Raw genomic sequence first — 72,089 nt, forward strand, 5'->3', positions numbered from 1 at the left:
ATGGCATCAGGTCTCTCTCTAAGCTTGCTCACAAGCGCCGCCGCTCTCGTGCGCATTGTTCCGGTGTATGCTCGATAATCTTCTCGGTTGTCAAGTTCAATTTATCCTCTTTTGATGGCGCAATGCGAACCGTGGGTATATAATTATCCTTTTGTTCCTTCAAGGCTAATAATCGTTCCAAATTTGATGCATACAGTTTCTGCTTCTCATTCGCAGGTAAATCGGTCCGTTGTAGAATATCGGACATTTCCGAATCCGTATGCATCATGCTCGACACGAGTGGCAACGTCTCAAATCTTTGCTTTTGCTCATAACGATGCAATACGTCCTCCGGGACCAATACCATTCGTTTAGCATGTTTCATCTCTCTAACTTAACTTAACAAGGCTTTGCCCAATGACAAGACCGTCGGTAGAATATCCGATATTATGTTTCCCCTTTTTGAACAAGATACCTCCGCTTTCGTTTATGTGATATCTTTCTGTTCGACAGTGCACGGAGATGTGTCTTGTGACGCAATAAACAACGCTTCTGAGATGGCGATAACGGAATAACACCTTTAAGGACGTTCAACACGCACTCACAAATGGCGGAAATAATATCGTTCGGACAATGTTCCAATATTAATTTTCGTAACTTCGGTTTGGATTTCACCAGCACTTGTAGGTACGGAAGACTTCCTCTCATTCGCTTTGACATGATGGTAATGAAGCCCATCCATAAAACGCAGGTAATTTATGTACGTCTCATGTATACAATTTGTCTCTCCTCGATCAAGATGTTCGTCCGAAGACACATGTGCTCTGGCGTTAATTGATGACAATCGATCATTAAGTATCCGTACGGTTTACTCGTGGCATCCTGAAACGCCTCCATAAGATAATTTATCCGTCTCGGGAACATTTGCTTGGCTAGTGTCGAAATTTGAAGCGAATTGCGAGGATTCTTAAATATCAACATATAGTGAGAATTTAAACTGATCGTGCGCGATAATTTTCCGGGAGGAAACAAATTCTGTGTTAAATAGAGCACCGATATCCTGCGGTGATGCGAGCCACGCGTGAACAAGTCCGATACACGCTGATCGTTAGAGCAATCGGTCATCATATCGTTGAAAACGACCAACGAGCTCTCGTGTCCATTCGTAAGAGCGTACAAATCGCTCGGGAAACCCTCGATTAACTTCAAATTTGGCAACTTCAACTCGTCAAACTCTTTCTGATACTCGCCATAACAATATATGATCTTTCTTGGAACGGGATGAAATAGCTCCTCCAAACATCGTAACATGCACCGGACCAAATGCGATTTACCACTTTGGCTTTGCCCGCAAATATAAAAGTTCGCCGGTGTCTTAAAACGCACGTCCATCGCGCGAGATAACAAAATGATACTCTAACGCGTTGTGAGCCTCTTATATCCGCTCTATGGGAACCTCTTTCTTAGGAAAGATATCAATTTCGCGAAGAACGGTCTCTCAATCTTAAACTCGGACAGATCCATGCCCTGAAGAGGTTCGGACACCAAGTACACCGCTCTGTACGTTATATATTTCGTCTCCTCCTGATAAAGAGCATGCACCAACGTGAGACAGGCCATAGCACGTCCGAAACTATTAATTTCCATCAAATGGAAAAGATGACATATCTCGTACGCACTAATGCGGCTCTTCATCTCTTCATACAAATCGCTGTATTCCGTACTCAGTCTCGTAATGTAATGAGATAACGTTATCTCGTCGATACCCACATTATTTCGGTGAAGCTCCTCTAAAATTACCTCCATCTCGCACAGCAAAACAATCACAAATGAGTACATTGTCAAAATATCTTTATTTTAAAACTTCTTACAGTGATTCCCTTTAACAAGGCTAGAAATAAATCATGAAGTCATTCAATAATGTTCCTCTAACTATGAGGTCATTCAATAATGTTCCTCTAACTAAAAGACGTAACGTTCATTTTAATGTTCCATGATCCAGTAGTGAAGATAATTCACAATCAGATCGTACATCGGACATCAAATACTGATTCTTCTTTACACGCGTCAACAATTCCAACGCCTTCTCGTGATCCTTCCTCAAAGCATCGTAATGTTTCGCCACCTGCCCGTAGTACGTAAATTTCAATACGCGTATAGCCTCGTTAAACTTCTTCCACAACGTATCACGCCGAAACTCTTGTTCTATAGCCTTCACGCCGTGCATCTCCCTGCCCTCCTCCTCGGACAGCATGAGACAATCGTGCCGTCTTTGACTTGGATGATCCACCTTGCACCCGCAACACTCCTCAGTACGTAACTTGGTAACTTCCTCCGAGACATTCTCGACACACAACACGTTGAACAATTCACGCAACTCATGTATCTCAGCGGGTACCACCTCGTCCACGGCGTTTCGTAGTAGTCCCCCCTCACAGATCAAAGACATCTCGACGGGTTCGTCTCAGTTCTAAACATTCGAAAACACGTTCATTGTTCTTTCAAATTATTTTAAAAACTAACAACACGTCACACCGCGCGCGCGTCGTACACGTCGCACACGTCCTCTAGCAACGCATCGCACATTCCAACAGCCGGACACACCCCAAAATCAAACCGCTTCGGGATCAATTCACTACATGTTAAACAGTTGTCAACATGATATGTCTACACGGAATAGCTGCTGTTCCTATGCAAAACAACAATGGCTCTTTTTACTTCTGCAATCAAACCCTGAGCTGCAATCTCATTTGCTCGTTCGGAGGTGAAAACGATGAAACGGAATTGTACAAGAAAGCCATTGTCCTTTGGAAAAACAGCAATCTGAAACAACCCAAGTGCAACCACAGCAAACTGGCCAAGCTACGAGTGGTCAAGGACGTCCAGAAACCTAACTACGGGCGTCCATTCTTCATCTGCCCAAACAAAATCGAGCCATGCGATTTCTGGGAATGGGGTGACACACCGCCACTAGCCAAACCGACATGTTATCACTCCTACCCCTCCGTCGTCTGCAAAGTCAAGAGAGAAACCGCCAACAAGGGTCGCCTCTTTTTTTGCTGTCCAAACAATACTGAGAGCTCCTGTGGTTTCTTCGAATGGGTCCCCGAGAACCCTAATCCCTCGCAACGAACCCCGGAAGGAAAAAACAATCCACCGCTACCACAGCTACCACCGCCACCCTCCAAGAAAAAGAGAACCCGAGCCACTCTGTTTAACGATCCGTCCGCAGGAGAGGCACACCAAACCCAAACCTTTGGCTTCTTCCCTAGGAACAGCACCGGAGGCACAAGTTATTTTTAAAGCAACACATTTGAGACATTTTGAAACATTTTGAGACACGTTTTAAACATTTGATATTATTATTATTATACTATTTAACTGTTACATTGTCACAATTTTTTAAAAACAAATAAATGTTCACAACCTTAAAACATATCTCGCATTATTATTATTATTATTACGTATAATTGTTCAAGTTAATTTGCCGATTAATCCAGCATGTGAACGCCTCCACCTCAACTTTGGGACAGTGCCTGTAATTATCCGGTCTTGGGAAATGCCCTCCACACCTCTCCAACCATCCCAACTCTTGAAATAATTCGCCCGCCTTGGGACAGCCTAATTTCTTCAAGTCTATACAAGGAATTTCCAACCTCTCCAACAGGTCTCTCTCGTAATGTCCCCCTTTGTACGCGAGCATCGCATCATCACCGTTATTGTATCTCATGAAGAAAGAACGAACAATATCGCCCAACTCGTACAATTTATAAACTCTCATTCTCGATGATGTAACAAACGGTAAATTATGCACATGCTTCGTGACAAACCGGCATTGTCTTTTCGCTTTTTCCGTCAAACTCTCCCAAGTTATCGGCATCTCAAACATGTAGCTACTCGCATACACCTCGTTGACTCCCATAATCCCTAACTCTTTAAATAAAAATCTCCTCTCAATCTGAAAACCGTCCATATCTAGAATCCCAACCACATTTCTTAACTTTGCCATTTTCTTTTTTAATAATAACACCGTTAACTCGCCCTTTAAAAAAATCCATGACAACATCACACTCGCAATACCGTCTTTTAAAAAAACCGTTTCTGCCCTCTCAAACTTTTTTCAAATACACGCAATACACACCGTGACGACAACCTCTCAAACACAAGAGACGAGAAAGTAAATAAACAAGCAAAAAACACGACTTTAAAATGAACACCAACTCAGCAAGAGATCGACCGATGAAAAGTAGAAATATAATAAAACTCCTAAAACTTCACACATACCTGGAACACAACCATCCAAACATCCTCGAAGAGTTCGAACAACAGCAACAAAGACCAGGCACATCAAGAGATAGCACAAGACAACAACACTACACCATATCACAATCACTGTATCTGCAATCCAACCTCCTGTGTGGGTTTCTTCAACCGGTTGATGAACACTTCGTAATGTGCGAACCTCTCATCTAACAACCCTTCCTATGTTACTGTCCAAACAGTAATCCCTTGTTAAGCCAAACCCTCAGCAACGATGAGCTCTCAAAATACCACCGCCATATTTAATCCAGCAGAACTCGATCATGAAGAAACCAACAACAACAACAGCGACAAGCTGCCGAACTCCGCAAGTTGTGCTGAACTGTCTCATTATTTATTCGAACCACTAAACTAATAAACGATTTAATAAACAATTTAATAATAATAATAATAACATATAGCGAAATAAGAATGTATGATCTCAAATTACTTATCGCAAATTTTACCATTGTTATTTATATATTTTCACAATTTATTAATATAAATATAATTGCTCTCACATCGCTGTCTCTCGTAACACATTCGCGCCAACATCGGACTGCTCTCGACATCAATCGCATTCAATCACATTCAATTTCATATTCAATTTAAATTTGCTGTCGCCATTACAAACAAACGTTCTTTTATCACGTTTTAAAACACACAATACAACGCATCTCTCGCTTACTACAATTAAACAAGAATGGATAAAGACAAGAGACCTGAAATATTCACAGTGTCATCCGATAACGACAAAGACAACACTCAAACACCGTCGAAAAGAGAAAAAGTATTCTCGCCACTATTCCTAGAGACTATTTCAGAAGAGGAAGAGAACATGGCAGACCCCGCAAAAGCAATTACAACTCCTCAACGCCTGATCATATTACCGACACCAGACCATCTACGTCCCATCCTTAACCAATGCTCGTTTCCCTTGGAGTCCACATTACCTCATCCAACACTGCTAATCAACATCTCTCAAGACCGTCGAAGCCAGCCCCCGACAAAGAAACAAAAAAAGGATCTCAATACGCCTCCCCCACCACCACCAAATACTCCCACCGGCACTAAGAAAACTTTTCCAAAAAACCTCTAAAAACATTTTGAGAACATTTTAAGAACATTTTGAGAACATTCACACTCTATTATTATTATTATTATTATAACTCGTTGTTGTTATATAACCTCCTATAATTTATTGTTATTATTAAACTCGTAATAGCGAAATAAGAATGTATGATCTCAAATTACTTATCGTAAATTTTACCATTGTTATTTATTTATTTATATAAATGCAATAAAAAAGTCAATCTCACGGTTCATAATAATAACATCGGGTCACTTTCAACTCCTCTTGGTGTGCTCCGTCCTTTCTCGGCCCTCCACGGTACCAATTATCCAATTAAAGTCATTTGTTTATTGGCGCCATTCACTCGCTTGATCACGCCATTAGCTGTCAACGCTCAATTTAATACAGGGTGATTATCCATCAATTTTCACTTTAAAAAAGGTATATAAACACTTTCTTTAACGTTACACATTAATATTACTTTTTTATCGACATAACACTTCGTTATTATTTCCATTTTTTAGCATCAGAAAACGCTCTTTTATACCTCAACAACATCGCCACAAAGATGAGCCACGAAACAGTCGAAGATTACATCGATGTCGAACTCGTTGAGACATCCCACACAGCTCCCATCAATACTTACGTTCGCTTTCCTCATACACCATCTCCTTCAACCCTATATTATTCAACTCCACCACAAATACCACCACACCTCAAAATCCCTGAGGTTTCCCACACTGGCCACACAATTCCCATTAATACTTATGTTCGCTTCCCTCAAACACCGTCATCACAACTCCTGCAACAACCCCCCATCTCCATACGATTTCCATGGACCCCCCCTCCCCAATATTGGGGTCCCATGTTCGGACCGTACTACACGCCAAGACAAAACATCTGCAACGTATGGACAACATCCCAAAAAACTCCTCCAAGACAACGACGCACATTGTACACTGCCGAACAAAAGGAGATCCTTGAGAACTGTTTCAACACCACAACCCACTACCCTGGTCATGAAATAATACAACGCCTTGAACGCGAATTGTACATAAGTCGGAATAAAATAGCCACCTGGTTTCAAAACCGCCGCGCTAAAGAAGCATGTAAAAAAGCACAGGAAGACATGATTTGGAAACCAACCACAGAGTAAACTCATAGTTGGTATAGACATCAAACATTGTTGTGTGTTATATATAAAACTCATAGTTAGTATGAACATCAAACATTATTGTTGTGTGTTATATATATATATATATAAAACTCATAGTTGGTATGAACATCAAACATTATTATGTGTTCATATTCTTATTAAAAAACAGTTTTAATACACTCTCGCTATTTTCTCATAACGAAGCACATAATGATTTAATATATAATTAATAATGTCTCTGTACCGCTGCAGTTCAACCTCCGGACATATACGCATCAAATCCACGAACAGCAACAAGTGTGAATACACATTCAAAGGATACACGAACATCCTTAGCACTAACATATCGTCTTGTCTCCGCATACGCTTTCTAATATCACACCACCAATCGTTACCGCCTCGACTCCAAAGCACCCAAGGTATACTCGGCGAAAACCCACGAGACTCTGGCGGCTCCTTCACAATAAAATCAAGTTGAAATCTCTTGTATCGCACCAGCGGTTTATTAGAATAAACACGAAACATTCTGCCCGATCTCCCAGACTCAGGTTGGGCATAAAACCCCACTTTAAAACTGGAGGATAAGAAACACTGTGCCAGCAATCGATGAGGATCAAATGTTGCATCGGCAATACAAAACTCCGTAATAAACATCGGTCGTTGCCCAATATCATCCTCGCCACACAACACATTCTCATATACACGCCGTAGAATAACCTCAAGAGCAAAATCCTTAAGCGACCGCATTAAATAACATATCTCACACTGCCAGCCTCATCCCTATAAACAAACTTTAAAAGCTCAATCTCTCACACCACAATCTCACACTCCTTCCTCGTTTGTTTACCTCCGATCGCATCCCGAACACCGAGCAATCATATTTAAATCATATTCAAATTATATTCAAATCAGATTCAAATCATATTCAAAAATCAAAACACATAATCGTTCTCTCAAACAGTCAAACACCAAACGATCACAACACAAACAATCTCAACACTAAAAAAAGGTAAAACTCTCACACATTCTCTCACATTCAATCGTACTCACACTATCTAAACCGCTCCTCTCCCTACAGATCAACATGGAGGACACCGTAAGCGCTATGAATATAGACAAAACAATAGAAGCAAAGATATCTCCTCCCGTAACCGAAACCACCGCCACCACATCCACTACAACAACTCCGACACCAAGAAGACCAACATCTCTACCAATACCCCTGCGTTTAACCTCGACACCAATACCCATACCGTCAAGTCAAACCTGCCGCTATCGAAAAAAGAGCTCATCATAAAACGTTACTATCACACCCGGCGTGATACATTATTAAACATATCAAAAACATTCAAAAGGGAATCTCCCTAACTATATTTTTTAATATATAACCTCTTAAAATGTTATACAGTTATTTTTCTATCTTTGGTTTGCACCATCATGTTATTATACTCATATTCAGCCATCTTGAATCTCCGATACTCCCCCGAACATTTTCCGATCCTCTCCGAGCCCACGCGTGGACCCCACGCACCTGCTGCTATAAAGTGCTGACTCTGCATGTTTTGCCGCTATATAAGAGGGTATAACTACTTTTTCTTCTCGTTCTATTTCTCTCTGCATATGGTTTAACTCCTTTTGTCGCCTGTCCAATTCTTACTGCTTTACTAAGCTGGCCATTCTTTTCTTTAAAGCTGCTTCATTTGCTTCTGCTTGTCTTGATGACACAGCGGACACTTTGGAATTGCAACTTTTTCGAGTCGAAATACGAGATTTTTGCCATAGCATCTCATACCTCTCTTGCGTCAAATCTTGAATCCTAGTCTTATCATCAGCACCACATTCCAGATATGTGTTAGATACGATCGTAATACTCAAGGCCCTCAGTAGGGTGCTCATTATTTGAGCTAAGTAATAACAAATCAGTTAATTCGTCATTATAGCGCTTTAAATCATCCATGTCCATATTCAGACCATCTACACAAGCTTTTCTAACACTTGTGTTTCAAAAAGCATTTTTTCAAGACCCTTCGTTTACTGTAAATGTCATGCGTAATCTCCGAGAACCATGTTGTTTTGAAATACTTGACTATGTGATAATACCATTTATTATGCATAAGTAGATAAACAACGGTTCCAGATATTCCAAGATCTCAAATTACATGTTAGAGTCCTTAAGGCTCGTAAAATACAAAAAAAATGTTTTCTTCTCGAGGAGAGTCATGTGTCCTAATTTTTCACGAGCTGCACACTTGTTACACGCGAGGGCCGTAACAGTCAGTCATCTCTCTCCTCCGCAGAGCCCACTAAAACAGTCTTACCGTCTTACATCCTAAAACGGTAAAACCGTCTTACATGAAGTTTGCCGGGGAAGCGTGAGCGCGCATTGCATGAAGGGAGGACAAAATTGAAGGGGAGCAGGCTCTGCCAACAAATGTCAAAAACTATGGTCAATTGACCAAACTTCGACTCCAACGTAAGATATGAATAAAATCTCAAAATGTCAATGCATATGAGTGATTCTTTGGAGGAAATTCAGGAGAACTTTCAAGATCTTAGTATCGAAGGTCAGTAAAGTCATTTAAATATAAGATTTTGCACGCGAATGAGTGGTATCAGATTGTTTATCTTTAGCAATTATTTTATTTTTATATAAATGCACAGGAGGATTGGGAAAAGTAGCTTTATTGGATTTGAGATCGCTTGACGTCCATGATTTAAGCGAGTCTTACTGTATTGTTTTTGACATATACATGAAGTTGTAGATGATCCTAGGCGGAACTGATTCTCGGATATTATATAGCCATTATAGGTTCATAATACCTTAGTTTTTGTAATAATTTATTACTAATGAATAGACATATAAAAATCGTATTATGTGATGGTTTAGACCCCGATGAAAGACGGGGGATTCAGGCGTTCCTTACTAAATTTATATTATCACTATTTTCATGAATAGAAGAAGACTCTGGCTTTTTTCCCACTATTGCTAGTACTCCAGAAAGGTTGGAAGTTAAAAACGTGCACCATTTGACTCCTTCTAAGTTGGATAATGAACCATCAACAAAGAGATTGCACACAAGTGAAAGCCCTACAAATGCGGCCAGTAAGTTTGTTTCTTTAATATGTATTAAACATGAGAGTTTTTATAACCATTTTATGATAATTATGAAATGTTATGTAATTATCAGACATGTAGAATGGCATCATATATGATTGGGGATGGGGATATCCAAAATTAAAAAATATATATTGTGAAAATTTAAGGCTTTTAACTTGCACACCCACTTTTTTCCCACTTACAGTATTCATCTATACAATAAGCAGGGGCTCTTAAATCCCTCCTCCTTGGCTATGTGCCAGATACTTATGCTAATTGTCAATTGGTGGATCATATAAAAAGGTTGATTTATTTCAATGGGTTGTGAATTTATTATTGAGAGTCTTACTTTTTACAAGTACTTAATAAGTCTTTTTTACAGGTTTGCAGCAAATGTTATTATCATTTGTGAATCACACACAGTAGTACATGCTTACTTATGTTACTCCTGAATAATATCATCTCTAGACAGTTTTTATGCTAGGCAACTATTTTCTTGTAATGGATAACAATTTCCACTTATAGATATATATGTCTGAGGGCATGCTTTCTGAGAAGAACTTGATTTTAGGCAACATTCTTTGCATTTTTGTGACACTTTTTTCTAAATGTATTGTCACTCAGGGCAAAGTTTTCTTTGACAAAAGAAAAATGTTTCTGAATGAGGCCTTGCCCATTTGCCATTTCTCCACTCATCCCTGATTTACATACTGTTTGCTGTGCAAGTGGCAGTGTTTAATTAGACTTCAAAAATATGCTGTGCACACAAGCATTTTGCTCTTGGTTTCTGGTACTCAGGATGGCATTTTGCTGTAGACACATTAAATATTAGAGAGGTTAAGATACCCCGGTTCCGGTGTACGGGTACGGGTGAATTACACGTACCCATTGCCGGTAAGACGGGTACGGTTTGCAACTTAAGAATTTTCTTAAATTCCGGGTAAGAACAACACCGGGTAAGAACTGACTATAAAAGTAAATATGTATTATACATTTCCATTGTAAGCCCTACTTAACTTTTATATAACTATAGTATTTCGTGTGTTTGTTTTGAAAATCAAAAATATCAAGATGGCGTTCATAAATTATGTTTGCAAACCATTTTTGAGAAGCCTGAACAATATGAACACCATATTAATACGCAAAATGTATTTTAAACGTGTTAAAGACACTCACCCGCTTCTCCATTTGTCTAGTTTATTAAAAAAACTTTGACCACTTTGTCTTTGTAGTTACCCGTTCGTTGTTTACATGTAGACTGTCGTTTACAACGGGAAAACGGGTAGATATTACGGGTAAATATGCTGACATCAGTGAAAAATGGAAAACAAAATGGCGCTACCCGTACACCGGAACCGGGGTATCTTAACCTCTCTAATGTCACAACATGAGAGGGCCTGTATGAAGAATACTATAATTAGGATGAACTTAAATTAAAAATACTAATAATGATAAGTTTTATCAGGTATAAGGGCAATTCATGTGACCTATTATCATTTATATGGTAATTTTCCAAAATGCTTATGAGATATCAAGGAGATTATTTTGAACTGTATAAATATTGCACCAAAATATTAAAGCAGAGTGCATTGCAGTCCCATAATGCAAGTCTTACTAACCAAGCTGATTGAGATTCAATCCTCAAAAATTCCTCCCCTAACTTTAGCAAAAATTGTTTTAACATAAATTTAACATCAAAGGTACTGTAGATTCTATAGAGTAAATAATCTGGTAATGAGTTATTAACCAGGGACCCTGTTCCTTGAGAACTGAGTTTCCTCAATGATAGTAAATTTCTAATATGTACTCTGGGTAAGGTTTGACAATAATTATTGACTAACTAATGTTTTTTATGGCTATATGTTTGTATAGGAAATGAACATGCTGAGCATATGGATTCAAAAGATCAAAGAAAAAATATCACTAGCAACATTTTACCAAAGGATGTATTGGTTGGTATACTGAAGGAGAATTTTGTCGAACTGAGTGGAGCTGAAATAAACCAAACTGAAGTGTTTGATATTTTACATTTGGACAAATCTAAAAAGATATTGGCAACAAATGCCATGAAAGAAGCGTTTTCTGGTGTGTTAGTTTCACGTAAAAGAAAAGACAATATCACACTTTACAAGAATGTTGCACGAAAATTTTAATCCACCATCATTATCCTTGCAAGAATCGTCTGAGATAAAAAATATCAAGGAAGTCATTGCAAGTGTTTTGCAATTGTGAGTTGGAATTAGTAAATCAGCATTTAGAAAAAGAGCTGTCTGATGATAACATCAACAGAGATGCTGTCCGTACATTGGTTGATATGCAAAAGAAGCTGTTTGTAAGAATTCAGGAACTTTCAAATATCCGAGAAAATGTGTATAAGGAAATCCAGCAATTACTTCAACATCAAACGGAATGTGAAACACACTTTGTGCAAATGACAAGAAGAAACTTAATGAGGAAATGCAAACATTCATTGGTTTCTTAAATATTGGACTTGAAACCAGTTTAGATCAGATTAATTTTGATTCTATTTTTAACGATCTGCCATCAAATGTAAGAAAAAGATGCCCGATTCTTTATGATGTGTTGGATACATTGTTTTTGAACAAAAGTGGTGCAAGAAATGTTTCAGAAATGCGGGTGAAAGGTTCTGTTCACTCACTTGCAATCCTGGTGAGTTTGAAAAGCCAGAAAATTCAGAACGATTTTAAAACTATGTTGACATGCCTATTTATATCATTTGGAGCTGGTATGCGATTTATTAATGTACTCAATCACTTGGGTTTGACAGTCAGTTGGGCCACAATTATGAGGTTCTTTGACAAGCGTGCTGACAAGAATCGTGAAGATTCTTCTCTGCAAAACATTCTCCAATAGAAAGGCCTATCTTCCTAATGTTTGACAACATAAATATGTATCGCGGAAAGCATAAGTACTTGCGGCTTTTCAAATATATTGGACCTATGATGTGGAACTTCACTGGACAGGCATTGTTGGTTCCCATGATGGAAGGATTGGATGAAATTATCACGTCTGAAAGTACATGTGTTCATCCTCAGAAGTCTGTTTTGGATATGAATGCAGAAGAATTGTTTATCGAAAGTGATGATGAAAAAGCTGGTGCTTTTGAAAAAAGTGTTGATGCATATTTGATGGAAATTTTAAATAACGCTCTAAACAGATTACCAGCAAGCAAAAAAAACTGAAAGATATGACAGAATTGGAACTGAAGCCCTTAATTCTTAACTCCGTTAAATCATCATTTACATCAAAGTACAACATTACAGTTCCCAATGACCGTGATCTTATGAAGACTACAAATTCTTCGAAAAGCAATGTACACATTCTTCCCCTGTCACTGGAAGACAATAGTACAATTGTTGGGACAATGGGAATTTTAGATAAACTTGCAGAAGACTTCTTTTTACCGAAGAGTAATAATGATCCAGAATACTTGCCATTTGATAACGTGTCTAATACGTTTGATGTTAAAACTGCGAGATCACACTACGAATTACTGATCAGCAAAAGAAACCACCTTGGTCAAATGGAAAAGGCGGAAAAACTTTTGCATTCAAAAGAAAAAGAGATAGAAACTAGTACAGAAGAGGAAGTCGACTCAGGTGATGATGATGATGTGAATTCAGATGATTCAGAATTAAGTTCTGTATCGGCAATCACATTAGAAAAAGAATGCAGGCGATTTGAAAATATGGACAGGCCCTTTTGGGATGCTATTAATTCGTTGTCTTAACAGTTATCTGACATAAATGGAATGAACAGTGAAGAACGTTACTTGGAATTTGTAAATAGTTCTGCTAACAAGAAATCTGCCACTGTTTGCGACCACTTTGGACGGTCTTTTCTTAATGTTGCTGTTAAACAGGGAAATGAACGCCTCAGTAGATGTTTAATTGACATGGGTCTTGATGTCAACGGAAGAGAAGGCTGTGGAATTACCCCTCTTAGTATAGCTGTGCTATGTAAGAAGACATCACTGTGGAAAATTCTCATTGAATCTGGCGCTAGATGTAATGGTCCGTTATTTACAAGCGTCCCTTCACCCATTTCCATGGCTGAAAGACTAGATCTATCAGAGATATCAAAATTGTTTAAATTAGATGAAGATTTATTGGAAGAGGAAAATGAACTCATCGGCAAAATTGACAAAACCTGCGGAGGAAGTCAAAATAGTTTGAAAAAAAAAGAATTTTCAAAGACAGCAAATGTTCAAACCAACCTTTCTTTTCCCGGTTTTGTCACACCAGTTATCGGAGACGTGGGAACATGCAAGATGAACAGTGCAGTAATGACACAATCAGCTTCTTATGGTTGGGTCGGTATATGTCCAGGGGACCTTCATAACAAAGGTTACTTTTGTGAAGCTGTGTACAAGGTGCACGGTTCATCTGGTTTACACTACATTATAACAGAAGTTATGAAAAGAAAGAAACTAACAAAAGAAACATTTAAAAAGAAGAAGTTTCAAGATAATAACCTTGCTCAAATACGTGAAGCAATTAGAGATGTTTGTATGGCGTATGGTATGGCTGCCGCTATCGAGTTTTCTGAAAGCCCTCTGTTTCCCTCTGAAAATGAGTTACAATATTGTGCTCATGACCAAGGGCGCGTGCTTCTCGATAAATTTAAGGAGTGGATATCTACATTGTCTGCAAGCGATGTTGCTTTCCGACACAGATCTACCGCGTTCCTAGTATATGGCCCAGTGCTTAAGCTGTACGATGCTTCTACTTGTTATGGTGATGGTTATATACGTGAAATAATTTATCAGGTTCAGCTACCTATTTATGCTCAACTTGCCTTTAAGAACTATTCTATTGAAGTGTTTCGTCACGTCATGAACTTCGTTGCCAAATGGCCATTACTAACCAGAAAACTGTTGCAGATGAATAGCTCAGTTAATCTCAGTGGGAAAGAAGGAAAAGGCATAGAGCTCGATGCTTTTGTAGAAGCTGAAGTAGTTCAACCATTGAAGAAATATGTGAGCGGACACACCACTGTCACAATGTGTAAGCGACTAATGGCCTACATCGATATGTTTAAGCTAATTAGAGCGGCATATATGGGAAAAAAGGATTTAATGTTTACAATACATCACGACACTCAGAACAATCATCATATCCTGATCAGGTGAAAGGACCATGGTTTTGCCTTAGAAATAAATTCTTTTCAAACGCCAAACGTCAGGAAGTTGACTGTTATCCGGTAGATAAGAAAGGTGTTGCAGAAGGTAAGCTTCCCAATCATTTGATAGATGTTATTGGCAAAGGCAAGATAAAAGTCAAAGGAACATTTAAAGAAAAATTGTATAAATGTTTCCTGGACTTAAGATATGACATGTTGTCGTGAGTTTATTTTGAATAATTGTACATTATGAATATACATTATGAAGAAAATTTACAGTAATATTTTTACTATTGCCTTAGGGTATTATAAAACACAAAACTATTGATACTCCGTAAATTATTAATATTTTTATTATGTCAGATCCAACTAATCTGAAATAATGACGTCATAACGTTAATGAGTTATCTTGTGCCAAGAGGCAATTGTAAGCTCTCTTGCTCCTAAAAGTTTACGCTTAAATTATTCAAAAGCTTCATTCAAATACATAAGTTATAAGAAATATAGCAAATGATAACTCATTTTTGTTGAGGTTATGGCATCTGGTTAGCTAACTGTTATTTCAACAGTTATTTTACTGAAGATGACATATAATACTTGTAATACGTATACAAGAAAAATGTTTTCGATTTACGTGATACCAATAGCTTTGTGTTTATAACACTAAAAGATGTAAAGTACTTGACATTTGTCGTGTAACAAGTCGTCAAGGTTGCCACAGTTAGATACGTAACAGTGCTCTATCTTCTAAACAGTTAATATTCTCGTTAATGAAACCCTGGGAGACAAGATAATAGATGAATTGGGTAACTACAGCAGTGCTTGGAAACGCAACCTTTCCTTTTCCGTGTTGTGCAACAGTATGGAAGTTCTTCTCTAGAATAACTTTTGCTTTTGATCCCATAAATGTCATTGCTAGTTCTGATAATTTTATTTGAGATTTGAGTCTGATAATAGCTATTAAGCATTGGATAATGGCCTTTGCATGGTCTGTCATGTCTTGCTCTTGAAGAGTGATGTCTTTCTGGCATATGTCACAAGATTTACACAATTCACCAATATCTTCTTCAAAATATTTGCAGATAAACTGTTGTCTACACATGGATTGCTGAATGCAAAAATTAGTTATCTTATTCAAAAGAAACAATTCATGTCCATCAGATTTGGGAAGTGCTGCAATGTTGCGAATACGAAAGAACCGGTCTGCAAAGCGAAAAAACATGATACATGAACAACTATCACCGTCGCGTCCTCCTCTCCCTGACTCTTGAATGTAATCTTCAATAGAAAACGGTAATGTAAGGTGTATGACAAATCTCACACATTTCTTATCAACACCCATTCCAAAGGCGTTTGTGCAGCAGATAACATTAACTTTTCCTTCCATCCATAAATTCACATTTCTGATTCTTTCTCCTCCATCCATACTTGCATGGTAAAACGTGGATGAAATCTCTTTTTCCTTTAATTGGAATGCCATCTCCACCGTGCCTGCTTGCCTTGGGCAATAAACTATGCCACACTGACCACCAAAGTCGCTTCTAATAATTTCTGCAATTCGTTCCTTGGCTTTGGTTTCTTTCTTAGTAAGAACCGAAAAGCACAGGTTATTTCTTCTGCATGGCAATCTCAAAACAACTTCGTTTTGCATCTGCAGTGATGAAGTAATTGTACTTAATGTCCTGTTAGTCGCAGTACCTGTTAGTGCAACAAACTGTACATTGTACTTTCGCAGCACTCCTAGTTCTTGATAAGAGGGTCTGAAGTGCTTCCCCCAGTTTTCCACACAGTGTGCTTCGTCGATTATGAACATATTAAGTCTTTTCTTTTGCGCTAAAGTGTCAAAACACTTCTGAAAACATTCTGATATCACGGATTCCGGACTGACAAAAACAAATTGATATTGACAGTCTGGTTGCTGAATATTGTGTAGTATGTTACGTCTTTGTTCTTCCGTCAGCAAAGTATTGTAATAACATGTGTTTATTCCCACACTACAAAGTCTGGCTACTTGGTCGCACATGAGCATCATTAATGGCGAAACAACTACAGCTATTCCTGGCTTCAATATGCAGGGTATAGCATAAATTATTGTCTTTCCGCCGCCAGTTGGAACGACAGCTATGACATCTTTTCCGGACATTATTTCATTAATGGATTCCAGTTGTCCTGGTTTGAAAGTGTCATGCCCGAAGACCTTCTTCAACACCTTCAGTGAAGCGTTGTCGTCAGTGGAATCTATATCCAAAGGGAAAGCGTTTCCAGTGGTATTGCATAAGGACGTGTCATGTTCATTACCAATGGAAAACTGGTTTTCTTCACTTGAATGCATCAGCAACTACAAAGAGTGCAAGAAAGAAAAGGTTCATTTCAAAAAGAATGCATGAAAATAAAATTCAATGTACAATTGGATTCATTTTTTATAATAATGACCATATCTGCTCCACATAGCTTATAAAAACCCTTTGCAATGACCTATGAGTATAAGTGAAATAAATTTAATAATTTGTAAGATTTCAACAACTTACGTCTCTTTTTGAAATGAAACATTGAGCATAAATCCTATTCCCGCGTCCCATACTTTAAAACCTTTCTCATTTTTAGAGTAGAAAGTGTCGCCATTGTTTGTTTCTTTCACATGTATCTTACATGGTCGACTCCCTAAAGGTTTCAAAACCCCACCATGTTTCAAAATTAAACTGTATAATTTAGCAGCTTCTTTCAAACTTGTCGCTATGATATTCATCTCCCTAAATTCACAACCATGGGCGTTTACACAGTAGGATGAATATTTTCCCTCGATTGCATCATTTTTCGTCTAAACACAAGTAATGATAAAACAAGAGGTTGACAAATTATGAATTATTTGTGTTTCAAATAATCATAAACTTACCGTTTGAACTCGTAGCCGTACGCTACCTAACTGCTGGATTACATTAGCAGTTTCTTCACAATGGGCATGCTGGAAAAGACTTTTACATTCGGCCAAAAATTAAATTGTTTAAATCCTTGGAACTATGCATTACTCGAAAGTGTTGTTTCAAACCAGAGTCTTCGTTGAAAAAATTATGCAGAGCGTCATTTTTTAAACACTCGCAACAAAGAATTTTCCCACTTTCTTTAGCATGTTGAAACAGTCGATTTGAGAGGGAGAATATTTCCGTCTCTTTTTACTCTGTATGTAAGTTTAAATCGTTCATATTTGTTTTGACTATTTATACCTTGTTGCAATTACTAATTATGGATTTTAATTAAATTTATTATTTAACTTATTAAAGACTGTCAAATATTATTCCCAATGTAATCCAATAAATATTTTACATAAATTAAATGTAGATGGTGGTTGATGAACGGAGGTCCAATACGTTTATATAAATATTTGTGTTATATATAGAACTAACGTATTTCTGATAGTCAAATACAGTCTACAATAACAGGTTTAAAATCACAACAGAATCAGTTTAAGACCATTGCATGCTGTCACTGTGTTGTATATACTACAGAATTACTGAATACCACAGTTAGCTCATGATTGGAAATGTTCTCCCTGATGGGTAAAAATGTCTGGCATTAAACAGTATAGGATACATTGTGCATCACCTGTTAATGGTTAACAAGAGAAGTAGGCATGTCCTTTAATTAACCCATTTACTGGTGACAACATTTTCACCAGTAGTAAAATCAACTGGCATTGGAGTAGGACAGAATAAAATATATAATACAAATGTGACACACTGCCACTCAAAGGTTTTACATTAAGAATGGCAGCCAATTGAGTTGCAAAATAAATCAGGAGTTCACTCCTTTCTCTTGATGGTTTGGGGTTATAATAGGACTGGGTAGATGCAGGTATCAGAGTGAGCAGCCAAATAAGACAAAAGAAAGAATAAATGGTTAAGTTTGAAAATTATTAAATCAAATATCAAAACAGAAAAGGGGGCACCAAATGTGATGGGCAACTAAGGTAATCAATGCAGAGTTTATTGTTGTAAAGATAACACTTCAGGCCTTTAGTGTCCAGGAAAGATCTAAACTCCCAATGTGCAGGAATTGAACCTGTGTCTTCTGATTGCCAGTTCGGTTGTTATACGACTAGACTATAGGGTTCAGATGGTTAAGCGGTGTTCACTAGAGACCAGCCTCCGACCATAGATATGTGTCCTTTTAAGCAAAGGTTCATACTATTATATAATGAGATGTTACTCAATATATAATAGTATAATGAACCTCTCCTTAAAACGACACATATCTATGGTCAGAGCATGGTCTCTAGTTAGGATTGCTGTCTGAACACAGGTTCAATTCCTGTTGGGAGTTGAAGATCTTTTCTGGACAATAAAGACTTGAAGAACAATCTTTACAACATATATCTGAGTTTGCAACATGTACATACTACATCAACATATTTACAATACATAGTATACATAACATATCCAATGAAAAAATTCCTACATAATTATGATCAGGTATATTTATTATTGTTAAGAATACTATACATTGATAAATATATAGTACTGTACTGTATGTCACAAAATGTTCAATATGGTAACTTCAGTTGATAAGGTATCTCCATCCAAACATTTCAAGGTAGTTCACAAGCAGTTCAGAATAAGCAAATGCGAGTTATCCTGGCGACACTTTATGTTGATGGGTTACATACTTTGTCCACTGTTTTTGCTGGTGTTTTTAATGTTTTTGCGTCTAGCTGTCCGTGCATAAAATGTCCATTTTATATAAACCATACATTAAAGCGAACGCAGGTATACGATGAGTAAACATTCGTATTTCCAGAAATACGCAATACATGTCTTCCTTTCCCGTCTTTTATCCATCTTTTACAGATACAATGGACTGTATACGCTCACGTTGTCACCCACATATTCAAATAGTCGCACTCACTTGTCCAAGTTATAGGAAGTTACATGTGCGATAGACACTCATACAACCTTTTTTGTAGGAAGGTTGAGAAAATATTAACAGCAAGTTGTCTAAGAAGCAATATTTAACAGCAATCTATTCGAAAATACAATAATGAATAAGTATTTTCACATTTTATTGACATTATATTCTACGCAAAATCATCCGCCATGTTGTTTGCGTTAGTTGGCAGAGGCTTGGGAAATTTCCCTCCTCCCATCATACCCCGCGCGCTAAAAATTGTTTAGATACTTCATGTAATAGGAAACCTTTCATGTAATAGTAAACCTAAGCCTCTGCGGAGGAGAGAGGTCAGTCATAGTGTAAACTTTACCGGGGGGTAGGTTGATTTATGCGTATAGTAACTTTTTGTATATGATCGGGAATTTAAAGTTTTTATTTAAATCAGTTCAACTTGCTTTATTCTATAAATGCACTATATCCATTTTGCAAACTTCACCAAGATATTGAGGAATTTTGACTGTTACTGTAAATTTTGAAGCATTGCTTTTCCACGGTTTGGGTTTTGTTTTAAAGTGATTGGCGCAAAATTATCCCCCAGAACACCCGATTTTTTCTTATACATCGCAACTGCGCATGTGCCTTCAAGACTTGAACATTTTTCACAATGTGAAGAAACAAGGACCAAAAAGCATTGCTTCAAAACATTCCGGGAATAAAAATCGAGCAATTCATTGAGAATCTACGCAATTTATCAACTTATGTTATGAAATACGAGCATTCAATTCAACAGAAATATAATTTAGGAGGTTTATTCCATAAATAGAGCTAAGAGGTTAGGAAGAAACGACGCTGTATTGTTTATGTATTGATAAATCTCTTACACAATATGTATATTATTTCGATAGCAAGTCGATACCTGATATTCTGCATACAGTACATAATTGATACTATACAAAAAAGACATTTTGTGCAGTAATCAAATAATTTTGGCAGTATACATTATTGATTGTAAGTATATTGTTTTGTATCGATTTACGCATCGAAGTATCCACATCATAGACATGTGCACCATGGTTTATTTACATTATTTACAACGCAACTATTTTGGCTATTCTTATGAAGTGACAGATAAATTGTTGCCATGAAATGTAGTGAATGTAGTCACAGTTGTTTGACGAAGAAAAGAGACTAAACTGAGAAAATTGCAGCCGGTTAGGCCAGTTTATATGGGCAACTAAAATTATGATTTAATAGTGACAGTATCCATGGCTAACGTAACTTGAGTACTTTGAGTAATTTCCTTTTGATTAATGTTTAACCTAGTTCATTATATTTTTGCTCGCATAAGTCAAAATGTTTCTCTTGGTATTACAGGGCATGAAAACTTTGCACTATCCTTGGATCCCTAGTTGTTCACCTTGATAAGCCTGAGAAGGAATACAAGTATACAAATGTTGGCTAGTATTTTTGGCATTTTCTCAGGCAATGGAAGCAGAATATTTATCATATGGATCTTTTTTTTGAGTCAGGAATTAAAATATCTGTTAACATTCACAAGTGTTAAAGGTTTAAAACGGTAAAAGTACCCAAAATTTTTCATGCCATTAAAAACTTAAGAGCCATCATCGACTGCACAGAATTCTACATTCAGACAGCATCAAGAGCTTGTCAACATACAGCCAAAAAAAAACTTTAAAGTTACTAATTTCCATTTCTCCTGTCCCTTATTTTGTCCCCCATGTTTCCAAGCTATATACTGGTAGTATTAGTGACCAGGAAATTGTCAAGGAATGTGGATTTTTGGAACAACTACAACCAGGGGATGTAGTTATGGCTGACAAGGGTTTTAATATCCAAGATCTTCTTGCCCAGCACGAGACTTGCCTCATTTAAATCACTTTCCTTTGTTAATATGTTCTTCAGCAAACATGACGATATTACGGAGTCATCGTCAATTATTTTCTTTAACACAGACCTGTATGTAGCTCTTTCTGTTTCAGTCACGTGATCACATACTGTGATTTTGTTTGTTGGTGCCACGTTCAGAACAAATTTGATGTTGTCAGCATTTTTCATAATATGAGATATCTGTTTCATACCATATTGGCGAGGTTTCTTAAACACAATCCCTGTAGCTTGCCAGTACTATGTGTTTCAATCGGTAAATTTTCCCAAATCTGTACAATTTTTATGTAGTTCGGTATTTTGAATTAACTTTAGTGCAAAAATGGTATATTCCAGCCGTAAAATTTGACCCCCGGAGCAAAAGCTCACTGAAATGGCGAACAGAACAAATTAAATATTGGTCTTTCTTGTGGGTAATTCCATGATAGTGATGACATTTATTTTTAGAAGAAAAAAAAGTTCTCAAGAACTTTAAAATAACAGTTTATTTTGGCAGGATACATATTCAGGGGTAATATGAAAGTAAATTTGGACAAAATACTGTGGTTTGATTACAGTTATGCGATGTTCAAATGAGTGATACTTAAATGTTGCAATGACATCACCGATTAGGGGAAGTTATATTGTAACTTTTTTAAGGCAAGCCTAACATAATTTTATTACAAATCAGTGGCCAACAACCACCACGGTCATTAACTATTCCATGAAAAAACCCATATTCTCTAAATATTATTCTATTGCCTAGTACGGTTCTTTAAAGTTTAGTTCATCTGACAAGTAACGTGAGTCACAAAAACACTATTTTTTTAATTTTGCGAACAACATGTTGCAAGTTAACGGCTGCTGTTCATTATTTTCTTTCTTATAGTGATAATTTAACTATAAATATCAATTTAATCCGTGTTAGCTCGACCCATGCTCTGTGAGAGTATTCCAAATATTGGTAACATGAGTCACGTTACAATGTAACGCGAGTCACAAATTTAGAAAAGTAGACTTAGCATAAATAAATAAATAAATAAATAAATAGCAGAGATAAAGAAAAAAATGGTTACATGAAGTAGTTCCTGATCTAGTGCTGCTGTATGTGAGGCTTGTGGGCGATTATATTGAATCTTTGTTGTTTTCTGGCAGCTCGAACTGATATGGTGGAAAGGTGAATCCATTGCAATCCAACATAAATATTGCGGTTTCAAGACTTATTACTGTTGTTTTTAAGGTTAGATATGTATATTATTAAATTACATTATTCATTCTCAAGACTGATAAATTATTTTGGAAATATATGCTTTCAAAGTTCGGTTTGATTTATAATTCGATTTGCTCTGTCATAGTTACCCTTTGAACAAAATGCCGCTTACTGCGGCTGAGAGGGAAAGGAGAAGACGCGAAAAGTTGAAACAAGAAGGAACGTATGAGGAATACCGAAGACACCATCGTGAAATTGCCCAGAAAAGTCGTCATAAAAGCAAAGATCTGTTGGAGAGTTTATCCTCAACAAAGGCGGGAAATCATTCAAAGAGAACAGAGAGAACCTATGAGGGAACATGTAGCCAAATGTAGGGCATTAAAAAAAGAAAAGGAAAAAGAAAGTGTTGCAGCTAATCAAACAACACCATTCAGCAGTGCAGTAGCTTTTGCTAGAGCAACAGCTAGAGCTAAAAGAGCACTCAAGGACGCCCTACCAAAGTCTCCAAGAAGATGAAAAGCAGTCCACTGTAAACTATATGAAAGTGAATTAGAGGGTTGTAGTATATCATCATCATCAACCGACTCACCAAGAAGATCCAATGCAATGATTGGTAAAAATTTATCCTGGAGAAGTGAAGTCTGTTACAGCTGATGATGTCCAGGTGTCGGTGATGGTGAGAGCTGGGAAATACTGGCAGTGGCCTACAATTGCTGATGAGATCTTTTACCAACAAGATAAGTTTGTTAAAAAGTTAAACACACCAGTAGTTGTTAATTCCCATGGACACTTTTAGTTTTCAGATTTCTAAGCACTTATTACTGTGGCTTGGTTATGTACATATTCCGCTTTTGTACAGTAACATGATTGTTTTATATATAATTTCGTATAATCTGTTGTTTTTTTCAAGTATAAAGTTAGAAAATACACTTGGGTTGTCTAAGGTTTGGTAAGTGCTAATGTTTTAGGACCTATTGGAAACAATTCTGAACTGAGCTATTAAGATGAACCATATATGTAACATGAGTCACGTAACGTGAGTCACATGTATTACTTAGCAATTTTTACTGTTGTAATCCAAAATATAATATTTCTTTTTGATGGTTGTTTGCCTAACATATAGTAACATATAGAGTTACTTGGTAGAAATTATATGTTTCTCCTTGTTATGAATTCCGAAGAAATTCAAAAGTTGTTAGTTTGGTGTTAGCTCATGTCACTTTTGTTGTAACATGAGTCACACAACAATTTATGGTCGGCTAAATTATCATGCTATAAACATATGTTTAATTTTTACTGTGAATCAATGCCCCACTACTATTTGTACCTGGATGCAAAAATTTGTCAGTAAAAATTTATTTGTTATTACACCAGAACAAAATTACTCTGGTAATTTTGTTCAGAATGAAACATAAGTCACCATGGAATTACCCTTGTTCGAATATGCATCCAAGCTTTGTGACCAAGCCTTAGTCCTTAGGCAAACTTAATATATTCATAAACATTGCTGTCTATAGCTGAAATATTACATAAGTATATTGAAACCCAATATTCATAACAACAAACACAGTATATTTAGCATCTATAGCTGTTGAGTTAATGTTTTTAAAGCAAACAGAAACAAACTCTTAAATGTCTGACGCAACTATTTCTTTGGCGAATGTTGTCCTACGTTGCCAAACAAGCCATATCAGGTGATCAGGTTATGTACTGTATGGCTGTTCGCAATAGCGTTTTGCTAATATGACATAACGCAAAGTCCAACCAGGAAAAATACATAGACTTTCTCAATGAAATAATAAATCTGTCAAAATCAAGAGCATGTCCATCCGAGTCGAAGTTTGGTTAAGGCACCAATGTTGCAACGTTAACAATAAGGTAAAGAAGCTAAACTCTAAAGGTTCAAAGGAAAAATGGGTAGTATAGCTCAATGAGATGTCCAAGATAAGTATCTTGGTAAGCAATGTCGCTACTGCAGCTGAAATGGAGCCAAGAGGTAAACCTTGAAAGGCCAGGAAATAGAAATGCTGCACAAATGCTTGGAAAATTCGAACATAGAGTTAGAAGAATGGAAAATGAGGTACCAGAACCTCGAGAAAGAGAAAGGGAAAGAGTACTTGTTCATTGAGATGAAAAATGCAAAAGAAACCCAAATTTCAAACTTGACGTTGGAAAATGAAGAACTAAAAAAGTATGTAAAGAGGCTTGAAAGGGGTAACGACAGAAATGCATCAAACATGAAGAGTTTTGAAGAGCTTTCAAAATGGCAGTGAAACAGACGTTTGCAAGCACTTGAGGAACAAGAGCTGAAAAAGCCCTCTGGTTCTCAAAACACTTCGGACTCGAACTTGACAGATTTGAGTTTTTGGACAACAATGGGCATAAACATAGATGGAGTAATTCATCATCCAGTTCTGAAGCTACAACCCCAGTTTCTCTAGGAACACCACCCACTGCCAACATCACACCACCCCCTAACAATAGTGCTTTCACATCTTTATCACCAACAGCAACACCTCTGGAAAAAAAATCAGTAGGAGAAATTGTCAAGCGATTGTAAGTGCAAGGTGAAAGCTGTTTTGTTTGTGATGGAAAGTTTGCTTTAGGTGATGCCTTCATCCATGAATTGTCAATGATTGTGGATGGGAATGCCTAGGTCCTATCTGATCAAACAATGCAGGAACAAATTCAATAGTATTTGTGCAATATAACCAACCCCAGGACCAGAACCAAGTGCCCAACTGTCACGTAAGGATTCTCTTGTAAACAAATTGCAAATTATGGTGAGTATAAGTGCACTGATGTAAATATAAATTTTTGTTTTTGCCATAACAACCTCTAATTAGTGCATATGGGTAAGGATTGTAACTGGTATAGTTTATATCAAAAATAATATCTTGAAAAAATACCCAACTTATATGCCTTAAAATAAATAATTTTCTTTGAACCACAGTAGCAGTAAAGAGTGGCTCAAAATGTTATCAGTCTATGAAGATTGCTTTTAAAGACTGTTGGGATGAGATCAACAAAGTGAAGAGGTTTGACCAGCCTGCAGAGTGTAGATTTGGGTTCCCAAAACCATTACAAGAGGAAACTGCACTGATTTGAGGTTCCAGGTAAGAAAAATAAATTTGTACACTCAGAGTTGCAAACCACGAGAAATTATGAGAGGCTGAATTCACACACAACAGCGTCATGCTTGAGAATTGGCGAGCCAATGTGGATTTACAGGTAATTGTGGATGAAAAGGCATGTGCAAGATATATGGCCAAGTATGCAACAAAAGGAGAACCACGATTAAAATATGCTTCTGATATACTGAAGTTGTCTGTGTCTTCATTACAGAATGATGACCAAGTGTCTTCTGCAACCAAGAAAGCAATGGTCCAAGTTGCTGGTGATAGAGACATGGCTGCTCAGGAGACTGCCATATGTTACTCAGTTTGCCTTTGGTAGGCTGTACATATAGTTTTGTTACTGTTTCTTTAGAAAACAGTAGAAAAGTGATCCTTGATGCAGAAAATCCACAAGAGGAAGTACTTCAGAATTCTGTTCTTCAAGATTATGGAGAGCGGACAAAAGTGGAGAGTAGGTACAAGGGGTTATATCAGTTGAATTTGATGCACTATGCATCTCAGTTCACAAAAGTCAGAGGTGAGTTGACAAAACGAGTGAATCCTTACATTGTCAGGACATTTCCAAAGGTTACGGCCAATCTTGGCAACCCTACCTTTGGAAAATACTGCAAGTATCAACTCATTAAGTTTAAACCATGGGAAGGTAAGTCATTAAATGCATTTGACGATATGGAGGAAATTGATGATATGTTTATTAACACATATGCTTTATTTCTTCAGACAGATTTTTGAGTATTTGAGTATTCTATGGAACTGATTAAAGTAGCGATGAAAGCGATGATGAACAGGATCAACCTAATGAGGAAAAGCAAATTGGGGATTGGATGTTGTCATGCAGACTCCACCAACATTATGAGGATGCAGGAAAGCAGATGGCAAATAACGAGGCAGTGGATTGGTTCGAAGCAGCAAGAGCTGTGCCTGGGGGATTTGTTGAGAGAATCTCCTGGATGGATTTCTAAACAAAGTAAGGATGCAGAGGAGCAAGTTCTGCAATATCAAACAGGTGACCAACAAGTGGTGGTTGACCCAAGGACCTGGAATGACAACAGCGGCTGGTATTTGACATTATCGCTGCATCCATGGTTAATGATGAATGCAATCCACTTCGTATGATTGTAAGTGGTACTGCTGGCACAGGTAAGACATATTTAATTAGTGCCCTAAAGCAAGTATTGCAAGACCAATGTATTGTCACAGCAACCACTGGAATTGCTGCATTCAGTATTGGTGGTCAAACTTTGCATTCCGGAGCTCAACTTCTGATTCTGAAATACAGAGAATTACAGGGCGATTCCTTACAGAGATTGCAGCTCAGATTGGAAGGTAAGAGGTTTCTCATTATTGATGAAATGTCAATGATTGGACTTAAGATGCTTTCATGGCTTGACAACAGACTACGTGCAGGTACAGCATGTGTCGGCGTCGTGTGTAGACATGTTGCTGTGTGCTCTAGCCGCTATTGCAGTTATTACCGTCAATAAAGCCCAATTTGTAGGCAGTGACTCGCTTGGAATAATGATGAATGTTTCTGATGTAATTGTACCTACTACGTTTATGTACTCATCATTGTGGAATACTAGTGCAAATTTTAAGTTTAGTACCCGAAATCGAGAGCGTAGGGCAAAGGCGCTTAGCCTCCTACTGATACTGATGTGTGGTGATATTGAAATGTGCCCTGGCCCTGTAAGATGTTCTACATGTGAGAAATCTATCAGGAGAAATCAGAGCACCATAAACTGCAATGTTTGCCTAAGGGATTTCCATCTCAGATGTTTTGATGAGAGCGATAAAGACGGTGTTTGCCTTCATTGCAATGGTTCAGTAAATATGGCCCCCGCTGAAAATAATACTCAAACTGGACAAGGTTTGTTCTATCTTCCAATATTGCACGGATTGTCTAATGTGAATAAAGCGAAAGGCATGAAGTTATTGCACCAAAAATATCAGTGGTTTGGTTTCAAAGATCTCGCACATTGAACATATTTTAACGAACTTTACAGACATTCATATGTTCACCCTAAGTGAAACGCATTTGAGCAAAGAAAATAGCGCACTGTTGCCTGATATCCCAGGCTTTAAATTGGCTTTTAGAAATAGGCTTAACAGAACTTATGGGGGCGTAGCGGCTTTTATATCAGATCGAGTTCAGTGACTGAGAAGATACGACTTAGAACATCCTGAATTAGAATGCTTATGGGTAGAAGTTTTAATCAAGAATGCCAAGAGTTTGTTAGTTGGGACTATTTATAGGCCCCCAGCCGGATCTAAATTTCTACCAAAAGACTTTTCCATCTATTTTGATGATATGCTATCCACAGCAGGTGCTGAGAATAAGGAGTTAATCCTAATGGGTGATATAAACTGTAATTTTCTTAAGATCCTACAAGAATTACCAGTGAGTCCTCAACGTTGATTGATGTTATTTGCATGAAATAACACCAGCAACTTGCTATTGACCATTGCTTTCTTGATTGCAGAAGACACTTGGTCATCATTCTGTAATGAAGACACAGACAACTTCAGTATATCAGAAGCAGATTTTAATCGTGGTTCTCCTTTTGCTGCATACTTGGCCATATATCTTGCACATGCCTTTTCATCCACAAAAGATATTTTTCCAAGCCAACCTCTAAATTCCTCTGGTCGCTCATTTCAAATTAATGGAGAGGTAATTACGGACAACAAGTGTATAGCAAATGCATTTGGGTCATTTTTCTCTTCAGTTGTTTTTAAACTGAAGGAAAAATGCCTTCTACTAGTCAACTTTGCATGGAGGTATTAAAATTCACCTTGTGTACGGAATAACTTAACTTTTCACTTTAACCCGGTCACTGAACAACTTGTGGAGGAGAAGCTAAAACAGCTTAAAAGATCTAAGGCTGCTGGTATTGACAATATTCCACCAGGTATTCTTAAAGATTGCTCATCTGTGATTAGAAAGCCTTTAGCTCACATAATAAATATGAGCTTAAATACTGGTGAAATACCCCAAGAGTGGAAAGGAAATAGGAAAAGTTATTCCTGTCCATAAGAAAGGGTCGACCAATGATTTTGACAATTACCGACCTATCTCTGTACTACCAGCTGTCAGTAAAATTTTGGAACAGATTGTACATCAGCAGTTCATGGATTACTTAAAGTCAAATAATCTAATAAATGATTCTCAATTTGGCTTCCGGCAGAAACATTCAACGCAACTGGCTGTGACTCTATTCCTGGATAAAGTGCGTGCAAATATAAACAAAGGCCTATTAACGGGTGTGGTTTTCATTGATCTTTCCAAGGCCTTCGACACGGTGGCTCACTCCAATCTATTAAATAAGTTGCAGGGTTTTGGCGTACAATCAGTTGAAATGGAATGGTTTACTAACTACTTGTTTAATCATTTGCAATGTGTCAACGTCAATGGTTCTGTATCCGAGATATTACATCTGACACCAGGGGTTCCACAAGGCTCCATCTTGGGATCTCTTCTATTTATACTCTACATTAATGACATTGGCAATCACCTCAAGAATGCAAATATTATAAAGTATGCTGATGATACCATCTTGTTTCTAGCTGGACGTGACATTGGTAAAATTGAAGATCAATTTACCAATGAAATGCAAGTGGTTGCTAGGTGGTTGAATGAAAATGATCTCGTGATAAATCTGAACAAAGGTAAGATGGAGTCCATGGTATTGGGCACCAACAGGAAAATTCAGAACAAGACCTTGAATATCCATTTTAAAGATCAGCTGGTCAACTTTACAAACAAATATAAGTACCTGGGCGTTTTAGTGAATCAAACAGCAAACTTAAATGAACATTTTTGTTTGGCTTTTAAGAAAGCATCTGGTAGATTGAGGTTGTTGAAGAAAATACGACGTTTTGTTACAATAGACGCTGCAGAATCTATCTATAAGTGCATGATTATGCCCTTATTGTCATATTCAAGCATTGTGACTTTCAACCTAAATGCTACCCAAGTTGCACAAGTTCAAAGTCTCGAAGATCGAGCTGCTAGAATAATTGATCTGAGCAAATCTGCAAATCTCAAGGTACCAGATTTGATGAATTCTGCAAAACTTCAAATGTGTCTACTAGTAAAGCAGTGTATTGACAAAAACGTATGCAGTAACTTTGACGATTATTTTGAACGTCTACAACATGCGAAAAATACCCGCAATAACGGACTCGCAATAATGTACAAAATGTGCTTTTTATTAAAAAGGGGCAATTGAATTTAACAAGCTACCCCATAATGTCAGAGTAATTGACAGCTTTATGTTGTTTAAAAGAATATTAGAATGTTAGAATTATTAGTTATTTTAATATACCTATAGTGTTCCCTAGTTTATATCCTTAGTATTATATTGTTGTAAATTAGGTCTTAGTTCGCATGTTTTTAAAGATATAGTTTTTATAATTGAAACAGGACACATGTTGATAGCAGTAATTTATTACTGAAGTGTTTTTTATCCTGTGTAAATATTCTTTAATAATAATAATAAAAAGAGGATGTCCCATTTGGTGGCATGTTGATTATCTTAATGGGGGATTTCGGCCAGTTACCTCCTGTAGGTGATAAACCAATGTACATTGCAGGTAATGGATCCCTAATCAGTGACCATGGTCACAGTATGTATTTAACATTTGATCGCGTAGTCATTTTAGAGCAGGTCATGCGACACATTGGTGAAGACTCAGAAGTAGTTGCATTCAAGGTGCTATTCTATTGATGAGAATGAGAGATGGACAAGTTACCAAGATGGACTGGAGACTATTAATACAGCACTCCAGACCTAATGTTGCAATGGATCAATTTAGTGATGTTATTCGGCTGTACTTTGATAAAAAAAAGTTGCTGAATAAAATTATGAGAAGTTGCAAGAGACTGGACAACCATTGGTCAAAATTCAAGCAAGGCATCCTGGTCGGGGTGCAAGTGCGGCAACATCTGATGAAGCAGGTGGTTTGGAAGCTGTCCTCTTTTTGTCAACAAAAGCAGAAGTGATGATGACATGTAACCTTTGGGCAGAAGTCGGTCTTTGCAATGGCTCTTTTGGAACTGTTGAGCAATTTTGGTTTGAGAATATGGGTCCACCAAATATCGCGCGGGATATTTCGCGATTTCCTGGAAACAATAATATAGTACACGCAAAATTCATGTATAACATAAATTTCAAAAAGAGCGGGAAAACATCCTGCCGATATCCTGCTGTTTTTGGACTGCAGTAAGTCTTTTTCAAAATAAAAAACTTAAAATATTAAGAGGAGATTTTTTAGAAAATCGCGTATTTTTGCACAAAATCGCTCAAAACTTAGCAACCAGGCCTTCGCTAAAATATGCTTTGCAGCCATTTTGAATTTACAAGTTTGGTAAAGTTTTCGTGTTGAGTGACAGCTGTTTTATTAACTTTTGGGGAATTTCAAAAGACGAAAAGCTCCTTGAAACAAAGAAGAACAACAGGTGAGTGTTCGTTCAATTGTTTTGGTATTTTGAATGATATAATTTTCCATGCGTACATTTTTATTAGTGCGAAGGAGTGACACACAGTCACAGTCACACACTGATGTGTAATTGACAGTGTAAACATATTGAAATATACTGATTTTAGTGGTTTAGAATTAATCTTGTGATAAAATAAAAATCTCAAATGTCAACGTTTTTATTTCTAGGTATCCAACACATCTTGGAAAATATGAACAATAGTTTCAGATACGGACATGCCAGTAAACTCGCATTTGCGTTGGAGATGGTGGATAGTTATGTGTAGTAGCTTGAAGATCAGTTTATCTTTATCACAACAATAATAAAAAAGACCGTAAATAATTTATTCAAGAAACAACACAAAGAAAGGGAAAGTCAAACTATTTTGATTTATTTCAAAAACAACTGCCCTCTCTACTTTATTAACAATGAATTCCTTGTGTGGTGGGTACATAATATGGGACATGTAGGTGGGACAATCATGGGACAATTCATTCCAAAATTATACAGCTGTAAGTATAGGTAATATAAAATTGTAATGTGACTTTGTTGTTAAAATATTATATCATTAATTGCAATAAATAGTGTTTTTGCAATCTTGTGTTGTTTCCACTGTTTTTTCAAAGCCTGCAATAAAAAGTAATAGATATGTCAAATATGTGGCAATGGCAAATTCCTCTATAAGAGATTTATCAAGACAAGTCTGGAGTTAACAAGAAAGGGCTTAAGGGCATGTAGGATGTAGCATCCAGGGCCTGATTTGCACAAACTTCCAGATCTGCAACATGTGTTCAACCAGGATAAAAAAACCCTATACAATCACCATAGAAATATAAAATGGGCTGAAAGCCAATTGTTTGCACAGCTTACAGTATACATTTCATTTTATATCCAAAAATCAGATAGCAACACTGGGCTATTCAAGTAAATACATGTTGTGTATACAGCAAATCTGTTTCGTGTTGAAACAAATTGTTTGTCTCCTCATTGAATATAGGCTAGTAATCACCTTGCCTTTAGTCAGTAATTTTTAGGATTTTACCATTTGTAATAATATTTAAGTGAATAATATTTGTCAAATATTGGGCAATTGGAGAAAGATACATTGTAAAGATACATGCTGGACTGTACAATAAATACAGGTAGAGAATATCACAAATCTGGTTCATTTTAAAAAGTCGAAAATGCTCCACGGCGTACCACTCCAATTTTAATTAAATGATGGTTTTTGTAAACTAGCATACCTAGGGCAAATCATGAAATACGCCTTAGGTTGATCGGAAATGGTTCTCAGTTGATATTTAATCATTTAACTTAAGGTGAAGGTTCCCTCCATATTGGCCAAATCATGGCTTATAGAAAACCTGTGGATTTTGGGAACAAAACATGTTCAAACCATCTAAAATCATCAGAAGTGTAAAATAGGTCGAGAGCCATGTTTGCACAGCTTGTAATATGGCGCTTCGCGATATATTCAATAAACAGATAGTAATGCTGGACTGTACAAAAATACAGGTTGAGAATACACAAATCTGGTTCATTTTAAAAGTCGAAAAATGCTCCACGGCGTACCACTCCAATTTTAATTAAATGATGCTTTTGTAAACTAGCATACCTAGGGCAAATCATGAAATATGCCTTAGGTTGATCGGAAACAGTTCTATAGTAATTTACAAGTGGTGAACAACAGTTTTACAACAGATTTATGTATTCATTTTATACTCAATTACACAAAAATATTAATAACTTTTTAGATAAATTTCATGCCTAGATTTTGGGACCAGGGCAATTGTTGTAACAAAATACATCTTAGTTAAACATTAGACGTTATGAATTATAATATGAACACTTAGCTTGAAAGATAAGAGCAAAATACGGATTATAGTGACTGCATTTTGTGAAATTTAAAATTTGAATCGCTTCTAAATTTAAGCAAGATTTACTCCGAAATAACCAAGTTAAGTTTATATAAGATGCCTTAAATTAAAACTAGAATGTCTAAGGAATGTTGCAAGGTATGATTTATTGTTATCGATGGCAGTAAAATATGAAAAATCCGCAAAAATGCACGCTTACCTTCCATGCTTCTGTGAGAGTCGAATCCTTCCAACCCCTCTGTGTAACATTGCGTTGCTTTTGACTCTTCAATTACTGTTGAATTCATCTTGTTTATCATTTTACACATCATTCCAATAGTATATTGACAATATTTAACAAAATTAAACGAAAGTCAACAGTTGACTATGTGAAAACACGCAGTAAAGTACTCACACGATATAAGAACCAGCCGCCATGTTACCACCCGATTCATTCGATTAAATCTTAATTTAGTTTTGAGCGCCCAATACGCGATTTTCTAATAAAACTCCTCTTAAACATTTCAAAGTTTGCTCGAATAAATTATAATATACTACTCCACAGTTGACATTTTAATTTACCAATTTAAGCCCAAATATTTTAGCAAGAAACTATCATATCCTTTTTATTGCATTTTTAAATCTGCATGTTTTTGCAATGCTGATGGGTATTGTCTTTTGTGCTCAGCTTTTGTCAATAAACTAATGAAACTATTGTATTTTTTATATATTTTACAGGTACAAAAGTCATAAATATTATTTGAAAAATGTAAGTTTGCTATTTTAATACATTTCTTTTCTCAAAAATAACATTTCAGTAGCTATATTGTAGGAATTTTAAGCTTGCCTCGAGTATACATTGTATTTTAACCATACAGTGCTTTTGAAATTGTATTAAAATATGTTTACTCAATATATTTGTATGTTGATGGCATATATAAGATTATCTACAAGGAGAGAAAAAAGTAAGATGCAACCTCTTTTCTAGCAGTTTACAAACCACTTTTCTCTTGGTTGTAGTGTAATGGTAAACGTTGTTATTATTACTGATTTTTCTAATTATTTTAATGGAAAATGAAGAAGAAGTACTTGGTATGTTTACAGATAGGCACTTGGCCATATATAAGTATATATAATTTGTGGTAACCTTTTCTTTCTGCAAATGACAAACATGCCATATATATGAAAAATTGATTCATTCTCAAAGACATAATTCAATTTAGTGTTGCCCATTATAATACTCTGGCCATATGTATACACATAGTATAAATTAGGCAAAGTACTAAATATTGATTAAAGATTTTGCCTCTTGCATTCTAGAAATTGAAGTCAATGCGAATGACATTGAGGATGATGAAGGTAAATAAATAATATTCAAAGTATTAATCTAATTCATTTGTTGCAAGGTTTTAATTTTTTCTCACAACAATAAAGTGTATAATACATTAGGTATACAAATTTCCCTTTACCATAGATCTAGGAGAAGCAGAGCAACCTGCCATGGCAGTGGATGGGCCAGGTGAGCAATCCTGTAGCTCCCCCTTCACAACTAAAATACTCTCATTTTATCACAGTAAATTATGTGCCAATCTTAAAAACAGTAAATCCTTCCTTCTTTAAATTTACATACACCCCCCCCCTTTTGTAAAAATGTTGTCCTTGTGGTAGATGCATGAAAATTACATCTATGTATTTTGATGTTTCATTTCAGAAGATCATCCACTCCCGCACCACAGGTGAGAGGCTTGCCCCCAGGTATTATTGTATCATTTAATTTTACTGAAATGTAATGTAAACCATTTGCTTCCAGATAGCCTCCAATTTTTAAAAACTTTTCGTTATCAATTTAATATCCTAATTTACGCGATGTGTCAACCAAGTTTGTTACGTACATCTCAGAACATCATCCGCTCCCTGCTCTTTGGGGAAAAGGCTTGCTCCCAGGTATTAATTTGTATAATTTCATTAGAGTTATTACCTATGCAAACACATAATACTCAATAATGGTTACATTGCAATAATGATGCTCAAAATGACATCTCCTCTCTTTTAGGTTTCCGTAGACATATTGCAGGTTAATAAAGTTTGATTGACAATGGTCAGTTAATTCACGGATTTAGTTCGCCAGAAGACCAATCATTACTTGATATTCCATCTTAGGGCGTTGCTACAAGTGTGGCATGCGGGGCCATCTTGCTCATGGCTGCCAATCGCGTATGTATTCAATACCTTTTGGATTCCCATGTATTGTATAGTCACATGAACAATTGCAATGTGGTGTGGTGTTGTAAGCATATGACCTTGACTCTAGGGCTAAAAATACCATGCCTGGTGTGACAGAAGAAATTCAGAAGGTCTAATCAAATATTTAAACATTGCTAAAGATGTCGGCCATCACAATGTATGAAAATAATATACATAATGATTTTTTTTTCTTATAGTGACTTTTTCTTATAGGGGCTGTTTGTTGGTTGTGTGGCCAACTGGGCCACACAAGGGTTGTGTGCCCCCAGCGGCAGACTGGGCGGAAAATGCAAAAACAAGGGCAGCAAAAGCCCTCAATGCAATTTACCAACTGCGCATTTGAGAAGTTTAGTGCTTAAATTTCTCAAATGTGCAGTCTAGGCTACATTGACATATAATCTCTATACCATAATTGATTTTTAACGTTCAACATCACGCATTCTATACAAAAGCAAAATCAACATATAAGGCGTTAAAAGGCGATTCAATCAAACAAATAATGAGATATCAGCAAGTGAAAAATGAGCCAATATTGTTTTCAATCTTAATATTGTCTTAATTTGACTACTCGATGAAAAATCACTGTATGTCAACGTAGTCTCATATCGAGAGTTTGTTATTCTAACTTTTATATGTTGTAAATATTAAATTTGTTCTATTTTAAATTGTTATATTTTATTGTAAATGCTTTATTTTGTTAAATATAATATGATTTTTACGTTTTTTTTCGGAAATGATGTTGTTGCATTAAGGTCCGGCGAGGGGTCACTGCATGCAATGTATTTCTAGTTTATTTATGTATGCATGCTAGGTTGTGCTAGACATATAAGCCAATAGTTCATCACCATACATACAGTTCTGCTGTTCTGAATAGGGCTAGTCTGAGTCATCTAATCTTTTTTTTCAATGGGTTCATGATCTGATTCATTTTTCTCAGTATCAGCACCGCAATAACTTTTAGTTTGTTTTTTTCTGATACCTTTGCTGGTGTCTATGTTTTATACGTTTCTGGTGTGTTTTTTTTCTCTTTCTGTCCTTTACTTTTCATCTCAGTGATCTCTTCGTCTTGGGGACATATTTCTGAGATGCCTAGTTGAAACATAAAATTGTTGAATCAATCAGTGAAAGCTTACCATATGATATGGCCGGCATGCAGGATCCTAAAACTATACTATACCTAGGATCCTAAGATTATACCTACGATCCTAAAACTATACTTAAGGTTCTAACAGTAGCTTATATATATTAGGATCATAAATTGTTAAATTGCTCATAAATTGCTAAGACTGAAACGTTCCTACAACATTATTTAAGCTCTTGACTACTTCCTATAAGATTTACTCAGGATCTTGATAATTTCTTATAAGATATCCTATTTCCTGTATATTTTCCTATTATACTTTAGTAATATTAATTATATAGTTCTTTTAAGATTTTTTAAGGTTCCAAAACTTTCCTACAAGAGCACATTTTAAACCTATACTATCCTATTTACTCTAACATTTTCCTGTCAGCTTTACTAACATTATCTAAGTAGCTACGATCTTGACAATTATCTCAACAAGGTTTAATTAGCTATGACTAATTGCAGAAAGCCTTGAATAGTAGACAAAAATGACTACTGCAGTACTTGTGTATTTTTTAGATTTAACATACAATCAAAGTGAATGTGAAAATCACATTCAAAACATACAGGTATACTTCAGTCATGTTGATAGCATTTTAAAACTGAAGATACAAATCCTAGATTTGCGTTTTCCTTGGATTCAACAAGGATAACTTTGGAAATAATAGAAGAGCAGTTGATTAATCTTTTCTGGTTTGTCCTCTCAACAGCAATAAAATGGCACCCGAGATAATTAGACAAATGAAACTCTTTCATTACAGCATCATTAGGCTGTGGAAAATCTTCATCAACATTACATATATTATGCTGAAAATTGTGGAAGATAAAGATGACAGCATATCTGGCCTTGTTTAACGAGAAATTCAACTTGGCCAAAATATTCCTCCCCATTTTCATTGATCTTTATTAGAAAACTGACTGCACTCTTATGGCAGACATAGCTAGTGCTGTGGTAAACCTGTCCTTGTTTGCTCATTCTTTGTGCAACAGTTGCATTTTTGTCCTTGTTCAAAAGACCTTCGATATTTTCAATTGCGGTTGTTAAAGGTTTAAGAGGTCCAAAAAAACTTACACCATTTGAAAGTTCAACCATATCAGGAAAGCGGTTGTATTTCAAGAGTTGCTCAGCAAATTCTTTAGCATCATCGTTTTCTGTCAGGGCATTAAAAAGGTATTCTGCATGCTGCATATTTCTTGCATATTTGCCCGGGAATACCACGCGTACCATGAAAAAGTCTTTTCAGGTGTGCAAGCATCAATTCAAAAATGAAAGCAGAATACAGGATTAAAGGACCATGTTCTCTATCTTGCTGCGAAAGATGTTTTCTGCGCATGTGAGTTGAATGTTGCTTCAGACAAATCGTACAATTCAGGCAACAACCTGGTGTAGTTTAAAAGCATTGCCTTAGCGATATCAATTTCTTGCTCAGTGATGTTGTTTTCGCACAATAACCGCACACCAGTGACCAAAAGTGAATGATGATAGAACATTTCTGATGGTAAAAGATCTTTTAAAACCAAAAAACTTGCATGGAGAAAGAAATTCTGCTTTTCGCTGGCTTTTCATCTCTTAAATTTGTCCACGGATCTGAATTTTCACTTGAAATCATGAGGTAAACCAATTTTTCAAAGATGTTTGCTCAAACTCTGAACATGTGGCTTGAGATTAACACCACTTGGACATGATCCAGCTAACCACTTTGTCATGCGCCTTGTGAATTCGCCTTCAAGAACTTGGTGCATGTAATCAAATAACAACATCTCCGGAATTTGTAAAATAGAATGCACTACGGAAGGACCTTTTACACCAAAAAGTACTTCTACTTCTTCTGCCAGCTGGGCATGTGTTAACGTTTGAGCATGATTTCGTTGGGGAAATTCAGTGGCTGTATATGGGTAAACACGCTTGTTACCACAACCATTCATCCTCTGACCTGGATGTAAGCAAGAACAACAACCAAATCTTCCGTTGTGCAGAATGAAGTTAATTGATGGTGCTTTTGCTACTAGATCAACAACTTGACCATACCAAATCCCAGATAATAGTATGTTCTTGTAGGAGTATCGTAAATTTAGTGGGAGTTCCAAAATAAAACTCTGAATTGGCCAAATTGAAATGTTTTTTGATCGAAAAGCAGGGGCTCCGTCAAGATGCCAGTATAGTTTATATGGGAAGCATCCAATTTGGTTAATTTCAGCAAAAGACTTTTGATATACTTTCCCATCAAGTATATCTGTATAAATACCTGGTGTATGATTATATTTTGGACAAATTTCTTTATGACGTCCCAATGTTCTAAGAATTGCAATATATTTTATAAAGCGATTAGTACATCATTTTAGTATTGCATGCTTTTCCTTTGAGAAATTAGCATCAATTTGGATCATCCTTCATGCATTCGATTACCACCATATTTTTGATAATGTTTTATTTATTATAATACACTATCCTTATTATAAGGTTGTAAAATGCTCTTACAAGATGACTGAAACAACATTTTACAAACATGGAGGGTATTATTGTAAGCAAATGGAGCGGAGGATAATAAACATAACTTACCTGATATCAACCTCTTCAGTTTAGGATAAATATTAATTGTGTAAGACACGCTAGAGTTTTCCTCTCTGACATATTTTTGATGATAGTTACACATCTCATTTTCACATAGAAAATCGTTCGTTAAAAGAGTCTGGCAGCTCATGCATGTAAAATACTTGGTGTATATATACTCTAACACCCTTTCTGTTTCCTTTTCAAAAAGGTAACTTGACTTTGGCAACCAGCTGCCTTTAAGTAAGCACAATTTGAGCAGCTTTAAAATGCTATCCATTGCTGTATTTGCAATGTTGTGTTTTTGCCGTAACGCCAATAGAACTGCATTCAATGAAACGGACAATGAAGAATCCTGAGACAGCGATAGACCTTTCTGCAACACATTCTCTTCATCGGAGGTACAACTTTCCTCGCTATCACTTGTGAATATGACGTCATTCTCGTCTGATTCAGAAATTTCTTCATCACCCCATTGGTTGCTTCCAACTGTCTCCGTTCCGCTGTGTTCAACATCTATATGAATATGAAAAAAAGGGATTAACCAAACGCAGCATTAAGGCAAGAATTTCATAGTCAGCAACCCGACCAGAAAGCTGCTATGATTGTAGGTTTCTTTGCTGAATCGAATATGTGACCATATCGGCGCAGCGCTCTTATCATCTGGGATTGGTTGTTCAAAAGCCGGTTAGCTTAACCCTGGGTTAAAGCAAATCTTTCCATTGATTTTCAAATTGCTTGTTTACAAAGTTGAATATCTTTTCTCATAAATATTTTCTGTACTGATAGAGATTATGTTAGATGAAAATCAAATAAATGAAGGCAGCATTGCTAATAAAAACTCAGAAAAGACAAATGGAAAGAAATCAAGTAAAACTTAAAATTCCTTTAAATGTATGCATGAAGAAGCGTTAAGGAGTAGTAGGCTGACCTTGTATCCATGTAAATTGCGGTTGAACATAACTTATAATAGGACTATATACATTCCAATATTTATAGGCCAGAAGAGGAAACAATACACAATTAGGGAGTCTGACAATGAGAATTCTGACCAAGACACTGGTGATCTATTCACAACAATCTTGGGTAAAAAAACTATCTGTATTTTCTGTATAATTGTGTCCTAACGAAAGGTGTGTATATCTTTAGCTCTTATAAGAAACGCATCTCTGCATACTTTTAGAGAGAGACGTTGAGGCAGAGACAAACCAGGTAAGGAATTTGCTGGGGAAAAGAAGTCAGGTGAATAAATTTGATTTTATGTTAAATAAATTACAATTAGCTTGCCAGCATTTGCTTTGCTTTGTGTATCGATACTGTACTGAGTATACACTACATGTAACTATAATATATATACTCTGTACACGCAAGGTAAAAAAAAAGTTGTGAGTTACATGTAATACATTTTAATACATTTTGAACCGTAATGAACATGCACACATCAGAGATGCTTTTAGTGAGTTACAGTCTGTCACATATGCCATTGAACTGTACATTCCGATTTTTCACGGTTTATGTAGGGCTTCTGCAGAAGTTTCCTTTTTAAGACATCATTTCTTATCATAATCGTTTTAGCTGGGACAAAGTCAGTCAACTAGTAAAAAAGACGGTGAAGTCACGGTCCTAGAAAACCTTCTTCAAACAATTGTTCGAAAAACTGGACGGTATCCAACACACTCTGAACAAAATTCTGGAAAAATCTCCAACACAATCTGTTCCTTTGTCATGGGATCACACTTTTACCCCTCCGAACAAGAAAACAAAACTTGATGATGATAACATTATGAAGCTCAACAAAATATCTCCGAAATCATTAAGCAGTCAAAAAGTAAGATCATGTACTGTTATTATGTTGGATTTTCTGCCTTTTGAACTTTAGAAAAGAAGTAGTAGAAAACTACTATTATAATATTGGATCAGATACAGTGTGTCATACATTGTCTATATACAAATATAAATACCTCAACTAATTCCTTTATTACTTTGCATGTGTAAACTATAGTTCCACCAAGACCTAAATTCTCCAATCCAAGTTGAAGATGACATAGATGATGAAAAATTTGTAAGAACCACCACTTCCTATGATACTATTACTTCTTACACTTGATTACCTGATTTGCATGCATGGTCAAGATGTCAAAATTACAGCCATGTCAGAAAGAGTTTTACCCGCATAAGTATGATTGCATGGTTGCATTATCATAACCTGCAAAATGAAAAAGTTCTGCGGACAAATATATTGTAAAACAACTTGAATTGATATCATGACTATATGAATCCATTATAGTGTAAATGGGGCCTAACTAGAATGTTATTGTTTTTTGGTTCACCGTACGTTATCACTAAATTACTTGCTGCATGGCCTGCTGATAAGTTGTAAACCCAGTCTATGAAAGAAATTCTTTTTAATGCATCCAAATTTTCGTTTAGATTGTGAACGGAATAAATTTGCTGACGGATGTTCCTGTGAAGTCAAAGAAACCAAATTTGTACACTACACACCTGCTTTCTATTCTGTTCACAGAAGAAGAAATTAGAAATGGTTGTGTTTAACCCAGAGATGGGAAAGGGAAGAAACACATCCTGAACCAGGAGAAAATAAATTTAATAAAGAGTAAGTTTAATTTTTCAGTTATTTCTAACTGTTGACAAATTGTTGTATTCTTTTTAACACATTGATTATATTCCTACTTCATATTCACAAAAACCCAAAATAAAGATTGCTCATATCTTGAAATATAACAAAAACATAATTTAATAGTCGAACGTGTGTTCGACTATTAGAGTGTTCTTAGTTTAATGTCTGTTCTTTTAATGTGTGTTCGTTTATAAAAAACGTTCTCGTTTTTAATCTATCCACAGAGTGCCTGTCTATTAAGTATAGTGAAAAAATAAGAAAAAATTGGTCAGAAATACGACAAAGTCTGAACCAAAAGTGTTTGGATCAGAAAAAGCAGTAGCTGAAAAAGGCAGCATTGGAAGAGAAGGATGCAAATTGATCGCCAGAAAGATCATAAGGACGTATAGTTATATATATAGACAACCTGAACTTGTATTTTGTTTAAGAGCTGCATGTATTTGGCAAGTAATAATATTTTTGTTAATTTAAAATATGCTTGTGTGTGTAATAATTTCATCATCCAAGATGTGATGAGATCATATAGATCTTATAAGTTAAAATCATGTAAGATCTTGTAAGAATATATTATAAGATCTTATTTAAAACCCTTTAAGATCTTATTAGGATCTTGTAAGATGTATGTAAGATCCTATATAGGATTATTTAAGATTTTATTAGGATCCTATAAGATATCATTTAAGCTTCTATAAGATCTTATTAGGATCTTGTAAGATATATGTAAGATCCTATATAGGATTATTTAAGATTTATTAGGATCCTATAAGATTTATGTAAGATCTTATTAAGGATATGTTAAGGTCTTATTAGCATCCTATGAGATTTTTTAAGATCTTATTAAAGATCCTGTAATATCTTAAAGGATCCTATAGGATTCTATAGGATCTTACATAGGATCTCACAAGATCTTATATAAGATCTTACAAGATCTTATAAGATCGTACAGGATCCTATGTTAAGATCCTAGTAAGATCTTATTAGGATCCTAATTAGGATCTTAATAGGATCCTAATTAGGATCTTAATAGGATCTTACTTAAGATTTCTACCAGGGTATAGCTCAAACAAGATAGTATCTTCAATTTAGTTTGTATTGCTATTTTTTCGTTATACCAAAAGTTGCATAACGCTTGTTTGTCAATTGTGAGAGCAAAGGCAACACAGAATGGTTTGGGATATATACATGTACCTATATACTTAAAGATTTAGACATATACCTTTATCTTGCTCCCACTTTTTCTCTATTGTGATTAATAACCAAAAAATAATCACCAAATGTGCAATATTCCAAAGAAATGTGGCAGTTTTACTTTACACCCGTTTTCAAAATTACGCGACCAACCCGAAAAAACTCTCAGCCCGAGAACACGTTTTTATGTAAAATTTTCGCGCATTTTTTCAAAATGGCGGACACGTTGTTACCGTGTTTTTTTTATTTATTTATGAAAAAATTGAAAATGCTAAACTATAAAGCACCAAATCAGCAGCTGTTATAAGAGTATGGTAAAGTCTTTCCCAACGGCTCTGAGATGGAGAGTGGTATTTTTAAGCAACGATGGTTTAACTATAAATCAAATTGCGAAAAAGTTAAAGGTCGGACACACTTTTGTGAAGAAAGCTCGCAGTGTTCACAGAGCCACTTCGGGTGTAGATTACGAAAAGCATCATAAAGGACGACCAAGAAATCTAACTGGTCCTAGAAGCTTGGATAACAATGCATTTGATGTTCCACTGCTTTCACATGCTGACATGGTTTTGTTTCTCTTCTGAAAGCTAGGGATGTGCTACTGGTTAGGCGAATTGTTGACCACTATCCAGAAATATATCTTGATGAGTTGAAAGATTGGATGCACTATATAACTGGGCTTTGGTACTCCATTACTACGTTACATCGCTGCATTCGGCAGTGTGGATTAAAGGGATACTCCACTCAAAATAACGTAGCCTTCCATCAATGGATAATACTTATTTAATCTTACTTGTGAAGTTTGAACGGACAGTTCTTTTTAGTTAAGGAGAAATCGCATCTAAAAGTCTGTTAAAACGGCATATTTCGGACGCCATGTTGTCTTTCTCAAGCAGACGCGTATGGCCAGCAATGGCCAGCGGATTCTCACAAAATGATGTATGTGAGTGCTTCGCACAATTTCGCGCTAAATTTAAACTACATTTTTATATGTAAATAGTGTTAAATCAACTGTCAAATTAGTAAAATGCCGCATTGTATGGTTCCCAAATGTACAAATGGTTGGAGGAAGACCAAGGGTACTGATATAACTTATCATAGAGTGCCAAATGGTCCGATAAAAAGCGCTTGGATGCGAAATATCAAAAGGGACAACCCGCGAAATATTAAAAACTCATTTGTTTGTAGTGTTCACTTTACGCCTGATTGTTTTATACCTGCTATGGAAATATGCGGTCGAAAAAAGCCAAAAGCGTTAAAACCAACAGCAATTCCAACGCTATTTGAATACGCAAAGAAGAAACCTCCTCCACGTTCGTCGAGTTTAAGGCAAATACGTATACGTGAAAAAGAGGTATGTGAAATTTTACCTTTTGTATATTTTCATGTACATTACGGTTGGTAACATAATAAAAAATATTAGCAGCCGAGCCAAAATATTAAATGCTGTTTATTATTTTATAACTTATAAAGTATTTTTGTGTAGCTATAATGAGAAATAAATATATTCATTTAAAAGGTTACAAAGAACGCAAATCACAATTTCGAAGATACATGCCCAAAGGCAGGTGAAAGTTGTGAGGCAAGTAATTCTGTGCAGGATGCAGACCAGCTTCTATTTGAGACAAACAGTTTTGATGAAAGTGAATATGTTTGTGAAAAAGCCATGCTACTAAAGCCTGTGAAACAACAAGTGTAAAGGAAATTGGTGTTCAAACATGTGTCTTTAATGTGAAGACATTTAGATCTGTACAAACCCAGACTGATAACATTTTATCTAATGCTGCAGCATGTCCAACATCAGCAAGAGATCATTCTCAGCACAGTATACTTGATGAGCATAATTACTTTAAGCCCACATTACAACCTCCAGATGCTGATTATGTCAATACATCCTCTGTTGAAGATTCAACAATAACAATTCACCCTGAGCCAACTGAAGTACAGAGCAGTGATGATGATTTGAATGGACATGAACATGATCCCATGTATTCTCCTCCTGTCAGCAGTGATGATGATTTAGATGGACATAAAGATGATCCAATGTATTCTCCTTCCAGCAGCAGTGATGACTTTGACAGTGAAGATGAAAATGTTGACCCAACTAAAGAAAAAAAATGGATTGTGTTTGAAAGTGAACTCGATAAACTTTTTGTATTCTGTTCTCAATGTGGAAACATTATTACAACTAAAACAAAACATTGCAAAGGCAGTATGATGATAATCAAAACTACATGTTTACAAGGACATTCGAATATATGGCACTCACAACCTTCATCAAATGGAACTGCAGCAGGTAACTTGTTAATTCCTGCAGCTATTCTGTTTAGTGGCAATACTTACCAGCATATCCAACAATTTTCAAAAGTTCTCAACATGAAGATTGTGAGTTCTTCCAGTTACTACAAAACCCAAAAAAAATATCTACTCCCTGTTGTAAAGAATAAGTGGAAAGCAAGTCAGGTTGAGATTCTGAAAGAATTAAAAAAGGCTAACCATGTAGATATAGCTGGTGATGGACGGTGTGACAGCCCAGGCCACTCTGCAAAGTATGGTACGTATACCATGATGGATGAAAGTACCAAGAAAGTCATTGAGTTCAGTGTTGTTCAAGTCACAGAAACCACCTCATCAAATGCAATGGAATACGAAGGATGCAAACGGACATTAAACTCCCTCCTCCAGAAAAAAAATCCCTATTCAATGCCTCACTACTGATAGGCATACCACAATTACAGCCAAAATGAAGAGTGTCTACCCCAATATAAAACACCAATATGATGTCTGGCATTTAGCAAAATGGGTAACCAAAAAACTACTGAAGAAGGCAAAAAAGAAGTCATTTGAAGATCTGACTCCATGGATCCAGGCAATTTCCAATCATTTATGGTGGTGCGCATCAACCTGTGGTGGAGACTCCAACATGCTCAGAGAGCGGTGGCTTTCTCTTCTTTACCATATTGTTGACAAGCATCGATGGAGTGGTTGCAAGTTGTTCAAGAGGTGTGGCCATCCTACAATGTCAAGAAAAGAAAGGAAAAGCATTAAGTGGTTGAAAGCTGGGTCTCCTTCTCATATAGCACTAGAAGAGATCATCACAAATAAGAAATTTTTAAAAGATTTAGACAAACTCACTGAGTTTCACCATACTGGTGAGTTGGAGCAATACCACTCAGTTTTGTTAAAGTACGCTCCAAAACGTGAACATTTCAGTTACAATGGAATGGTAGCTCGCACACAACTCGCCATGTTAGATCACAATGCACATGTGCACAGGAAGCAAGCAATTGTACAGGTGGGGGAAAATAAAGGAGAAATGAGATTCAACGTTGTATGCCCCAAGCAAAGGAAAAACTGGGTAGCAAAAAAAATCAAAGAGGCAAAGTCATATGAATACATTGATTCAATGATGAAAGAAGTTCTCTCAATTAAGGAAGGAAAGAAAATTCGCCACAAATACAAGCCTGTCACCCAAGCAAAATGCATTGCAACAATTCCTAAGCCACCTAAACAGGAAGTAATAGAGCGACATAAAACAAGAATGAAATTCTAGCAATAATTTTAGCAGCACTGTAGGAAGCACAAAACGCAGTATACTGAGATCATATCCTTTAAGAAGGTTGTGGGAAAATATCAAATCAGTATCATACAATACCTTACTCATCCGCAAAATGAAATCCGATAAACTCGAAGTCATCCTCTTGGCCAGGAGGAGGAAAATGGGCTCGAATGCAACTGACTGCATAAGATGGCAACACAACACGCACTTCTCTCCCAAGAACACCCCAGCACCACCTCACTAATTGTCTATATGCAACATGTCTATTTATTTTATGCTCTGGCCCTTCCACAGCATCTGTTCCGTACTGCTGCTTGTACTGAAACCAGGCAGCTTGTAAAACCCAGCGATTTAAACAAACTGCCTGAAATCCAGGGTTAGCTGTTATACATGGATAGCGTGCTGGTGGTTGTTCTTGCTGGTAAACTTCTTCGTTCTTGTTGGCAACCTCGGGAATTTCTTGACAACAAAGACACTCGACTTCCCTGTCCATTATTTGGCAACTTTCGCATGTACACCTATGTTTACATGTATAAAATGGTGTTTCGTATTAGAAGACATTGTATGCAAGTATTACCATATCAATATTCAGAACCTAACAGAAACTTACCAGGTCTTATTCATATCGCTTAATCGGACAAGAATATTTTGTTCCGAGCCACTTGATTCAGCGTTCTCACTGTTTGACTCGCTTGAACGAGAGCCGTATGAATCACGTCTCGGATGGAATTGATAGCCCTCAATTCCGTCTGCTAGTTCTTGATTCAATAGAAAATCATCTAAATCATCACTGGACGACCTGTAATCGCTAGAACTCGACGAATTTGTAGACATATTTCTCCCCACAGGTATAAAATAAGCTTGTGTTTGTTTTCAGAGTGCGAATATACTTATATATACTTATAATATAACCTAATTTATACTTATAGTTGAACCGTATTAAATCATATTATTTACGCGTTCGAATGTCTTGATTTGGCGATCGAGGAGCAACATAGTTCAAAGATAACTCGACGCAAGGATTAACTCGAAAGAATTGAACGCTAGTACGCTACACGAATGTTAATCTACAATGTCGGTGTCGCAATCAACGAATCAAAGCGAAACTGGTCAAGACCAACACGAAGGCCAAGATTCCGGCCCGATTCTTGATCATGAAATAATTCGATATGAAAGGTCTCAGCAATTAAGAAGAAGTCACTCAGCAGCTAAAGGAGTTGTAACTAAAAGGATTAAAGAATTGACCGAACTTATAACTAGTGTAATAGACGCCAGCGAAGCTCGAATAAAGGATCAGGAATTCCACGATGTAGCAGTGAAACTTTATCGCGCACATGCCGATTATCATGCAACGATCACGGACGAGTACGATTTACAAGACTCCGAAGAATATTTTCATATCGAAACTCAAAGAATTGAAGCTTTTAAGCGAACTCTAACGGACTGGATTGATGGTTTATCAAACCCAAACCCATCGCCAATGGATTGTGAAATTAATTCAAAGGACTCAATAAGCAATGTCGGCTCCAAAGCTCGGTCGCGTTGGAGTGCCAAAGGTTCCACAGCAAGCTCTCGAAGATCCCGCGTTAGCTCGTCAGCGCAAAGTGCCATAGCAGCAGCAAAAGCAAAAAAGGCTATGTTAACTGTACGAGCGGAGGCGTTAGACAAATACAAAGCTCTAGAAGAAGAAGAACTTCGCGTACAGCACGAAATAGCAGCGCTAACTCAACGACAAGAAGAACAAAGACTGCGCTGTCAGCAGAGGAAAAAGGAACTAGAAATTGAAACAGAATTCGCGAAAGCTGATGCAGAAGAAAAGGCATATGCTGAAACTTTACTTCGTGACAAGCCTCAACCAATGACGTCCAATGGTCTTGCAATAGAAACTGGATTGCAAGGAAGCCAAACCCCAACTCAAGTCAAACCGTCCATCCATAGTGTGAAGCTAAAAGGAGAAGCCAAAGAAGATGATGCTTCTGACGACTCAGAGACGGCAGGAAACTTCCTGCGAGAGATGGTAAACGTACAGCAGCTCCAGTTGAATCAAAATCAGCAAATGTTTGAATCACAGAGATATCGCGACGAATACATGCAACAACTATTGAACCAACAACATCGACTGGCTACATCTATGGCATTACCGAACGTCCAAGTACCGACATTTAGCGGTAACCCAATAGAATATTGTCACTTTATACGATCGTTCGAGACCCTTGTTGAAGACAAGATGATGGACAGTGGCACAAGACTTCGTTATCTGATTCAATATACATCTGGAGATGTTCAAGAATTGATGCGAAGCTGTTTAACTATGAAATCAGAAGATGGCTACCGAAGGGCAAGATCGCTCCTTAAACAGAGATACGGGCAAAATTACAGGATAGCAACTGCTTATATTGATCGAATCGTCAACTCACCGCCTATCAAAGATGAAGATGGAACAGCACTCCATAAATTTTCTATTCTGATTACAAGTTGCAAGAACACCTTAGAAGATATCGGATACAAACACAAACTTGAGAATTCCGACAACTTGCAAAGGGTTGTGAATAGGCTACCTTTTTCCCTTAGAAGATCGTGGCGCGACGTTGCCGACGACATAACAAGTAATCAATCGAGGGACATTACGTTTGAAGATCTTGCTAAATTCGTGGAGAAAAGGGCTAGAGCGCTGACGCACCCAGTGTTCGGCAAAATAATTCACGAACAGAATCCTAAGTTCAAGTTACCCAAGAGCAGGCTTTCATTTGGGGTGGACGGCGAAGCAAATTCAAAGAAGGCGGATACGACCGTTGGAGGTGCAAGCGTGTTTAATATAGAAGTAAAGAAGTACAAGTGTCCAAGGTGTAATGGCGACCATCTGCTATCTCGCTGCGAAAAATTTAAACGTGATACGGTTAAAGAAAGAGTCAACTTAGTGCGAAGAAAGGGTTTGTGTGACAATTGCCTGTTTCAAGGACACATCGCAAGAGTTTGCCTGAAAGAAAGTTTCTGTAAGGTAACCGGTTGCCAATCAAAGCATTCCACCTATTTGCACCCGCTGAATACTAAACCTGATGAAGAGGATAAATTACGCAGTAAACGTCCGAAGAATCCCGATCATGAAGAATCTGACATCAACAAGATTACCGGACACAATGGCTTTGTTAACAGCGAAGACGCCTTAAGTGACGTCAACGGGGCCGGCGTATCTCAGATAGGATTAGCGATCGTTCCTGTTAAAGTCAAATCCAAAAATTCTAACCGAACAGCGTTAACGTATGCATTTCTGGATCCTGGATCAAATACTACATTTTGTACTCGTGAATTAATGGAAGAACTTGGCATTGAAGGAGAGAACACAGTCTTGTCGTTGACTACTTTACAGTCGGAAAATCACTCAATGAAAAGTCAAGTGCTAAGTTTAGAAGTTTACGACTTAGAAGAGAATGATCTTGTTGAACTCCCTACAGTGTTTTCAACTCTAACGCTACCGATAAACGAACGTAGTATTCCTCGCCAATCTGATATCGATAAGTGGCCATATTTGTCTAATGTTAAGATCATAGAAATCGACGCCAGTGTCGGTTTACTCATCGGCAACGATGTGCCTAAAGCGTTGGAACCCAAGGAAACGATAGAAAGCGAAGGAGTCGGGCCATACGCAGTTAGAACGATATGTGGATGGACAATCAACGGCCCTCTAGGAAGAAATGGAAGTCTCAATCGCTCCACCAATTTCATCCGTGCGGACGACGTGTTGAATGAGCAGTTCAAACGCTTTTGCAACGTTGAATTTAGCGATTCTACATTCGACGATAAAGTTGAGATGTCTAGAGAAGATCTGAGAGCTGTTAACATTCTCGAGAACTCTGCCGAACTGCGTGGTGGTCACTACGAGTTAGCTCTGCCCTGGAAGAATTCTTCACCTTCGTTACCAAACAATCGTCCCGTCGCTGAGCATCGCCTCGCTCTGCTGAAGAGAAGATTCAATAAAGACCCTAAGTTGTTTTCAAGATACGCGGAGGTGATGGATAATTTGTTAGACAAAGGATACGCAACGAAAGTTCCTGCTACATCAATGGAAATGCGTGAAGAAACCCGGTGGTATTTACCTCACCACCCAGTGATTAACCCAAACAAGCCTGAAAAACTGCGAGTAGTGTTTGATTGTGCCGCTACTTATCATGGAACATCTCTCAACGATCAACTGCTCCAGGGACCAGACTTAACGAACGGTTTGATTGGTGTATTAATTCGTTTCAGACAAGATCGAGTGGCATTAATGGCGGACATCGAATCCATGTTCCACCAGGTTCATGTCCCTGACAAGGATAGAGATGTTTTGCGCTTCTTGTGGTGGCCTGGTAACGACCTTGATGCCCGACCCGAAGAGTACCAAATGACAGTCCATTTGTTTGGTGCTAAATCGTCACCAACCTGTGCAAATTTCGCATTGCGAAAGACAGCAACCGACAACGCAGAGGAATTTAGTAACAACGTAGTCGAGACGATAAAACGAAATTTTTACGTGGACAATTGCCTTAAGTCCGTTCCAGACGAAGATGAGGCTAGTATGTTGGCAGCTGATCTCCGCGTTATTCTCCAAAGAGGTGGTTTCCGCTTGACGAAATGGGTTTCGAACTCCCCGAAAGTTGTGGCTTCCATACCAGAAGCCGAAAGAGCTGGTTCCGTGAAGGATGTTTGCCCTGGTCAGCCAACCCTCGAGCGAGCACTTGGTGTTCAGTGGAACGTGGGTCTAGATCAGTTTGGATTTAGGATAAAGATGAAGGAAAAACCGTCCACAAGAAGAGGAGTACTCTCGTTAGTTAGTTCTGTGTATGATCCTCTGGGATTCGGAGCTCCGTTTGTTCTGATTGCTAAGATGCTGATGCAGGAGTTATGCCGGAAGAACTTAAGTTGGGACGATCCGATTCAGGGAGAATACCTCAAAAGATGGGAAAGTTGGCAAACGCAACTAATGAAAATTGAGAAGCTCTACGTGCCAAGATGCTTTAAACCTTCCGAATTTGGGAAGATCGTGTCAAGTCAATTGCACCAGTTTGCGGATGCATCGGAACGTGCATATGGCGCAGTCAGTTACCTACGATTAGTAAATGAACATGGAGACATTCATGTTTCGTTTGTGATTGGTAAAGCCCGACTCGCGCCACTCAAGGTTGTTACGATACCTCGACTCGAACTATCGGCTGCCGTTGTAGCTACCAGACTGGATAAGATGGTACGCAACGAAATCGATTTCTCGATTGACGCTTCCGTTTTCTGGACAGATAGTACAACGGTGCTTGGTTATATCCTTAACGAAGAGAAAAGATTCAAAACCTTCGTAGCGAATCGCGTGGCTGTGATACACGAAACTACCATACCGTCGCAGTGGAAATATGTCAGTACTCAGTTAAATCCAGCTGACGACGCTTCCCGAGGTCTATCTGCCGATGCTCTACTCCAAAATAAAAGATGGCTGAGTGGACCTGACTTCCTTTGGAAGACCGAAGACCATTGGCCGAGTCAACTCTATAATTCTGCCACGACCCTACAAGAAGACCCAGAAGTGAAGATAGAACCCCAAACATTTGCTACTGTTGCAGAAACCCAAGAAGATCCATTGGAAGGTATCTTCAAACGATTTTCGTCGTGGACCCGTCTTCGAATTTTCATAGCCTGGGTGCTTCGTTATAAATCGAAACTCCGAGAAACTGTGCGTAGAAGAAGAGAAGGACAATACGAGTCGCTAAAGGCGGGAGTTATTAACCCAATTAGTGTTGAAGAGTTGGTTCGTGCAGAGAACGAGGTCTTGAAACGTGTTCAAGGAACAAGCTTTCGAGAGGAGCTGAAACGTTTGGACGATAAATCCGTCAATGATACAACGAACGAGCTGAAAGTTAAATACGTTAAGAAGTCAAGTTCTATCTATAACTTGGATCCGCAGTTGATCGATGGTATTCTACGAGTTGGCGGCCGCCTAAAGAACGCTCCAATACCAAAAGAAAGCAAACATCCTATTATCGTCCCAAAGAATAACCATATTTCCAACTTGATCGTGCGGTATTATCATCAAATCTCCGCTCACGCGGGTCGCGAACATGTTTTGTCACTCCTAAGGGAACGTTTCTGGATAGTTGGAGCGAGAATCATGGTGAAACGAATCCTCAATAACTGTGTTGAATGTCGGAAAATACGGGGTCCACGTGGTGAGCAGAAGATGGCCGACCTACCCAATGACCGAGTTATCCCTAATAACCCACCTTTCAGCTTCGTAGGAGTAGATTGCTTCGGGCCGTTCCTTGTGAAGAGGGGGAGAAGTCTCGTGAAGAGGTACAGCGTTCTTTTCACCTGTTTAACTATTCGAGCCATTCACATCGAGATTGCTTACAGTCTCGATACTGATTCGTTTCTACAGTCTATGCGAAGATTCATTGCCAGACGTGGTCGTCCTGAGATTATGAGATCCGATAATGGAACTAATTTTGTGGCCGGAGAAAAAGAGCTTCGTAACGCAATAGACGGATGGAACCAAGAGAAATTGCATAAGTTCCTTTTACAGCAACACATAAAATGGATTTTTAATTCGCCTACCGCTTCCCATCAAGGTGGCGTATGGGAACGATGTATACGTACTGTTCGCAAAGTTTTGAAAGGACTTCTCAAACAGCAAGTACTCGATGAAGAAGGATTAACTACATTAATGTGCGAGGCAGAATCAATCGTGAATAGCAGACCTCTTACTAAAGTTTCCGATGATCCTAACGATGCAGAAGCGTTGACACCAAACCACTTATTGTTATTACGATCTGGTCCGTCCTTTCCTCCGGGAATGTTCACGAAGGAAGAGCGTTACAGTCGCCGCAGATGGAGACAAATACAATATTTAGCTGATGTATTTTGGCGCCGATGGGTAAAGGAATATCTTCCTACATTACAGAAGCGGCAGAAGTGGACCAAGCCGCGCAGAAATTTCCAATTGGGAGACATTGTGCTCATCGTTGATGAAAATTATCCAAGATGTTCCTGGGCCCTTGGTCGTATTATAGAAGTTAAGCCGGGAAGGGATGGTTATGTCAGACGAGTAAGTATGAAAACGAAGTCAACGGTCTTGGAACGCCCGATTAATAAGATTGTCCTCTTGGAAGCTGATGTTGTCCAGAAGGAATGAATTATACTTGATATCCAAAATACTTGAAACGTTAATTGAAATTAGACTTTAATTTATAAAATTTTCTTAAACTTAGAATTTAATCAGTCTGTTTGATTCCTTAAATATATTGTAAATGCCATAGCCCGCATTTAGGGGCCGGAATGTAGGACTCAAACAATTTGCATGCTATTGTCTAGGAGATTAGTTGAACAATATAAAGACTTAATATATTCATATTTCAAATATAAAACCGTTGAAAGTGTTTGGCGGCGAAAAATATCTAGTAAACAGTCTAAACGAAATTATTTAACTCTACCTGAATGATGCTAGTGGACGAAAGTTAACTCTAGTTATATCTACATTGCTGTCGATCGCCCAGTTGGGGAATTATCTGTAAGTTTGCTTATTATTTTACTAAATTATTATAGACTAGGTAGTTATTAGTTTTGTATTTATACTTATAGTTGAACCGTATTAAATCATATTATTTACGCGTTCGAATGTCTTGATTTGGCGATCGAGGAGCAACATACGTCATTTTGTGAGAATCCGCTGGCCATTGCTGGCCATACGCGTCTGCTTGAGAAAGACAACATGGCGTCCGAAATATGCCGTTTTAACAGACTTTTAGATGCGATTTCTCCTTAACTAAAAAGAACTGTCTGTTCAAACTTCACAAGTAAGATTAAATAAGTAATATCTATTGATGGAAGGCTACTTTATTTTGAGTGGAGTATCCCTTTAATGATGAAAAAGGTGATGCTTTAGACAACACCAGCTAATCTATGTATTAAACTGGTAGTGTAATAACACAATAGACAATATTTACTTATATATGGTGTATTTTATATTTACACACAGCTTCATGTGATTGCTAAGCAAAGGAATCAAATAAAACGCGCACAATATCGCCATCTTGTCGCTGGAATTAACAAACATCAATTCCTATTTATTGATGAATCTGCTAAAGATGATAGGACTTTTCAAGTAAGTGTTGATATTTTACATACATGAGGGCAGAACTAGGGCTTTACATTGTGATTTTGTTCTTTAGAGGAAATTTGGACTATCCTTGAAAGGATGTAGATTATGTTCACGTGGAAATTTTACAAGGGGTCAACAATACAGTGTTATGGCTGCAATGTCAACTAAGGGAACTATCAGTGCTCATTCAATCATTGGTGCATATGACATGCCTCAGTTTGAATTCTGTTTTGAACATTTCATTCTACCAATTGTTGAGTCATTTTCTAAGAATGAAGATTGTTCTGTTGTGGTACTGGATAACTGCACTATTCATTACTCAGATAGAATTATCCAGATGGTTAGGAAAAAGGGTGGCCTAATCATATTTTTACCGTGAGTTCTTCTATAGTTAGTTTTATGATAACCATCTGCCCACTGTCTGTGATGCAATATTTATCACACCAACTTATTAGGAAACTAACTACCATATTCTCTCACAGACCTTCTGGGGGTGCTTATTGAGACCTTTTGATTGGGGGAGGGGGGTTAAATAAGATGATATCAGTAAGATGATAGACAATAAGATGATATCATACATAATTATATTTTCAGACCATATTCGCCAGATTTGAATCCCATTGAAATTGCATTTGGAACAGCAAAAAAATGGCTTCAAGGTCATCCAGACATCTGCAATAAGTACCCGAAACGATGCTTTGAAATTGCTTTGCGTCAGGTAAATAGGCACTTTCTAAATATGTATTTGCAACTCAATATGTACATTTTTTTTCAACTGGTGTACTGTACATAATACTTGAACACATCAAATGTGGTATAACAACTGCCTAAAGTAGACAAAACACTTCTCAACGTTTTGACCTGAGGGCCTTTGTCAGGAGAGTTAGTGTGGGTTGCTAACTCTCCTGACGAAGGCCCTCAGGTCAAAACATCGAGAAGTGTTTTGTCTATTTTAGGCAGTTGTTATACCACATTTGATGCACAGTTTACTTATTTACAAAATCATACAAGTATAGAACAAAATATAAAATGATATGGCAACCTATGCCAACAAAACATCAACATTTTTACTTTAATAACAGATATCAGAATCCTCATGTTCAAATATAATATCCTCATCTGGCTGAGTGAGTATAAACAGTACAGTTTACTCCTTTAAATCCAACTTAATTTTCCCATCCATGAAACGTGATTCTGTATATTCCTTGAACTAAGACCAAATGGTTTTTTTCATCAGTGATACCAAGACTTTTCATCAATCCCTCACCTAGTGTGGGATGTATAATTGCTTCAAGCATGTGTCCATCTATGTTGTTTTCTTGGAATGTTTGGTAGTAACGTTCCAGTCCAATCTTCTCTAGAAACCTCTGTACTTTTTCTTGTGTTAACTGTTGTATTTCTGGTGAAGTATTTAGAACTGATTTCAGAAAATTTTGCAGAATAATATACTAACCTTATTATCTTATAGGGTAGTCTGTCAATATTCACAGCATACAAAACTACAAGAACTGTTACCAGCCTATTGGCATAATTCTGTTGTGCATGCACTATTCAATAACTGTATTGAGCATTTATAAGTTTTTACTGTAATTGTACACATTAAAGTTATTCTTTAGGTAAAGAAGTAAACCTGTGTTTTCTTTTGGTTTTGTGAATTGATTTCCATTGGGCTCCTAAATGGTAAAGATGGATCATAATATAGTTAAATCTATTGTAGTAATGTATATATGTATATATACATGTATATATGTATATATATATACAGTACTGTGCAAAAGTTTTAGACCCCCAGTCAAATTGTCACTTGTTAGTAAAATTCATGGTATTGCAAGACATGCTAGGTAGAAAAACTTGTAGTGGTCTTGCACTTGGTACAGCCACCATGAGAGACCATTATTGCAGCACAATGCCCAGTCATTGACCTAACAAGCTTGTTTGTTACATCTGGATCAACAGCCTCATGTGATGTGAAAATGGTCTCTTTGATTCTTCCACATGTCAAGATGGTCTTCTATCTGACCTCTTCCTCACTTATTCTCAAAAATGTTCAATGAGGTTCACGTCAGCAATCTCTTATAGCCCTGGGCTAGTCAATATCACTTTCTTTCAGGCTCTTTTCTGTATGACATGGTACCCGATCTTACTGGAAGATATAATCTCCACCACAAAGCCATCTCATCTATTAGAAAAGTTCTAGATACAAGCCAAACATACCATTTTCCGTATCTAGTCGAAAATTTACGATCTTGGGACTTTCTAAAAGGTGGAGAGAGCTTTGCTGTTGAGACTTTATCTTTGAAAAAGATCTTAGAAAAAAGCCCTACAGAAAGAAATATCAATCAGTACAGGGCAACGAAAGAATTCTGACCTAAACCTGCTTGAATATCTTTGGGAATAAGTGAGGAAGAGGTCAGATAGAAGACCATCTCGACATCTGGAAGAATCAAAGAGACCATTTTCGCATCATGTAGGCTGTTGATCCAGATGTAACAAACAAGCTTGTTGGGTCAATGACTGGGCATTGTGCCCCAATAATGGTCTTTCATGGTGACTGTACCAAGCGCAATACCAAGTCTTTCTACTTAGCATGTCTTGCAATACCATGAATTTTACTAACAAGTGACAATTTGACTGGGGGCCTAAAACTTTTGCACAGTACTGTATATATATATTGAAATTAACCTGGGGTCTAAAACTGGAGCTCATCATCGCCAGCAGGGTACTTTGGAACACATCAGCTCTCTTTGCTTCTATCTCCATTCGCTGCTGGCTTTGCAACATAAATAATTCCAAAAGATTTGGAGAGTTGTTATTGATCAGGCTTTGATTGGCAGTTGAATTTGGCGTTGAGCTTGAGCTAGATTCACTGTTCCCAGATGAAGCCCCACAAGATCTAGAATTCTTTGGTGGAACATGTACTACATCAATGCACTTTTCCCAATCTGGTTCATCACCCACACCACTTGATTTCCCATCCACTATAGCATCGGTCCAGTGCTTCAAGTGATTTATAGTATAGCGCCACATTACTCCTTTCTTTTCCAAATCACGTACCAGTGAGATGTGAACTTCATTCCACAGTTCATTCTCCTTTGAAGCGCTACTTCCTCCCAAATCAAGTTTTCTTTTTGTAGGGTGTGAGGCTTTTTCTTGACTTGACTCTAAAAGCAAGAAATTTATGGTACAGTGAACAGAATTGCAAAATCTAACTAAATACAATTAAAATAGGATAGAGGGCGGTTATACAGTCCTGTTAGAACAATACAATAAAACCATGGAATACCCACATTGTTTCCTACTAGACAAAAGCATTTCATTCAAACAATTGCTTTTTACCTGATGTAGGAGAGGAAATGCAATGACATGCAATTTTAATTGGTACTCTGACACCATACTCTCTGCGACAGGATGCCAGGTCATCATCATTTTTTAATGCAACAAATTGCTTTGTACCCTTTCTTAGCCAATAAAGGCCTTTCTTTGGTAGATATATGTTTTCAGTATCAAGAGAAAGGATCATCAAAATCATTGATGAAAGTGACACGCTGGATGAAATATTATGAAGTGTGTCTGCTGTTTGTGAAATCTTTCCATTGATGTATGGGTGAATGAAAATATCAGATATGTTTTGACTTTGTGCTTGCAAACGTGGTGACTTTCTGATTGGGGTCTCAACTAATTAAAAAACAGTTTAAATAAATTTAGTACATAATATTCTTGTTTGTTTGCATGGTGACATCAGTAAGTAATTTAGCTTGTAGGTACACCACATAAGTATTAAATACTTACATGGGGTACCTACAAGCTAAATTACTAACTTAAATTTAGTACAGTAATTACTTAAAGTGGAAATGATTGTATTAAATTAAAATATAATAAAGATAATAAAAAGTATTATGCAACTGCATGCTAAATGGCAAATAACACATACTCTTGTCCTCTTGCAAATCCACAGCCAAGTATATATAGCACTTGTTTTTCCTCCCTTTACGTTTGGGTTCTTCGATGGGATATTCACTCAGCAAAGATGGAATGTCCATATCTCCATCAAGTGATAACAACGACTTCCTATTGGCACGTTTGTAATACATCTTTTTCACAACGGTACTGTCTCCTACTTTCCGACTGACATAATCTTGCACACACTTTTTCAGTGTATCATAATCCCACCAGGGAGGCAACACTAAAGGTGGACACTCTGCACCAGCAACATAGCCATTCTTCCTTGCCAGGTATAGAATTACTTCTCTCTAAATTTAGTAAAAAAAAACATCTTCGTATAAAATTATTACAATGGAACTCTCCAGAACAAAAACTTTCAGCATATTACATTACAGTAAATCATATTCGTATACATTTTCTAAGACAATTACCTAATTGACATGATATTTCCCCGGACATTTCAGCAATAACCTCCGATAATCAACTAAATGACTTGTTGAATGACCTGGCAATAGTAAATTGTAATTCTGAATCTGCTCTTAGCAAAATTGCTAATCTCAAAGGTTTTCGAATAGCTAGCCTAAATGTTAATAGCCTCTTGAAGCATATCGATGAGCTTCGAGTAATATTGCAAAAATGTCCGATTGATGTCTTAGCCATCAATGAGTCCAAAATCGATGAATTTGTCTCAGACCATGAAATTAAAATACCTGGATACGATTTATTCAGAAAGGATCGTAATAGACATAGGGTTGCTCGGGTGTTAACGGGGGCACACTACAATACAAGCTCCTCTGAACTCCTGGAGCAGCTTAGATGGAAAAATCTCGAAACTAAATATAAAACTAACAAAGCAGTTCTCGTTTATAATATCCTAAATAACGGTACTGCTCTGTGCCTTCGCGAATCCTTTTCTGAGCGTAGTGTAATTGAAAATGGTTATAACCTGAGGCATTATGATACTGATCTATCAATCCCGAGACCTAAGAAAGAGTTTCTCAAAAGAAGTTTTAAATATAGAGGAGCTGTATTATGGAATAGTCTTTCGCGTGAAGCTAAGTCTGCTCAATCGATTCATTGTTTCAAGAGGCTCATAAATTCAAGTAGTCAAATCTGCATATTATATATAGTTTATATTTGTATAGTGTAATTAAGTAGACGCCCATAATGTAATTAAGTAGACGCCCTCCGTGGAAATCAGTGGTAACTGACGGGGCTAGTGTCTGTAAATAAAATTTTTAATAATAATAATAATAATAAAATAATGTCTTTTATATACATACCTCTTCAGTTTCAGAGTCAACAATTTGTGTTTGATCTTCTTCCGGCAAAGTCACGTAATGCACGCTGTCATCTTCGGTCTCTTGTGACTCTGATAAGTCATAATTAACAATATCACTTATATTTGAAGGATTTTCAATATTTTCTGTTTCGCCGCTCTCATAGTCAGAGTAACAATCCTTTGAAGTATTAAACAACGCGTCCGCCATTTTGAAAAAAAATGCGCGAAAATTTGACATAAAAACGTGTTCTCGGGCCGAGAGTTTTTTCCGGTTGGTCGCGTAATTTTGAAAACGAGTGTAGTTGTATTGTACATGTATCCCTATGCTGTTATCGTGGATTAAAACTTAAAGGTTATATCATATATCATCATATGGTTATAAAGGTTAGAAAGGATGCTATACTGTATTTTAAAATTATTGCAGTTCAAGGTGTAAACAAAATGAGGAGCTTTACACTTACAGCATTTTTTTCAAAATCATATGCAATTCAGTTTTTTAATTTTTTTTTCTTACTATAAACCATTTTGCAGACATATACTTCAACTGCATTTCCTCTAATAACCCTGTTGAGCTGGAGACATGCGGATCTAGGGTATGTAAGTCATCTATCATTATATATGTCACATCTATTTTTTTTGGAATGTGGCGGTATAAAATAATACCAACCAACTGAGGAACTATTTTGCAAATTTGTATTTATTCATTTTAGATAAGACACTGGATTGTATTGTTTCTTTCCTTAAAAAATCATCGAAAAGGTTATGCAAATAAAAATATAACACCATGTATGCACACAGCAGCATATCATATCCTGGCTGTACTGGATAAATTTAAGAGTCTGAAACAATTGAACAGACAAGGTACAAAATTCTAATACTTGTACTATATGAACATAAGATATGGTACTCAATATTGTTATATGCTCTTTCTTTACAGGTGTTGAAAAAACAATGACATTGCAACGACTATAGTGCTTTGTAAATCAAACAACTTTCCCATAAACAATTAGGCTCATTGAGCTTTCAGTGCTCTCAATTTCTTGTGGTTTATGAACATTTGAATGAGCTGATAAAGAAAAGAGCAGACAATTATCCAGTAAACCTAGTGATAATAATAATTTAATGTAATCATCTGCACCAATTTAACCACTGTAATTTGTACTGTTTATTGATGTACATGCCTGTTTGTTCAGCATCTTTTCTTCTAGGAAATGTGCATTTAGTTACTTTTGCTTTCTTCATTACTATATAGAGAGCAAAAGAATATTTTTATTTTTATACTGAACAGTCTATATTAAGTGTCACTGAAGTATACTTGCAAGGTTGTTCAACATCTTTGGTTTCATTCTTAGGCTGTTCAACGTCTCTGGTTTCATCCTTTGCTTTCTTCATCACTATAGACAGGGTAAAGTATAAGAAAATTCACCACTTTGGCTTCAGGAAAATTATAGTAACATATAATGTGATGATGCAAAATGAATATATAAACATATAGACCATGTTTAAGTAATGCATACATACCATGTAAAGTTGATTGTACATTTGTCAATGCTTCACTCTTTATACAAGGCGGAACATGTGCCATCCAAAACAATTCCAACTTTGTACAAACATTTTCCATAAATTTAGTTTCATAACAGACCCGTAAATAAAAAAATCCTTGAGTTGTCCATACTACAAAGTCACACAAAGATAGCTCAGCAACAAAATATGACTGGCTGTTTGAAATTGTAAACCCTTTTCGCAACAACCTCAAATTGTGATGGTTATGCCTCTTAACTCGTTCATAAGCATCTCTTGCATTTTTTTAATTTACAAGTCCCCATTGTCCATGGGTGCTGTGGATCTTATAAGATTTAGCCAATCATTGGTAGTACTTCGGGCTCAGTAATTAGCCTGACCAGAGAGGTAACATCAGTGTTGTTTGGTTTATTCTTATCAATGGTGTTCTGGCAGGTGAAAACTTGTTTGCATTTTGATGATCAACTTGTCACACTGTCTTTTCCACGAGAATGCAATGGATCTTCAAGCAAATACATGCCCGCTCCTATGTGTTTGCAACCTCCATCACAACCTCCCTTACACTCACATTTCACTGCTGCTACCTCTGTTTGCTTCTTTTCCTCCAAGAAGAAACCAAAGGTTTTAGGATGGCTTTTCATCATCCGTCTTTATTTTCATTGCTGATCGCACCTTTCCTACTACATACACATGAAGGGATTCTTTAGTCAATGTTGTACTGCATTAGCACAATTAAGTAACGAAGTATGACTAATGGCATGCAAATTAGAATAAGAGTATATACGTGTGTGTGTGTAGTACTGTTGTAAACTGGTAGGGTGATGATACTAACATCGAATACAGCGTAGTTTTGAATATATGTTTTTGGCGTAGTCGGCAGGAATTGAAGTTTTCAATGTTAATACGGATTGAGAAAACATGCCAATAACAAGATCACAAGAAGAGGCAGAAGGGCAGATTGAGAATCAATCAGATCAAGTTGTTGGCGAGCGAAAAAAACAAGTAGGTATTGTTATTGAAGACACGGAAATCAAGGCGAAAGAAATATGTTTGTTTTTAACCGAGCAGAAGGAAATTATAAAGACGCAGCTAGTAATGCAACAGCAGTTCATAAGGAGATAAGAGATTGGCAGCAAACACAAACAGGATTATTAGACAGATTAAAGGACACATTCGCGAATGAAGTTTTAACAATTCATCGTCGGCTAAGTGATTTTGAAGCGGGTGTTTACCGTAGATTTAAAAAATTGAGACGAGAGATTATTGAAAAAGCGTTAGATATGTACTCAAGTCTTCTGGCATCAAGATTGAGGATATGAAGCAAGAAATTAAAGCAGAATTTAGCCAAGAGATTAGCAAAGACATTCATGATAAACTTTCTTGCATACAAAGTGCCTCAACACCTCAAGTAATCGGGCCTGTGAGAGTAAAACCGGTTGATAACACTTTAAAGGAAATACCAAAGTTATCAAAAACAAGAAAATCGGGCGAGTACAGTTTGAAGAGCGATAACATCATTATAACATGAAGTACGTAAACCAACCCAGAGACCAACAGCATACGATGGCAAGACGTCCTGGGACGCATAGAGGACACAATTTGAGATTGTCACAGAAATAAATGGCTGGGACAATCGGGAAAAGGCTGCTTTTCTTGCAACCAGTTTGCAGGGCCAAGCAGTAAACATCTTAAACTGTTTGTCAGATTCAAGTTGTTGTGACTACAAAACCCTGTTGCAAGCATTAGATAGCGGTTACAGGACCTTGTTTCAGTCTGAATTAAATCGAGCTGCTTTACGAAATCGTATACGACGTCGTGACGAAAATCTCTCAGAACTGGCGGGAGACATTGAAGATTGGTTAGACTTGCATATCCTAATGGCACGTCAGAAATGCTTGAAGCCTTGGCTAAGGATCATTTTGTGGATGCGGTGCACGACGACAAGATTTGTTTACGAATTGCGCAGAGCAGACCAACTACACTGTGGCAGGCCTTGGAGTTAGAGTCGTTCGCACTGGCCAGCAAAAGATGGTCGTGGTATGTGCGTGAGATCCGAATTGAAGAATCCCGAGACAAATCGATAACCGAAACCACTCCGTGGAAGGGTATGATGGATCAACTAAATGAATTGACAAAAGAAATGAGAAATTTCACAAGCAAAATGGGCAGACAGCCAGACACAAATACAAGGTTTAACAGATAAACTTCACCTCCTTGAAAATGCTGGACGTGTCGTGGGAATCACTTGCAGAAGGACTGCCCTGATTACCACCGATCGAGAATGAATCAACCTATTAATCAAGATGAAGAGAAAAACTGGGAACAGGGAACTTCGACCGCCTCAAGGAAATCTTGAAAATCGTCGCCAAGAATTGCGGAATGATCGCAGAAGTGCGTCAGAGTGTGATACACGAATTCAGGGAAACGGACGGTAGCTGGGTCAGGATCCAGCTAATAAACGGAGGACCTGAAAACAAAGATTACAAAACAAGAAAAGTGACCAATATGAAGGACTATTAGAAGCTTTATTGGGAGGATATCCATGTAAAATTATAGTTGATACAGGGAGCAGCGTTTACAGTGGTGAACTCTGCTCTATTAGCCGTAATAGACAGTTCTTTGGATAATATCAATCCTGTGCGCAATTCTATCAGAACAATTACAGAGAAGCGAAGAAGGCGAAAGACGAAATGCAGAGAAGCGGAGTAATAGAACAATCAACAAGCCCATGGTCTTCTCCAATAGTTCTATTTCATAAGAAAGATGGATCTAATCGCTTTTGCGTAGATTATTTGCGTAGGTGATCCACATGTTGGTCAAATCCTGTGGTGGCTCGCGAGTAGCTCAGAAAGACCAGAATGGGAAGATATTTCGTCCAGAAGTGAAGAAACAAAAATTTACTGGGCCCAATGGGATAGTTTAACGCTACGTGACAATATTTTATACAGAGTTTGGGAATCTCCGAATGGTAAAGAAACCTGATTGCTACAATTTGCAACACTTCTTGAGTGAAAAGATGCGGAGCGTTGTTTGGGAGCACTTTTAAAAGGCAAAAGTCGATAATCCTGTATGTCGTCACTGCAGGAAAGCTGTAAAAAACAAGGGAGGTAATACTACAAACCTTATGGCGCATCTGAAGACAAGCCACTTCCTAATATATAGTGATTGAAAAAACCCAGCAACGTCTGTCATTGCCAGTCTGCACCGTAGTATCCTCGACCACTGCTACGAATGCAACATATGACGAAGAGAGAGTGAATATTCGGAATCTCCAAAGAAGGAATCACAGTCACAACTGACGATTTTTGCAGCCTTAGAAAAGCAACCCCACTCCAGTCATCCAACAAACCTACTAAAGAGATATCTCATGCCATAACATACTTCTTGGCAAAAGACAGTTCTACCTTTAATGCTGTGGAACGACCCGGTTTCATATTTACTCCAATTTTAAGAGCCCTTTTATCAGATTCCTGCTAAATCTTCATTCCCAAGAGAATGTGTGGCCAAACTATATAACCTGATGCACAAACTAAAAAATAGCATGGACTTTTACGCTGCCAGAACAGACATGTGGTCATCACACACTATGGCGCCTTACATTGGTCCCAAAGTGAAATCCTGACCGACTGGAATCTTGACGAGACAAAGATGGAAGCAATGACAACAAATAATGGAGAAAACATTGTAAAAGCTTGCAAAGAGAAACAATGGCGCAACATGACATGCTTTGGCCAAAACTTTTACTTGGAAATCACAACTACCATTGAAAAACAACCAAATGTTTCATGTGCGATCAGTGTTGGCAAGGTGGTGGCAGCGTTTAACATGAGCTCTATAGAAGAGGAAAAAGGCCTTATCAGAAGCCCAACTTCATGACAACCCAGGAAAAGCTCCACTGAAACTTGCATCGGTTAGTACGAATTTTACAGTTTTAAAACCTTTATCATTGTTCTTTTGCGCCAAGAGTTGAAACAAATCACAAACATTTTTTGTATTATAGGAATGTTCAACTTGTTAGGGATCAACGCACAAAATTATATCAAAGGTATTGAAAACCAAAAGGGCTATTTGACAGGTGCTTAATGATGACTGAGACACAGCACACCTTGTTGCAACATGGCAAGACCTTGAAATTTTGGAAGCAATAGATGCCACCATCACACCCTTGGCTGACTTTACCGATATCATGAGCAGAAGCAAATGTGAGACAATTTCAGCACTTAAGCCAATTCTTCATCATCTACAAGTGCAGGAATGGGGAGCAAATGATGATCATATGCCTATGACCGTTTCCATCACGAAGAAAATGTTGGAAACCTTTGAGTCCAAGTAATCAAGCCAAGAAAAAGACTGATTTTTTCCCTCAGAAATCCCATGGTGCTCTGAGCTTTCATGATGTGGAAGATATCCTGCTAGATGACTGCATACTGTTTGTCAATGACACTTCTGAAGGTGAACAACAACGTGAACCACCAGCAAAAAAAGGCTCGATTCCTCTAACCAGTGTGCAGCAGATATCGCAGACAACTTCCACAACCCCCAAACGCCTCGTGTTAGGTTCAAAAAAGAAATGGAAGACTACACAAGAATTCCTAGCATTGATGGCGATGACGATCCATTACTTTGGTGGAAATGCCACATTAAAAATTTCCCGCTTTTAAGTCAGCTTACTCACAAATACTTGGCTATCTCTGCCAGTAGTTCGCCATCGGAAAGACTATTCAGCAAGGCCGGACAGATTGTAAGCTTGCAGATAGCTGAAAACTTGTAGATTAAGTAGATATCATAATCATATAACCTGGTAAGAGTTGTAAAAAAGTGTAAATTAATGCCAAATTTAGTTATAATGAATAACATTTTTCATACAAGTGCAGCTGTTAATTTTGATGTTCGTCATGCTGTTTCGTAAAATTTCATTTTTTACGTCTTTATGTAAAAAGCGAAAAATATCAAAATATCGATGATATTTTTTTCGATATATCTATATCGTTTTTTTAAATACTGCAGCAGCTTAAGGTGGCTCCCTAGGGTTTTGAGAATTTTTTTAAGTGCAGGTTTGATGATGCAGAGTTAAGCACCAAACATTGTAAACTATACATTAAAATTAGCTTTAACGTATTGAGTACCATGTTCGAAATAAGAAAATATTGATTGGCCAATTATAGAAGCTGTTGCCATGGGAACAATGACGTTTCAATATGGCCACCAATTATCATTAAATTACGATTATTTTGCAAACCCTTCGGTGAAATGTCTTCTTTTTCCACTGAACATTTTTCCCGATGGTTAGTAATTGACAGGACAATTTTAAGAAAAAGTTATCGATAAAAAAAAATTATAGGGGAAAAATATGGTTTTACGCAATTAAAAAATATCCTATCGATAACTTTCTTTTAAAATTGTCTGGTCGTTTACTAAATGGCCTGCAAAGCATTCGGTGAAAAATAAAAAAAATTCACCGAAGGATTCACAAAATAATTGCAATTAAATTGTAATTAGCGACCATGTTGAAACCTCATTGTTTCCATAGCAACGGCCTTTATAGTTAATCCGTCAACAGTTTCTCATCCCTAACGTACTCCACAATATAATCAAAAATATTATTGATCTTTAGTCCGCAATATTGGCGCTTAATTCGCCACAACAAACCTACTATCTAGAAATTTTACAAAACTCTAGGGAGCCACCTTAATAAGTGGGTATTTTTATTAATAATTGAATTTTCGTGAGGGTTTCTAGTGAAATTCTATCAATTGATACTCGTTGGGAAATTAATAATTAGAGGTTTTTTTCAGAGGAGATCTATAGCCAGTGATGGACAACTAGAGAGAAGAAAGAGTCAGGATTCTAATAATTTGGGTAAGCTTAATGCATGCATGTTTTATTCCTGATGCACACTGTATATACATGTCGTCACAAAGGGCTATGTTTGGGCAGAAAAAAACTTTATTTCTTGATAGGTACATTTTCAAAATAGAAGCCTTTAATTTCACATGCACGTTTATGCACGACTACGTTTATCGCAACAAAATAAATAGCCTATATGTTAGTTCGGTGAAATGTGTGACTGAAATGTTCAACGATTATGTTCAAATTGGTTGCATGCTCACATGCATGTCCATTTCGTTCTTTGCTCCATCAACCAGTTGCATTCTGGGGACTCGACAAGCCAGGCAACGATTTCTCTCACGCTTTCTGGTAGCACTTGCATCATCACAGTGTTGTCTTAACAACAGGATCCAGTACAAGCCAAGTCCACCATAGTTAACTAGTATCTCTGTCAGATGTTTCGAGGGCTCCAAGCGCCGTTTCGTTTGTAAGACCAACTGGTCGCCAACCATGTCGTAGCAGGCATTGCACCGTTCTTCTTTCTAACTTTCGGTTTTCGTCCAATCCTTTTCAATCAGAGGTGGCTTTCTGCTAAAGAAAGGGTTTGTATGTGCTTGAATGCCTCAAGCACCCATGGCTGATTTTCAAATTGTCCCAAGTTATTGCCCGTTTTCACCTCTGTGTTGAACCATTGTTTTTTTCTGTCCACGAACATTGCGTAGGAACAAGAGCTGCCAATTGCGTCTATTTCTTCCTCTGTGGTGCTTCGTTCCACGTAAAGGCACAGATGCTCGCCGCTCTCAATGGCATTATTGTGTCTGTAAGGAACAGGCTGCGACCCGGGTTTGGAATTCCACTTGTCGCAAAACACATGCTCTCCTAAAATGTGCTGCAGGCTATGATGCGAAAATATAAGTTGTCCGAATCTTGGCTCTCGCGCATTGCAACTTGCCACGATCCAGCTCCACCACAATCCCATTCCTGTGAAAATAATAATAAATGTAGAAATTATTAGTTATCATGGTCATTTGTTGTTATTATTATTACTATTATTATTATTATTATTATCAATAGGACTTTGCTCTGTATACCAGTTCTCTTGCCCCTCGCAGTGCCTCAATTCCAATGTGCTGCATAAGAAAAGTCGTCATTGTTGTTGATCAGTCGTTGGGTTGTTTGTAGAGATGCACCGAGCACTCAGCGCATCACAGTTCCTAAGCCGGAATCGTAGCTTCCCTTTGTCTGTCGACAAGGCTTGCAGTTCGTTTTTGCACTCGGATGTCAACAAGATATTGCGAGTCTCTGGTGTCAGGCTCACAGTTTTCCATGACTGAGGCAGTGGATGCTGCAACTTCTCTCTGTAGGTACCTGGTCTTTATCGTTTGCACATCTTTGGGTGTAGCCCGATTTCCGGGTTCTGTAGGGGGGAAACGAGATTTGTTGCAAAAAACGACATACAAATTCCTTCAAAATGAAGAGGAAAACTAAATTGAAAACTATTAAGCCCAGCGCACATGTGAGCTATTACCTGACCACGCGTGCCATTATCTTAGCCGATTACTCATGTGTGTGGACGGTTTTCGCTGCGGAATATGACACGCATGATCGTGAGGAAAAGTTATATCGTGTTTGATTTTTTTGTCCATGCGTGGAAAAAATCTCAACGTTTACGGATGTTTTTGAGCTAAATGCTGAGCTTTAAACATGCATTAGCCAATAAGAAAATGTATTTTCCTCACATGGCAATAACAATATGGCGGCTAAAGCTATTGCAGAAGAAAAGTTGGTCGAGTTGTGGCCAGAATTTCTATGCCTATACGATGTACAATCAGCTGAATTTAAGGACAGAGGTAAGCGGCAAAAGGCTCTCAAAGCTCGGCAAAAGGTCAATCAAAACAGTCTGTACTATGTTATATTTACTGTGAATGAGTGTTTGTAGTTTGTACTTTGTAGATGTTAGTATAATTTAATTGGTATAACACAGGAAATACTGTACGATAATACATGTATGTGTGCATAACATTAATATATTTTTGTTATAACCTTAAACAACAGTTGACTGGGTAAAAAACAAGTTACGATCTATGCAAAACTGCTACACAAAGTTCAGAAAACCACCACCACTGGCCAGTGCACTAAATGGAGGTACAGTTTTACATAAATGAAACAAACAACTGTACCTCTTTCACTTGATTTCTCTGCAATGGTCTGATATAAGCAAGTGCTTGACCAGGGAGAAATCCCCTGGTGACATAGTTGCCGGCGGCATAGTTGACTGTCAGGCCGCGGTAGACTTGCTTGCTGGGCTGTTAGAAGGAACAAGCAACATCGTCGCCTTGTGTAGTAACTGAATTGCTCTTTCTGAATTTTTGTTTTCGTTTGGCAGTTGAGGCGACGAACCTGGCGCAGAGTCTATTTTATATTTTGACATAGGTAATTGCAACCAAATTGTAGTTCTTATATAGTTATAGGTTAATTTGTAACAATTGTCTGAATTAAACCAGCGTTAGGACGTTAAGCTTAGGATGTTATGTATATGTGGGCAAAAGGGGAACATAATAAGTGATTTGTTGATTAGTTAATTGCGAATTAAGGGGTGTAGAATATATATATATATATATAAAGATAAAATAAAATAAACTTGGTTTACTTCATAAACGCTACGTAATTCAAAATTTTATGAAGTAAACCAAGTTTATTTTATTTTATCTTTATACTAGCTCTATACTTTGGTATATCGAGCACTCTACTCATATATGATTCTAAATACATATTTGATATATATATATATATATATATATATAACCTGCAACACAACCTGCAACTTTTTCTTATCATCTTTACTATAAAGTAGTATATCGAAGCAGATAGTCTTGTATTAATGTAACTTTAAAAACATTTTGTCTTTAAAGACAAAAAGAATATTGTGCATGTATGTATTGATAGACAATGAATATTGTACAATTTGCAGGAACAAACAATTGAAGAAGATGGGATGATTATTATGCGACACAAAGAATCCTTCAAATATACTTACATTATTTCATTTGTTTTACATGCTATGCTATAGTTTTACTTTACATAGTGCGCAACATTATATTTCCAATGAATCTTCAATTATATATTGCATGAACACATTCCCACATAATTTTTGTCCATTTTTGTTTTTATAGAAATCCATCACAAAGTTATAAAAAAGTGGTTTATCCCACGTTGGTACTTTAAAACATCCTTGGTAATCCCTCAAAAGTTGTTAACTTGTTTCTTTACTAACACTAAACATAACTTATAATATAGTAATGTTAGCCTCCTCCGCAGGCATCTCCAGCTTCCCCTGGGATTGCGTTGAAAACTCGCGAAGATGCCTGCCCTATATTGACACCTTCAACTTGCATTCTTGGGCATGAAAATTCAACTGTCCCCAGGATTAAGCGGGTATTGTGTCACTTATTTCGTGAACATGACAAAATCACGTGGAAGTGATCTGAGCGAAGCGTGTGGTGAAGCCGAAAAGTTGTATTTTTTTTCAACATGGCTGAATTGAATGAGGATGTCGTGAATGGTCTTGTTGAAATATTAACAAATCTCCCTGTGTTTGATGCTTCAAAAAATTGAAATAAGGCAAGCTCATCACAAGAGATAGCGATCAAGTTCGGTTTGTTGTTGAAAAAGTTAGAGGACTTGCAAAGTTCGGCAGGCTCAACAAGAAACAAAATTATTGTATCTGATGTTAGCTCACATTTCAAACAACTCTATGATGTTGTGATAATTGACAGGAATGTATTTGTTTAATTAATTCGGATTCTGGAACAAGGGGAAGCCAATGAAAGCAGTATTCCAGGTAATATAAACACAATGAAAAGGCAAAGTTCTGTGATCAAAAAGCGTTATTAATTTAACTTGAGATTGTGGCTATATCAGGTTTATTAATATAAATGTTCAAAGTGTATTTTGTGATGTACTCTGTGAAGTAAAGTAAGATTTTTTTTTACTATATTTACGTGACATATTTTATCTTTTACTATTTCAAGTACAGGGGCAACTGCTTCAAGCACTGAACTGGAGATTCCAATACCATCTGAATATGGAGATGACTCTGTATTAGAGACTACCGTGACGAAATACTTTGGCTACACAACATTCTGTCCACTTCAGAAAGAAACAATCTCAGCAACATTAGCTGGGAAGGATGTTCTAACTGTTGTTGGTACAGGAAGAGGAAAGACACTGATGTTTTTACTGCCTGCTATTTTGTCAGAAGATGTGACCCTTGTTGTCTCCCAAATTAAGTCCCTTATTGATGACACATTCATGAGATGCCATAATCTTGACATTTCAGTGTGTAAATTTACTGGTGATGTTCCTATGGAGATTCAAGAAACACTGCTTGAAAACATTGGAAAATACAAAATAATTGTTGCTACACCTGAAATGCTCCAAGAGGGTATGTTGCTTCATCAGGCAATTACTGCTTTGCATTTAGCCAGAATTGTTTTTGATGAAGCTCACACAATTACAACCTGGGGAAGTACGTTCTGACCAACATTTAAGGAGGTTTCAATAAACCTTGCCAAGCTTGCAATAGGTTAGCTTTCCGGTTTCACCTTATTTGGAAATCTTTCACGCCTGTATTCAAAAACCTCACTCACACTCACATTCTCTGATTTTTTTTGAAAAGCTAATTTACTTAAGGCCGGCATACACTGTTTAAGTTTCTGTGATCGAAGTATGCTTTGGGGTACCGTACTTGACAGTGAGTAAAACACCTTTTAAGATGGCGTTTATTTTTATATTATTTAAACAAGATGGTCATCACACCTTTGAACACAAAAACAGATTACAAGAAAATATTGAAGTTCATTCGTAAGAATAAATATACTACAATACCCTACTACAATATC

At 37.1% G+C, this 72,089-nt stretch overlaps 1 protein-coding gene, 1 long non-coding RNA gene and 1 pseudogene across 2 annotated transcripts; 1 reads left to right on the forward strand and 2 right to left on the reverse strand.

Annotated features, from left to right (window-relative positions):
- Positions 1-31,711: 31,711 nt before the first annotated feature.
- LOC114527406 lies at positions 31,712-33,534 on the reverse strand. Its single transcript, XR_003687407.1, has 2 exons — positions 33,413-33,534; positions 31,712-31,963 (listed from the first exon to the last, which is right to left on the reverse strand). It is a non-coding gene; the product is annotated as an uncharacterized LOC114527406 (long non-coding RNA).
- Positions 33,535-37,725: 4,191 nt separating this feature from the next.
- Positions 37,726-38,890, reverse strand: LOC114527369 (annotated as a pseudogene).
- An 8,677-nt stretch (positions 38,891-47,567) lies between these two features.
- Positions 47,568-53,648, forward strand: LOC114527371. The gene has a single exon (XM_028549003.1). It carries the CDS (start codon positions 47,568-47,570, stop codon positions 53,646-53,648), a length of 6,081 nt encoding a protein of 2,026 aa, XP_028404804.1.
- Positions 53,649-72,089: the final 18,441 nt, after the last annotated feature.

This window comes from Dendronephthya gigantea, unplaced genomic scaffold (assembly GCF_004324835.1).
Source record: "Dendronephthya gigantea isolate DGI-Jeju-01 unplaced genomic scaffold, DenGig_1.0 000044F, whole genome shotgun sequence".
Classification (NCBI taxonomy): Eukaryota; Metazoa; Cnidaria; class Anthozoa; order Malacalcyonacea; family Nephtheidae; genus Dendronephthya; species Dendronephthya gigantea.

Excerpts from the sequence above, each read along its gene's own strand:
- LOC114527371 (XM_028549003.1), top strand. The coding sequence starts at position 47,568 with ATGTCGGTGTCGCAATCAACGAATCAAAGCGAAACTGGTCAAGACCAA.